The sequence below is a fragment of the Corapipo altera genome, unplaced genomic scaffold (assembly GCF_003945725.1).
Source record: "Corapipo altera isolate COAL_440 unplaced genomic scaffold, ASM394572v1 63, whole genome shotgun sequence".
Lineage (NCBI taxonomy): Eukaryota > Metazoa > Chordata > Aves > Passeriformes > Pipridae > Corapipo > Corapipo altera.
In genome coordinates this window covers 3,957,681-4,029,769 of record NW_020884928.1, presented here as the reverse complement: position 1 = coordinate 4,029,769, position 72,089 = coordinate 3,957,681, and the positions used below count along the sequence as shown (strand labels likewise).

Sequence of the window (72,089 nt, the reverse complement as noted above, 5' to 3'; positions counted from 1 at the left end):
GAGTACAAGTGCCAGCTCTCCTCTATATATATTCAGTCAGTTCCATGTAGCATATATATTTATTAAAGGTTATCTCCTTTCATGTGCTTTCTCATACTCGGTCCTTAGAGTAAGCTTGCCCACAAGTACTAATGGTTAGTTAATCATAAATCTAATTAATTTTCTATATCTGTCTATCTATCTTTGGACATTCCCATCCTGCTTTATTGTCCTTTCACAATAAAACAGGTGTCTTACGGAGCCTTTTACCTTGTTTTCTGAAATGCAGACAGTCCCAATTGGTAACCTCTGAAGTACTGTCTCCCTCATCTCTGGTTTGGTCACACAACTCCTATAATTGGGCTTTGTATTTTTCACGTTTCTGCAGTGTCCCTTTGTCCTAGAGGGTATTCTTTACATAGCACCTTGCCATTAACTTTGGATCATTGTTTTCTGATTCACTTTATTTTCTGTTCATCAGTGGTAAAATATCACAAGGAAATTGGCCAGGTATCAACCCAGGAAGGGAGCACTTCTGTTCTTGTGGAGCAAATTTTGGTTCCAAATGGTTCAATGATACATGGTGATAGCTGCATCCTACTTGCTAATTTTATTCATTGCAGGATTCAGATACACAATTACTGTAGTATGTGTGGCAAGTCCATCGTAAACTTTCATGTGTGTTTTGCTTTTAAAAATCATAGAATCGTAGAATGCCCTGGATTGGAAGGAATTTTAAAGATTATCTACTTCCAAACCCCCTGCCGTGAGCAGGGACACCTTTCCCTATACCAGTTTGGTCAGAGAGCCATTCAGCCTGGCCTTGAACACTTCCAGAGATGGGGCATCCACAGCTTCCCTGTACAACCTGTTCCAGTGCCACACCACCCTCACAGTAAAGAATTTCTTTCTAATATCCAATCTAAACTTACTCTCCATTTGAAGCCACTCCTTCTTGTCCTATCACCATGTGCTCTTGTAAATAGTCTCTCTCCATCTTTCTTGTAGACTCCCTTCAGGTGCTGGAAGACTGCAATTAGGTCACCCCAAAGCCACCTCTTTTTCAGGCTGAACAATCCCAATTATCTCAGCCTTCCCTTGCAGAAAAGGTGCTCCATTCCACTGATCAACTTGGTGGTTCTTCTCTGGACTCGATCCAACAGGTTAGTGTCCTTCCTGTGCTGGGGACCCCAGAGCTGGATGCACTGCTCCAGGTGGGGTCTCACTAGGGCAGAGGAGAGGGGCAGAATCACTTCCCTTGACAGCCTACCCATGCTGCTTTTGATGCAGAATCTGATTATGTCTATACAATCCAAGAGATGATTCAGCTAGACCATGCACTTGACAGCTTTTGTAGTCTTGTTTGTTTCTGCTAGAGGCTGCACATTCTTCGAACTCTGCTTTGTCACTGAGGACTTCATATGATGGATGGATGGATGGATGCATGGACAGATGGATGGATGGGACGGAGTGGAGGAGAATGTGGGTGAAAGAAGATTGTTAATAGCATAAGAGCAGTCTATTTCAACCTCAAATTCATCAAAGTCTGTCTAGGTTTTTCAGGTATTAATTTATATCTTTCAGAGTGAAAGCATGTCCTTCAAGAGCATAAGTCATTTCTGCAACTTCCTGAAAAAAAACTTTCTAAATCTGCGACAATGTACTTCCAGAACACCATAGACTGCTTTGAAAACAGTGTTTTCTTTATTCCACAGTGAATTACTGTGAGCACCCAGATTCCAAGTACTTAGAAATGATAACTTTTTGAGCATTACTGAAGGGCTACAATTTTTACAACACAGATAAATGAAGACTCTAAGGTCTTCCAACAGTAAGTCAGTCAGTCAATGCTGATGGGACTGTTCTCATCTTTGAAAATAAACTGCTGGAAAAAATATTAAGTTATGGAACTGATCTAGAGATTAAGAACCAAAATCTCATAATCAGTTTTTTGATTCTTTCTCATACTTTACTGAGGAGGAGGCTATTCTAATTACTGTAATTGCACCATTTAAGTAGAGCAAATAGAATAGATGTAAGTGTTTAAAAGTAAATGCTTTCTTTTGGAAGTTGTTGTTTTAAAGTATTGCACTGTGTTGAACACAATATTCTGACGGAAATGTGTCTGCCTAATTAGCTGACCCTATTAAGAAGTGGAATTGGCAATAGACCTTGTAAGAGTTTCCACTTATGAAAAATCCAATGCTTCTCTATTTTTATGATGGCATTTGTGATATTAATCTGTTCCCTCCTCATAGTAATGAAAAATATTTTGCATAATTGTAATGATAATTTTTTTAAAAAGAGTTTATATTAGAGCAACTCCCAGCTAAAAGAGAATCACATTCATAAAATATGGAGTCAGCAATGGGTACAAGTACAGCACATTTGTAATCATGTTGGGAGTGCCCATCCTGGTCTTCAAAATACACTATTTAATAAGCCTCTTGCACCATCCTATATTTTTTCTTTCGTATTGGGTGGGAAAAGTGAGTGTTTCCCCTCTCCCATATTTATTGTCTCATTTTCAAATAAATCAATAACTATTGCACACAAAAGCATGGTGATCTTGGTGTTTTTCTTCTATTTTTCTGTCTTCCTACCTCCTAATCCTTCCTATGGTTGCCTTTTCCTTTTATTTCTATCCAGATAAACCTCAATTGACTGGTCTCAATTCCCAGCAAGTCTTTCAAGCTGCAGTCAGTTTTTGGAAATAATGGTTTGCTCAGTACTGGTTCTCAGTATTTGGAAATAACAGTTCACTATTAGAGGTTTGCTGAAAAATCCCCCTGTGATCTGTTAGGAATCTTCTTGCTTTCATTGCATTTATAGTCACTTCATTTGTTTCTGACTGGTTTTTTTACTGGGTTTAGTTTTTAAAATGCTTCAAAACTCTTATGGGTATTTTGCAGTTTCTCCTCCTCCAAGTCTTGCTTAAACAGTTTGAGCATATGTGGAATCAGTGTGTTGTGACAGTGATAATGTCCCTGTTACGTATTGAAATTTTGCATAATAATGTCAGTTGAACCCCTTATACCCTTTTGTCTTGCCTATGTAATGCCAGTGCTGACTATATTAAGTTTATACTCTCCTTTTTTTCTGGAAGACGCTTGAGTCAGAGTTATAACCAAATAAGTAGCATCTCTGATCAAAACTATTTTCAGTTAATGTTTTTGGGTTTGGGGTTTTGTTTGTTTGTTTGTTTTTATGAAAAGCAGAATAAATGCCACACATTCCCTAGATGTGTTCCAACAAATCCAAATACCTGTGCTCACAGGGTCATCCATATACTGGGCTACTGGTATGTAAAGGGATGACACCAGAGTGCTCTGGACTGAATGAAGCACTGCACACTTGCTCATCCTATTTGAGGGACTAGAAGGTCTTAGGCGCTGGCTAGTGAGTGCCTGCAGAGTTACTTTTCTGTGTCCTTACTCATAGCAGAACTGTTGTTATTAAGAACTGTTGCTATTACAGTTGCAATACAGTTTCACATATAGGTAGCTGTCACATAAAACCAGTGTTGACCTCCTATATATGCAATTTTATTTTTTTTAATGTTCTACTCATATATTAAGGAATATGAGCTTCTGGTTCATTATTGCCAGACTGGTTTTTATCAGCAGCCCTACTGCATGTTCTGGAACAGTAAATCCAGTGGGCTTAAGAATCTTTCTTATCAACAAAGTCTGCAAAAAACTCCCTTTCATGTTTCCCTCTTAAGCTCTGGAATCCTACACGACAGCTGTAGCACTGCCTACATATTCATGGAGTATTTCAGCCTACCTTGTGCACTGAGTTTACTGGAATATCAGGATTGTCTGGGTTTTTTCTATTTCCATTGGGGGCACACAGTTGTAGATTATCACTTGGAAAACAAAGGACTTGATCCCTGAGCTACAATAGTCTTACATTAATTTCTATTAAGTTCTGCATAAGATCAGTAACAGCAGTGCAAGCCTAAAGAGTTTGTGTTTCATTTGAGAAGATTGGTAAGGAAGGATCTTCACCTTCTTTGATAGGAGGATGCTGTGTTCAGGCATTGGGACAGATGTCATTTCTGGCATATACTTTGCATGAATGGTAATCTTTCCTTTTTTGATTCTTTGATCTTTCATTGATTGTGACTTCCAAAGCAAAACTGTAAGGAACGTTGTACCTTTAAATGGATCTTGTCTGCAGATCCAATCTGTCATAACTATTCAGAAATACTTCGTCTGAATTCCTCAGCTAGACCAGAGTTGTTATCCATAGCTCACTACATGTATTTGGCCTTTTTTATTTGTAATACCTATTTGTCTTGCAGAACCGAACAGAAGGGGCAGTTGTTGAAGGTATCTGTGGCAAAATATAGAATATAGTAGTCAATATTTTTGGGTAATGTTTTACTTTAAAATATCAATGACAAGCAAGAGACCATCATGAAATGTATTTAATCCCTTTTTTTAGTGCTTCACTGCCAAATATGTAAAATATGGCTTCACTCTTTTTGGGTATGCCATGTGGGGTAGGGTCTCAAGGAATTGAAAGTGAGATTGAAAGAAAAAAGCAAATGAGAGCTTGAGATCAGTGATGCAATTAGGAAAGACAAAGGAAGAAAACTTTGTGCAAAAAAATTAATCTTTAATAATAAAGCTTCATTTCTGGAAGGACACACATGTTTTTTGTAGAGAAGACTGAACCATAGAAACCCTTCAATGGTCCGTAAAACCAAGCAGTATTTTAAGTGTTAAAAGTAACCTCTTCATGTTATAAAAAATGTGAAATAAGCCAGCGCTCTGAGTGAAATCAGTTATGGCATGTTCTGTAACTACAAGAGATTTACAGAAGTTTTCTGCTTTGGGTGCAGTAGTTAAATACCTCCCTCAGGAGAATTATTAAAACAGAAAAAAATTAAGGATATATATAGGCAAGCCTTTTTGGGAAGTGTTGTGACTCCAATGGCACGCGATATCCTGAACACTTTAATGTTGATTTTCAGTTGCTTACATTTGGACTGACCAGTTTGTAGGGAAAATCAGGTTTTAAGATTTATGAAGCACTTCAGCTTTCTTTACCCTCTATACCTACATTTGCTGCTTGCCACTTGGGTCTCAGCTTTAAGAGTGTAAAGGAAGCATGGGATGTATATATGGATGCTATATCCTGCTTCGCTGCCTGTGTGACATTTGCTGATTTGGTTTCCTGTGAAAACTGATAGATCAGCTCACTTCTGGTCATAGATAACAGGCAGGAAAAGCTACCAGGACTCCTAAGAAGAATAGATCATTAAAATCTTCCATGCAGCACAGAGCTGAAGTGAGTATTTTTATTTTAGGAAGAAAAAGCAAATGTCATGTTTTGATACTGCAGAAGGAAGCTGTTCTCAGAAAATACAGATATTCTGAGTTGTTCATGGTTTCAAACCCATTACTCTACAGAAAACTTAGATAAGATGACAATGTCAGTATGAAATAAAGAGAGGACAAAGTTGTCGTCTTGTTGCTGTCTGGACTGCTTGGCAGGCTGCCATAACGGGGCTGCCTGAGCAGCTACACACTGTACTGGTGGGAATAACAAATGGCACAGTTGCTGCTGTACCTTCAGAAACAGACCATGAGGATCTCTTGTACTGAATGCTGCAGAAATCTAATTTCTGGGATTGCTTGTGGAGGTAACCTGATTTGGGTTTAAATGCAGATAACACTGCCAGATACTAGTAAATGAAAAATCAGTTGGTTTTTTCTAAGGACTCTCATACTACTTGAAATGACAGAAGCGCTTTGAAATATTTAGAAGTTTCTTCTGTGAAACAGTGGAGATTGCAAACTGTAACAAAGATATTGGTCTTGATAAAAAGAGTCTCAAAAAAAGGTACAAACCTACCCTATCACAAAACTATTTTTAACCTATCTGAGTAACTATTTCCATTCGATTCTTTTTTCCTGATTTAACTGCTGTTTAATCAGCTTTGAGACTTCACATTTAGGGTTAAAAGAATGGCTAGGTTTCATATTTTTAAAGTTGTTATGATGTCTAACTCCCACTGAAATGAGGCATCAAAATAATTCAGCTACAACTGTGGCTGATCTCCTGCTGTTAGCCAAGGCACCAGGAAAGGCAAATAACTCATCTCAAACTCTGTCTGATTTGGGATTATTATTTCTTTTCTCTAGGTACCTTTGTCTTTTACTTGATATTCTTTTCCCTGTGTGTTTTGAGTTTTTTGTTTGTTGGGGTTTTGGTTTGGTTTTATTTTTAATTTTTTTACTGTGACTTACATGAGAAATGTCCATCTATGGAAATACAAACAAAAGTGAGTCCAGGTCACCCATAAACAACCTATACCTGTATGAAAACAGGAGATCAAGCTCTCCTGGTACAGCTGTTTGGTCAGGGATGAGGTATAGGACTATTTTGCGGGAGAGAAGGGGAGAGTTGTGTGAGGCTACTCAGCCTTACAGTGCTGCCAATATCCACATGTGAGGACTGATACCCATTACTGTTGCAAAAAAGGATATAAGACTAATTACAGAAAATAGTGCTGTACCCTGAATGGTTTTACAGGACAGGACATTTTCAGCTAGGACCCTGGTGCTGCTACTACCATTTTGGTCTTTTGCATGGTTTTCAAAAAGTTGGAATGTACATCCCTACTGTTCTGAGGAAAGCTTTCGTGATTGCACTTTATCCCTTGGTCTCCAAACAAGTTCTGCCATGAGTAACATTACTATTTCACTTATGAGTGGTCATCATCTTACAAGTATGGATTGACCTACTCAGTACTCTGTGTCAACATGCCTTACACTGGAGAAATGAGGCTCGTGGTGACTGTGCCACATACCACCAACACGCTGAAAACCAGCATCTGAGTCCCTTACATGAGGGTGCTTCTGGCCTGAGCCATTTCACTACTGTCTCACCAAGCAGGTTTTCAGGTGGCAGGTTCTTTGGAGTGGTGTAGTGCTTTTCATGTATTTAACATGTTGCTACATTTGTTATTACCTTTGGACCTCTTGCCAAACTTCCTAACATTCAAGGCAAAGCTGTTGAATTTCCCGGAAATTATGATCTACAGGCTCAGACTCACTCCTTCCAAGCTATCAAAACTTCAGAAGAGGAAGAGAGTAATTTAAACTTCTCTCTTCTCTTTATTTTTCTCCCACTAAGACCTTGTGCAGAAGACACCACATTGAGAGCTGGTGGTGAGCTGTTTATCTCTTGGAGCTGCACTGACCTGAAGTTCATCTACAGATGAGCAGACGGAGGAAAAAATGAAAAAGCTCATTACTGCAACTCCAGCAGGCTCCTGGGATCCAGGGAAGGATTAAGCCCCAAGGTGTCCTTTACACCAGTCTGAAATTCGTGTTTCAGCACATGCCTTCCCACAGCAGTACTCACAAATATCCCAGCCTCTCCTCACCTCCTAGCTGATCCCTCCCACACACCAGGTAGTACCAGCTTCCCTCCCTCTGTTCCTGTCTCAGAGGTCATCCTCCTTCACCTATACCTCTTCAGGCTACAACATATAAAATTGTTACATGGTTTTAATTTCACTGGAAATAGGCTGGAGGGTAGAACAGTTTTGAGACACTCTTAACTACTTTTTGACTCACAAATTTCACTATATTCAATACTCAATATGCATATGATTCCATTTGCTCCTCTAGTAAGTTGAGGGAGGTAGCAACTATGTTATTTTAAGGGGAAGTGAAACATGGGGTTAGCTACCTAGGTTAGCTACCTAGGACTGGCTTTATGGACAACTGCGGGTGTTCACCAGGACTGGTGATATTCCTGGATGACAGAACACGTGCTGCAGATCTGAAATCCACTGTGGGAGGCATCTGTCACTGTACCTCTGCCCAGATCTGATGCAGCATGCTGTGATCTAATGAGTCACCCCATCTTGTGAATCCAGCATGGCACACACACTTTCTAAACAAATTTGGTGAACCACATCAGAATACACAAACAGTTTTGGACTAAAAAAAATGACATTATTTGTTGACTAAACAATATCAAATAAAAACATCATTGTCAGTCTTGGTCATTCTCAGGAGAGACAAACCCAACACGTCTATGAGCAAAATGGAGGGTGAGCTGCAGTGGACAGGGGGCCATCTCGTGGTGCTGGTGCTGACCTAAGGGGAAGTCACTGAGAGGGATGCTCAGAACTGAGGAAATTTTGTTCTATTCTGAAGGAAATATTAGAATGAAATGTAAACATTTTCTGTGAAAAAAAATTCAATTTCCCCCCTACTATATTGAAACTGTAACAATAGGTACTCAGTGACTGTTTAGTTTACATAATACTTCATAATATTTCAGTTTTACTGAGGCTTCTGAACAAAAAGATTTTATAATATTTTTTAAAAAATTTTATGTTCTGCAAAAATGATGGAAAAAAATGCAGACAGCACAGGCTTAAGGAATAATACAGAAGCTTTGAACGTTAAATCATATACTGCAATTCTCAGTGCCTTTAGTGAAATCAGGTGTAATTCTATTCAAAAATCTGATATTCTGCCAATGGATAAACCCTATACTATGGGTAACGCTTCATAAAATTGAGGCTAGGAGTAATCTGACTGACATTAGGGATAGTATAATTTGTTTTAAAAATACATGCTTTTTAAACTCCTATTATTGTTTAATTTCATAGCTCTTTGGAAGATTGCACTGAGATCTGTTTCTTTTCTTTAAATAAAGCTCGTATGCCACATATGTGTGGTATTTTGCTACTGTAGCCATCATGAATGAATAGTCATGACTTAGTGGCATACCGATCATTGATGCAGACTTATAATAAAGAGTATTGCAACGTTTCTCAACTACTGCTCAACAGAATAGTTGCCAAAAGAATGATTTAAAGATTCCCCAGGTATCCTTTTAATACTTATAGAAGTGCCATAGTATTTCAATTCTAGTGAGACAGGATCAAACCTGTGATTAAGGAGTGTGGCCTATGATTTCATCCAAAATTTCATTATTTGAAGTAAAGTTAAAACAAACTAGCAAGCAAACCCTTAAATAACCCTTTTCTCTCCAAACTCTCTACCTGATCAAGCCCCTAACCTCCTCCTTGAAAGTTTCTTCTTAAGTGCTTTTTTCTACTGGATTATTTTTTTCATAAAGGGTGATAGTTCTAAGGACCTCTGTGCTTATGTCATGACTATATTTTGAGTTGATAAAGACAATGGATATGAAGACAGTTGTTTTGAATTAAACTGATTTTTTTTGTGCTTGCATTGTGATATGCCAAATAGAAAATACAAACCAGTTCTGTATTATTTATACTTTTTCTTGTCATGTATCCACTTTTGCCTTTCGTTTCTAAAAATAACTATTTCCTTGTAAGAAAATCTCTTTATCCTTTATTAAACAGTTTAATCTGTGAACTTCCATATTTCTCCTTCATCTCTTTTTAACCATGATAAATAACTGGGAATGATTGTACAGCTCAAAAGTAGTAACTGTTATAAGTAGGTCATGGCATTATGTTAATTTCAAGTGTACTCTGCTTGACTCCCACTGAATTCCAAATTTTGCTGACCTTTGACTCTACAATAATATCCACGCAGTTAATTGATTGTCCTGCTGTACTTGGCACTAGTGAGGCCTCACCTCAAATCCTGTGTCTGGTTCTGGGCCACTCACTTCAGGAAAGACATTGAGGTGCTAGAGCGTGTCCAGAGAAAGGCAATGAAACTGGTGAAGGTCTACAAAACACATCCTATGAGGAGAGGCTGAGGGAGATGGGGTTGTTTAGTCTGGAGAAGAGGAGGCTCAGGGAGGACCTCACTGTTCTTTACAACTACCTGAAAGGAAGTTGTTGCAAGGTGGGAGTTGGTCTCTTCTGCCTTGTCTCAAGTGAAAGAGCAAGAGGAAATGGCCTTAATTTTTTTTTTTCCTGAAACAACAGTTAGGCATTGGAATAAATTGGCCAAGAGGTGATCAAGTCACCATCTCTGGAAGTGCTCAAGAAGCATCTGGATGTGGCACTTGGGGATATGGTTTAGAGGTCATTATGCTGGTGGTAGGTTGATGGTTGGACTCAATGATCTTGAAGGTCTCTTCCAATCTTGATGATTCTGTGGGATTCTGTGGGATTATTATGCACGAAGAAGCTTAGAGACCATTGGTGTACTCGTAAAGTTATGAGGGGGATTAAAGGTGTGTATTCATTTTGTTAGTAGAGAAGTAGGCTTATCAAAAGACTTATGGCACCTACATGAATGAGAAATGGCAGTCCAGAGCTGCGTAATTGTCTCTTGGGCAGATAACAGAGCTGTGGGTCCCACTTCTCTGGTTGTGTACAGCCCTTTGGAATGTTGAACACTATAATTAAAGCAAAACTCCCACAGTTATTACTTAAGAGTGATTTATTCTTACAGAATGAGAGAGAAAATGGAACGGACTGTCAAGATCATACAATGCTTCTAACAGTGACTTCCCCTTCCTGCCTCCTGGCTGCAGGGCATTTGTAGCATGGATTTCATGTAATTAAAAGAGGGTTTTTTTTAAAAAGAAGAGAGGCATGTAGGGATTCACAATAAAGGCTTGAGATGCTACCTTGAGGAAAAAAAGTTATTTTGATTTAATATTTATCTATTGCTCTACTTAGCACAATGATATATATATCCTTTTCAGGAATGCAGGCCCAGGCACAAGTTAGGCAAGATCAAACATCTGAGCTGTTCCTGGAAGGGTATGAGATCCAAATTACTCCTCTATTTCCATCCACTGACAGCAAAGGGACATTAGGATGACTATACTGTTGTCTTAGGAGATTTGTAGGGGCTGAACATATTTGTGTATTTAGAGGAGATTTTCCTTTGGTGGATCTAAAGTAGTTACAGAACAACGAATCTAATTTCTTGGTTGTGAATTACTACATTACTACATTCTCACCAGTGGTCAAAATTTCTTGTTGAGATACTGGTATTGTAAAACCAGTGCTGAACTGGATCCTACTTATGTGCTGTATTGTTCACTGTTCCTATTAGTTGTCTCATTTCTAATGCTTGCAGAAAACAACAACATGATTGCAAGAGATGAGATGAAAAAGTACTGAATGTTTTCATAACCCTTCTTTCTACTTGCTCCTGTATGGAGGAAATGTGTTTGATTCAGCTTTAGCTACATTTGAAATCAACTATGGTGACTGTTGATCAGCATCCAGAATTCACAGGTTTCTGTCTTGGCTCTTTTAGTTCATACACAACAGTGCCATAATTTTTCCTTAATTTGATAGTTCATTTACTTTGTCACTGAAAATTCTTAGAGAAAATTCAAGATTTCTGTCCATTTTCTGTGATTTTCCTCTTATCTTTTAACTCTTTTTGGCCCTGAAAGATTCTGGTCCAAGTGAAGCTAAATTCTCTCACTCCTATATATTAATTAGAATGTATAGAATAGTGAAGTTCTTGAAATGATTTTAATAAATAATGTTTTAGTCTGTGTCTTTTGTAGTTTAACCTCAGCTGGCAGCTCAACCTTACACAGCTGCTTGCTCATTCCCCTGCAGTGGGATGGGGGATAGCACAGAAGGGTAAAAGTGAAAAAACTCATAGGTTAAGATAAAAACAGTTTAATAGGGAAAGCAAAACAAGGAATTCACTCATTACTTCCAGTGGCACACAGGTGTTCAGCTACTTTCCAAGGAAATTAGGGCTTTGGGAAGACAGATACCATAACGCTGAATGTCTCCCCTTCCTCCTCCTTCCCCCAGCTTTCATGGCTGAGCATGACATCATACAGTGTGGAATATCCCTTTGGTCCATTGGTATCGACGGAACTGGCCGTGTGCCCTCCCAGCTTCTTGCCCACACCAGCCATCTTGCTGATGGGGCAGCATAAGAAGCAGAAAAGGCCTCGAGGCTGTGAAAAACCTGTTCATCAATAACTAAGACACCCCTGTGTTATCAAAGCTGTTTTGGTCATAAATCCAAAACATAGCACTGTCTGAGCTGCTACAAAGAAAATTAACTCCATCCCAGCCAAAACCAGTACAGGACCTAACTTAAGTCAGCTCTTTACAATAATACAATCTTCTAGGAAGCTATGTCTCCAAAATCATTAAATAGTGTGAGAATGTTATTTAAATACTTTAGGATGACTAATGAAATACTTTAATGTTCAAAAGCTTCAATTGCAGGTAATCCACTACAGCACCCATGCAAACATTAGAAATGCAGGGAAAACTACTGAAAAGAGAGACTATCTGAGAGATACAGGTTCCCAAATGAAACACCAAAAAAAATATCTTGGGTGCAAATGTGAAAGTATGGATAATAATCCAGTTGTTTTTCTTCAACATAAACAAAATAGACATATTATGATTCAGTTCTGAATATGACTTCATTTAGACTGAACTTTCCATCTTCCCGTTGACTATCAGATTCAAGGGCTACTGTGACTTCAGGATTTCAAGGTATTTTGCGAGGAAGAGTCACCAGTTGCAAGTATTGGATGTGCTAGAAGAAGAGAGTCTGACCTGTCTCAGAGGAATTTAGGCCTTCCTGTTCCAAGTGTAAATGGCAGCTGGCTTCCTACCCACGGGGAGAGATGAAAACATATGCCTATCTAGGACATGTACCCTGTCATTAGTTGTTTAGCAGATTGGGCTTCCGGTAACTATTTTTCTACAAATCACTGTTGCCTGAGACTTTGCTGAATGCTTTTGTCTCAAAGGAGAGAAAATCTTTCTCTTTGACTATATCAGATCAGAATATATGATTCATGTATTTACATGATGATTCCCAAAGAGGAAACCAGATCCAGACATAATTATTGAGGAGTATGATCCAGATGAGACACAGAACCTATGTGAATAAGCTCATCAAGACCAGTGCTGCTCTAGACAGAGGGTATGTGTATATGTACATACACATACAGACACACATACATGTATCACATGCCTATGTCAGAATGTCTTTGAACTGGCAGTATTGCCAGTATTGCCAGTGAGAGCAGGGGACAATGAGAAAAAAGGCAGTTTTCAGATCATGAAGAGAGTCTGGAATATTTCTCTTGGAAGTTACTCTCCTGAAGTCTCATTTTGGTTGGAAGGGACCTCAGGAATTCATCTAGCATGACCTCCTCTCCAAAGTAGATCTAACTTGAAATTTAGATCAGGTTGCTCAGATCCTTGTCCAGTTCAGTTTTGAGAATCTCCGAAAATGGCCTAATACAGTTCCTTCAGTCACTTCAGAGTATCGTTCATTCCAAGTACAGCCACTGATAACCCAATAGATATAACTATACATATATTTAATTCCATTTTTCTGCCTATTTGTGTGATACATGTATGTGCTTCAGTTACGTGCAGCCCCCTTTACTGCACATAGCCATAGGGGTTTAATGTAAAAATTTTTGTGGCAGTTTTACTTTCTGACTGAACTTCTCACAGTGTCTCAGAGATTAGGTTTCCCAGATGATTATTCATCAGCATAACAATACAGAACATTGCTGATTATGGCTGAAATACTTCCCAGCCCCTGTCCTTGGGCCAGGCTGTTCCTGACCTTTGCATGGGTCTACAGCTGTCCAGAAAAATTATGAACCATGTCCTCTTCCCTCCCCTCATGTAGTTCAGTAGGGCCTAACATAGCTGAAGTGCCTGTCTGGAATCCTTTCCAATGCTTACAGGAGTTTCATCGACTTAAATGAGTTCAGTCTTCATCTCTCGTGTCCTCTTATAATAGTGTCAAAGGACCTTTTCACTCTGCCCCACCTCTTTCCATACTAATCTCATATTGGTGTTTCCCTGGGTGTGCTGTACTTTACCACCCAGAACTTCCAGCAGGGAGGCTTTTGTAGATTTTCAATACTTACCAGAGATTTCTGAGTGCACGACAGTACAGGGAGAGCCATTTCACAATATGCTTCATACACATGGTAGGTTTGATGCTTTGCAAATTCAGAGAAACTTTAAGGTTGGAAAAAACCCTCTAAGATCATCGAGTCCAACCTAGCACTGCCAAGCCCACCACTAAACCACATAAATACCATATCTACACATTTTTAAACACTTTGAGGGATGGTAATTCCACCACTTCACTGGGCAGTCTGTTACAGTGCTTGACTACCTTTCAGTGAAGACATTTTCTCCAATATCCAATCTAAACCTTCCCTAGTGTAGCTTAAAGCCATTTCCTCTTGTCCTGTGACTTGTTACCTAGGAGAAGAGACCAACCTCCACCTCACTACAACTTCCTTTCAGGTAGTTTTAGAGAGTAATAAGGTGCCCCCTGAGTTTCATGTATGCCCTATCACAATACTCAGTAAGTCTCTTATGTTACAAAAGCCTCTCTGTGCAAAACAACAGTAAGACTGATGTTTTCAATCCACTTGGGACCCTTGACACCGTATATTGATAATGGCCTCTAATGAATAACATGGTGCTCTCCACAAAAATGCACACAGGGAAGGTCTCCTACCCTGCACAGCAAGAAGCCATAAAAACCTCAAGGAAGATTGTGCTCTAAAGGAACCTTTTTGGAGAGATCATTTAATTCCATGCAGGTACTTCAGCTTCTGAAAACCCAGCTAGCAGGCAAGGTTCTGTTTTTCTCACACTGACTCAGAAGCAAGATTTAAGTCCTGTTAATAGTAGATAGAGGCAGTAGAATAAATACATAAACAATAAAATTGGTTGAAGTTCATTTATTGGAGCTCAGAGAATGCCTCTTAGGGATTTTAAGCCCACGTGTCCCCCCCCTGCTCCTCCTTGGCAGCCCAGACCCGGCTGCGCTCCGGCCGCCACCCGCTCTCTACTCCCATCGGAGCGACCTGCTCGCGCCTGGAGGAGGAGTGATGGGGACGGGGGTGCAGCCCAGATCTCGGGCTCCCAAAAGTAGGTCTCTGCTACTTCTGCAGTCCTCGCTCCCGGGAGCATACCCGGTCGTTCGAGCGGGGATTTTCTTTGAGATTTGGGTTCACCTCAGAAAGAAAGGAGAGAGGTGTCCTCTTCCCTCGGCGCGGGGTTGGCTAATTTTCTTGGGAAACAAACCATTGACCCACGTTCAGCGCTGACAGGGTCGCAAAGACGATAAAAGAAAAAACCAAACAACTCCAAACACAACGACAACAACAAAAAAAGCAGCCCTCCTCTCAGCTATCACCGCTTTATCACCTGCATGTGCCTGGAAGGAGGTTCTTCCCTCCGCTAAGAGAAAAAAAAATCAGCTTAGGAAAGCAAAGTTTGAACAGCGAATTCCTGTTATTTCAAAACGCCCCATGTGACAGGATATTTCCTTATCATTTGGAGCCCAGAGCTTTCCCCGATCCACCATCCCTTCACAAGTGCGGCGGACCTGCCCGGCGGGAAGCCCTCTCGTCCCAGCTCGTCCCAGTGCCGTAGAGCCGCGGGCGGAGCCGCCGCGATGGCTCCCTCCCTGCTCCTGCTTCTCCTCGGACTTCTCCCCCGGGTTTTTCCGCTACTGGGTAAGTGCCCTCAGGGGCTGTGCGGGATGAGATGAGACGAAAAACGAGGAGTCACTGCGGACACAAAGCCCAACCTGACCTGGGCTGGCGGGGGGTTTAGAGGGAGCATCCGCGCAGGTGAAGCCCATGACCATTTTAACCCCCTCGGTACTGCGGGCGATCGGCTGATAGAGGTGGTTGTTTCCCCTTGGGACCTTCTCCTCCTCCCTCACATTCCGAGGTATCCAGTGGGCGAAACTGCCCTGTAGGGAGAACTTTTGGATGCCCATGACATTGTGGGTGCTGAACAGGGCTGTCACCGGCGGTGCCTCAGTTTCCCCTACCACTCTGATCAGTCCCTGTTTGAATTAATAACATCACCCACCTTTCCCTCAGAGACCCTCTCCCAACAAGGTCTGCAGAAGTGCCTGGTGGTGGGGCTCAGCTTGTCCTCCAGTCCTTTGTTCTTCAGTGGACCCAGGGACGTGCTTTTGGCAGATGGATTTCGTGGAGGGGTGTTAAGGTAGCTGAGGTGCTGGTATGGATAGAGGTGTGAAAACGGGAAAGCTGTGTTGCTTGGTGGCACCTGAAATTTGCATCCACTTGATCTGAGATTTATCACTATTTCCAGTGCACAGTTATTTTTCAGTGAAATTTTTTCATCTGTCCTTCTTGAAAACCTCTCAGCATTCTCTGCTCTGCAGATTGAGGTCTGCTGAAGCAAAACTTTATAACGCTACCTTGTAACCTTTCTTGCCTTGTGTAATTAGCAGCAATCATTGTAGGCCATCTGGTAAGCAGGAGTCTTTGAAGAGAAGGCAGTTATCCAACCTACTTGCTGTGTCCTTGCTCCCCCCTCTCTTGCTTCTAGTATTTGGTGTGCTCTTCTGGTGCTCTCCACTAGTGTTTAGCACTGGTAGCACTTCAGTGGCTTCACAAATTACTTCTTGATTTACACCTGCATAATCCGTGATAGTTTGCAAATGCTGCAGTGTGTGAAACTAGTTTGGAAATTTCTGCTGGTGGAAATGATACTGGCCAGTAGGATTTTACTGTACTTGGCACAATTCTTAAGATATGAGCTGGGCCCAGAGACAGTCAAATAGTCACAGTGATCTGGGTGAAGAAAAAAATCAAAGCCTTCGAGAAAAACTCTATTAGGATCTACTCCAGAGATTTGAGGAAAAACATGCTAGATCTCCCTGAATGGTTTATAATGGTGAAGTAAATTGTCTCCTATGCCTGGCATGTTCTTAAGCATTTTAAAGAACTTCCTTCTAGGAGTAATTTTCAACATATCAATTACTGTTAGAAATGGATATAATCAGTTCAAAGTACAAATACTTTGGTATTCATGGTGCACTGTGGTGGACCATAAAGTGTGCCAGCTACAGCTCATTTATAGTGAAGAATGGTACCTGTTATGGAGCTCTGTAATAAATGCTGCTACAGAACACTGAAACACAGTTAATGGTTATTATATGTGTAATTCTGCTCAGCCTATTTTACAGATACAATTCATCATGTTGACAGGAGTGGAATCAAGTGTTTACAGAGAGGAGTTGGTAGGGCATAGAAAGTGCTGCACAAATACCTGTCCTGTTTCTTTTATACCATCTAATAGTCGCATGGAAATTGTTGTATGGGAATCCCCTTTGGTGATCAAGCAGGCAGAACAGACACAGAAATACAACTGTAAACTGGAGCAATACAGGACCATAACAGAAATCTACTTCATGGTCATGGAAGAGACAAGCGCAATGCTAAGGGAAAAGAAATCTTGCAGCTACAGCCTTAGCCATGGTTGCTCCTGTATCCTACTATCTCGTTCTGTTCTCTTGTTTTGGTGTCAACTTATTTTCAATGCCTGATTGGCTGTGTTGGTCTTTTAGCTGCTTACATATGTACTATTCCCTGCACTGGGAATGCGCACTGATGCCCTTGTATAAGCAGATGTGTTACCTTTACACACTGCTAATGCTTTGTAAAGATGCAGTCAGAACAGCCAAAATTTTGTCCCCCTCTCTGCCCCCACTGGTCAGACCTCTTTGTTTAGCTTTCTAACCTTGGTTCTGAAGCCAAAACTCTGCACCCTTTCATGTTTGTGTACAGCAATACAGACTTTTGATTTTGGAGTAACTTTTTCATGTACATAGCATTCTCTCTTCAACACCATAAGTAGCATAAAGTAAGGAATGTTATTATAGGCCAGAAATACAATTTTAGCAGTTTGAAAAATCAGGCAGTGTTTTCCATACCTGAAAAAGTGTCTTATATCTCTGCTGTCCAGAAACTTTAAATATGATGCCAGGAAAAGGAGAGTTGCAAGCATTGCATATATCAGTTTACAATAACATTGTACCAAATGCTAGTAGAAAAGCTGAATAAAAAAAAAGTTGTCACCAGCAGTGATAATTGTACATTTCCTTGTATTGTCTGTGAGTAAAACAGATTGGCAAAAGACAACAACTTTTGCCTCCAGTACTCATCAGTTTTACATTACTTCCCAGTGAGTTGGAAGCCAAAGGACAGGAGAAGGAAGCTGAACTATGGATGAGATAACTCTAGGTCAGCTCTTTCTCTGAGAGAGAGATTATTTGTTCCCAGGTTGTTCTTCTGCAGAAAAGTCTGATCATTTCCACATTGGAGCCTCAGCAAAGAGAGAGAAAAATTTTCGGTGGTTAACCTCTTTTCCACTTAAATATTTCTTCATTATAGGATTTGTTTAATTTGGTAATCATACAATAAAGAAATAACGTTTTAATTAGTTTCAGTCTCCAGAGTCACACAAATTAATATTTCTCTTTCCTAGCTCATATCCCAGTTAAAATATAGCTTTAAGACCTTGTGCATCCTGTTACTCTATGAGTTCTAGTATCAGATCTTAGGGGGATCAGAGAGGCGAAATTCTCAGTCTTTGGGCAAGAACAGCTCAGAAATGTTACACTCCATAGCACACCCAAGTGTAACACATGAGAAGAACTTTTCAAGTGGCTAAAATTCTGAAATAAACTTTGAATACATGATAATGCATGCTGTGAAGTACTATTTATGAAAGGGGAAAAATAACCTGGGCACCTACGAAGAGCTTTGTATATTTTCATAAATCATGAAGAGGTGTATGTCGTGATGGCAAATCCCACTGTTGTTGGTTTATCATTCATAATGGAGAGATGTAAGAAAGAAGTCATTGATGACTGAAGTGGAGTAAAAAATAAATATACTCTACAAGTAACTTTTATATAAAGCTTAAAAACATATCCTTCCCTTCAATTAATACTTTAAGGATTTTAGTAGGGCTTTTGAGAACAGAGCTCCCCACTGTGAGGAAATGGAGCCTGAAGAACTTAGTGACTGTTGTTGTCTCCTCATGCCTCAGAACCAGGATCAGGGAGCCAGTGCTGGTGGAGTGTTTAGAGTCACGATCTGCAATCTACTGTGTGTGTGCTCCCTTGTTTCAGTAACTCCCATGGGTGCAGCTTGGGCTAATAATAGAGTGTGTTTTCTCTCTTCAGTTTAATCCATGCTTTAAACCTACAGGAGACACTAGATCTTCCACCTCTGCTGCCTTGCACTTTTGCATGTAAATGCTTTGACACAAAATGGTTGGAATGTCCTCACATCTGCACTAGTTGCATTGTACTGTCGCTTTAACAGGTGTAGGTCACAGGAATGCTGCATCTTCTTTTGCTGAACAGGTGATGAGATTTTAACACCAAGAGCGGTGTCCAGATTTGTATTTCACTTAGGTAGTAGGTTAGATTACTTCAACCCAAATGATTCCACTGTTATTTGCCTTACAGATACCAGCACCTTCTTAATATATAATGAAGAACACAAGCGCTGTGTACTGGCTCAAAGTTCTAATTCAGTGACTGTTGCTCCTTGTGTTCAAGAAAATGAGTCACAAAAATTCAGGTGGGTCTCAGATCACCAGCTTATGAGCATAGCATTCAAATTGTGCTTGGGAGTGCCTTCGAAGAAAGACTGGGTTCCGATCACTCTGTATCCTTGTGACAAGGCTAGTGAACTTCAGCGATGGGAATGCAGAAATGAGACTCTCTTTGCAATCCAAGGGGAAGATTTGTTTTTCAACTATGGAAACAGACAGGAAAGGAATATTATGCTGTACAAGGGATCTGGTTTATGGAGTAGGTGGAAAGTCTACGGAACCACAGATGATCTGTGTTCTCGAGGCTATGAAGGTAAAGTTCTGTAAATTAATTTCTGTATCTCAAACTTATTTTTATGTGTAGCTAATTAAAATATTTATAAGTGTATGAGAATTTCCTTCCTCTCATTAATGATCAATGAGTGTGACTTCTGGTGAAATCAGCTATACTTGAGTGTGTGTTTTTTGTTTTTTGAGGAGTTCATTTTGCTTCTTTGTCAAACTTGTCAAAGTTCTGATAAATGATTAACCATGTATGGTAGGGATTCATTTGGAGAGAAGAAAAAATTCTATGGTTGTTCAAAAAATGTATATCTATTACACGACAGTTGATGATGGCTTTTACTATTTGCACATGCACAAAAAGGTGTAGTGTAAGTGTATAGTCTGCTGGTTATAGTTTTTTTCTTCGGGAAGCAAATATTAAGTATGCTGTGAGGAATTAGTTAACTCTTTAGCTCCAATATACTGAAGACGTCTTCCTAGTCTTTGAAGGGAGTCTCAAAGTTGGTACTGAAATGTTAGACAAAGAAATATTTTATATAAATTTGAAAAAGTTATGTATAATACACATATGCATATATTCATGATAAGTATCTGGGAACATGTTTGACTTCCCATTTAGTATTCTTTGATAAACAGAAATGGTCAAAAAGAGAGGTATGGATGCAGTTTCTGTGGTTTACACCATGGCTGATTACAGTACTAGTCCCTGGCCTAAAGCCAGAATAGAAGAACACTAGCAAAGCAAATTATGTGAAAGGAGGCAGGAGGAGACAGAATGATGTCCTGCTATTCCTTCCTCCTTTGTTTTCTAGCAGCTCTGTGAGACAGTGACCTTGGTATGTCACCTCTCTAGCAGTCCCTTCAAGTACTAACTATTCCTCTGTACGTCCTCCCATCAATGTGTGTATATTATACGTGCACACGCAGAAATCTGCTTTAGTTACTTTGATAAGTTTCATTGAGTCAGATTTCTGATGAAATAAAAAATTATCTTTAGATGCAAATGGAAATCTTATTTGGTCACAGCATAGTGGTGTCACTCCATGCCATGTACCTTTCAAGTTTATATGTACATGTCCCTGTCTAAAATGATCAGCAATTGAGTGGGTTATTGACAAAAGAGTTTAAAGTTGTTTGCATTTAAAAAGAAAATTGCCTAACTGTGTGGGTTTTATACTTTTGATTGTTATGCATGTAAACTTTAGCATGTCTTGACTCACTCAGTTGTGGTCTCCTTAAACAACAAAAATTTGTCTAATTTCTAGTATAGTTTGTATACTAAGCTATCAAGCTATCCTTGCTATAACATTCTATAATAGGATCATAAAGAGAAATTTATATATATCCCATGCTTATTAATGTTTATGCATTTTTAAATTGTTGTGTGTCTCCTTAGATACCTACACGGTGAAAGGAAATGACAATGGAGCACCTTGTGTATTCCCTTTTAAGTATGGTGGTAAATGGTATGCTGACTGCACAGATGCTGGCAGGTCAGATGGCTGGTTCTGGTGTGGAACCACTTCAGACTATGATGTCGACAAGAAGTATGGATTTTGCCCAATGAAATGTAAGCTTTTATGCTATCCCTTTAGGAACTACTTAAATATGCAAATATAGGGCCCAGCATAAAAAAACATTGACCAATTACATCCAGGTGGAAGTATGTTAATCATATGCTGGAATTTGTACATACATAATTTACTTCAATAGAAAGTTAATTAGATATAAAAATGTTACATCAGCGTGTATAGTATACGCCAATGGCCATGTAGAAATTTGTGCAGTGGAACTGGAAGATAGAATACAGCATAATTGAAAATGAAAATTACTTTGTATGATGAGTTGTCTTTTAGACATGAAGGAGCTTACATGAACTTTTTACTACATCCCACTGTTTCCCAAAACTGTTTGCTATGTTGTAGTTCTCTGTTTTAACTCAATTAGAAGTATTTATTAATCTAAATTCTCTGGTTTGAGTATATTTAGAGTTTAAAATGCAGTATTATAAATATACAGAACTTAGAAATGTTGATTATCCTTTCAGTAAATTGGAGTAATTTATGCCTGCATTTATTTGAATTCTTTTAAATTTAAATGAAGTTTCTCCGAACTTCTGTAAAATATGTAATACACATTTTACCAGCAAGCTGCTTCTTCTGTCATGCTGAGAAGGGTAGTACTTCTCCTTCCCTTCTTCTTTATTGTTGTGTTTTGCTGTAAAGCTCCAGCTGACTGACTCAGAAAACTGTGTCAGAAACTGACTGTGTCAGAAACAGACTGAGTCAGAAACTAAAGGGAAAACTGTGCCTTTCCTTTCATGTGAAGAAGACAGTTTGGGTTGATCTTAAGTGGTTTGATGATGAAGTATTAGTGTGCTTGCCTGATTTCCATGAATGTTGCAGTCAGCAACTCAGATAAATAAAAATTACACCTTTTTTCCTATGCCAGTATTATTTTCAAGATAATAAAAACATGTTGGGAATATCAATCCCATTAATAAAGCAAGATTGACTTAAGAATGCTACCTGTCTAGCATTATTTGAGTACAGCAAATAGGAGGTATCATTAAACTTTTGTTTAATTCTTTGGCATAATTCAAGGAAATCCATTCTGAAGGCTGTGATTGTTTTTGGAAAAAGCTGCTTTATGCTGATTGCTTGCATGTTTCCTTCCTGATTCCTCAGTGCTGACTATAAAATATTCAGGTTTGAGTCATATATTTTAATGAGAGACAGGCCATGGTAACAGAAGTTTGAGTTATCCCTATGAAAGAGGAATGAGTGAGATATGAGTAATAAGTTAATAACTTTCAAGAATGTCTTTACAAGTAGAATGTTTAACTCTGTGTATGTTAAATTTTATTTAATAAGATTAAAGTGTTTGTTGTTTGGTAAACTGTCCAGGGGAGCAAAGGGGTCAATATGAAAATGTGATGCAAACCATTCCAGCTGTTCATATTAGGGTCTGGACTTACAGAGATATTACTGTGACTGAATCAGTCACTTTTCACTGTGAGCTAAACCAGGTAAAGTGTTCTCCAAAATGAAGAGGGCATAAGACCATAGTTATAACACTTATTATACTCAATAGAGGTGTAGAAATTTGATTGGTGGAAGTGACGTAATAGTAAGTATGACCCACTATTTGAGGATTTAGAAAGAGATGCTGATACAGTGGCAGTAGAAACTTAAATCCCAGAGAAAGGAACTGAGAAATGTTGTTACAGTAAACAATTTTTAGTACCCTAGGAAATGCTGCTTCTTTATAGGTTACACTATGTTTTTTTTGAGCTGTGTGTTGCACTACAAAGTAGGTGTTGGGGAAGAAAACAGGTTGCACAGTGTAAGATCATCAGGAGTGTGAGTCAGTGTGTGCCTAGAGCTGTATTCCAGTGGACAAAAGTCCATTGAGACCTCTTTCTTGACAGATTAGAGAACTAGTATCTATTGAAGGATTTAGGAAGTCTGATGCATAAAACTTGCAGCTGACTAGGACAGAAACAAAAAGTCCAGAGTAAAAATGCATGCTGAATTCATCTGTGTAGGGGTAGAGTTAGGCTTTTTTTACTAATTTTCTGCTTATGTACTAAGGACAGATGTGGTTTAACATTAATTTAACTTAGATGCTAAACTATATTATTTCAGAAAAGTGATTAATCTTTTGGTTTCTCTGGGGGTACTAAACTTTAAAAAATAACATAAGGATTTTCCAAAATCCTGCTCTACAAAGGCATTTGAAGTCTCAAAACTCAAACGACTTAAAAATGAATTTTCCAAGGTTCAGAAATTAGTTTTATTTTTATGAAAGATGAAAGTTCTACAGGAGAGCACCATATGAAAATCAGTTGTAAATTATGAGATTGAGTGAGTGAGTTGGAAAGTTGAATAAATGCCCAAGACTTGTTTACCTCTTCTTCTGTAATAATAGTACAGGATTTATAAAGCGCTTTCTATCAAGTCAGAGCCAGTTTTCTTTATTGATTTATAGATTTTACTATTTTTGCAATATTCATTTTGTTCCAGGCTTGTGCTTGTGCACAGGGATTTATGGTCTTGTAGAATATAACATGGCAAAGAAGTTCTGATTTTGGTAGTCATAAAATATTTTAGACTGGAGTTGGTTTGTGAATAGTGATAATGGGATGAAAGTTTCCATTTTCAGTGAAATGTCATTACTAGAGTAGGTTATATTTGATTTTTTTCTTAAGAAAGATAATTTAAAAGAAGCACTTCATATTGCCTATAGACTATCAGATTTAATACAGGAAAAAGTGGAACTGGTTACTTACCTGCTGACATTTAACACATATAATCCGTTGTCTTGAATTTTGTTTATTGTACTGTTTCCCTCTACTTGCACACTTAAGTTTTCTGAGCTCTCTGAATTCAGAAAAGGAAAAGATCTCTTTCTCTCAAATTTTTCATGGATTGTAACTCAAGAAACTGATAGAGGCTGCAGGAATTTCAGTTGTTTTCTCATTGTCATCAGACATACAGTGACCCCTGCTGCTTTTGTCATGCAACATTATTCTCTTTATGTGATATTTAGCTCAGTGTTCAGGCCTCCTGTAGATTCCATCTTTGGCAGAGCAAGGTCATGCTCTTTTCTGTTGCTTGGTTGTGGAGATCAAATTGAGATGAGCCAAGAGAGACTGCAGCAGTGTAAAGGAGTGTGGTACTTTCTGGGGCCAAGTCTAGTGTTGGGCCCTTTTGGATGACTTTCATCTAAAAGCTTTCACTGCTTTGGCATTGCCTAATGTGCCAAGTGCAAGTATTCAGGGAGGTCACCATCAGGCTATGTGGCAAAGAAGAAAGTCGTGGTATGTGAGGCACATGCATAAGAAATCAGGAATTGCAGAGATGTGTGAAATGGATGCTGATAATGTCAACTTTGCATTCAGTGCTTGGTCTGATCATCTCTATCACACTAAGAAAATCCATAGCCACTTTACATAGTACCCCAAATTAGTAAAAAAAGATTTGGGTTTAATTTCTCGGAAAAGTGGCTGGCTTGAAATACACTTTATCAAGCATCAGTCTTTTTCTCCACATTGACAAATCAATTATTTTAGCATGATGTTAGCCACTTGTTTACCTTAAGCAGCAGCTTTGTTATAGCAGAGAAAATGGTGACCTTGTTTCATTCCCTGTGTACTGCCCAACATTGCTGCCATGGTTTAACTCTGGGTCTACTAACAGCTGAGAGATCCTCAGGATTCCTTTCAAATCAGTTGTCTATGGTAGTGTTTATGTTTTGCGTATTTTTGCTATGCAATTTTTCCTATATTGTATCTGGCTTCACCTTCATGGTGAGTTACAGCATTTCTTCTTCTCCCTACAGTTAATAGCATGAGTTTGTGGAACACAGATTCTTTAACAAATGTCCAGTACCAGGTAAACTCTGACGCAGCTCTGACATGGCACCAGGCAAGAAAAAGCTGTCGACAACAGAAGGCGGAGTTATTAAGCATCACAGAATTACATGAACAAACATACTTGACAGGTAGGGTAATATTATCCAGCAGTTTTTTAAAGAAGTGTGTTATCGCAACAGTGACACATATAGTGTGTTCCATCTTGAAAATTTATGTTTGTTCAATTCTGGTAATTAGTAGATATAAGTTGTTATCTTGAATGATTCAGCTGGGAATATAGGACAGATAATATTTATTTTGTCTTGATTAAATATTACCATAAACTTACAGTAACATAAAAAATACAATAATTAAGTAATACAAGCAATAAAGAATGAATGTTGGAATGCAGAAAAATGCAAAACAGTTTGTAAACCAAAAGTGCAGATACCAAGACTGTATCCTTTTTGCATTCTTTTTGTTGTGTGTACTAATCAGCATTTTTGGACTATCTTGCTAAAGGTATTGCATCATCAGTATGTGCTAAAATATGAAAAGAAAGGAAAAAGTACTAATAAACACAAGGACTCACAAGTAGTCTCTTCTAGTTTCAGTCTTCTTCAGTGTTTTTTGAAGTAATTTCCCAACTTGTCCTGTGAGAAAATTCTGAATTTGTACTTGAATATATTTACATTTCACAAGGGTCTCCTCTTTATTACCTTCTTAGCCTCTGCACACACATAAAATAGCCTACTAATTAATCTATTAAATAGATTATAAAATATTTTGAATATATTACATCAGTTGAAAAAACCCCAACCATTCTATGTCATGTTCTTCTCTGTAAATTTATGTCAGAGGATTAGAGAATGGTTTGGGTTTGAAGGACCAGTTCAAGAATATCTAGTCCAGCATCCCTGCCATGGAATGGGACATCATGTGTTAGACTAGGCTGCTCAAAGCCCCCTCTGACCTGAGCTTGAACACTTCTAGTGATTGGGATCAACAGTTCCCCTGGGAAATCTCTTCCAGTGCCTCACCATCCTAATTGTAAAAAGTTTCTTCATTATGTCCCATGTAAATCTACTCTCTTTCATTTTTAAAACATTTTCCCTTGTCCTGTCACTACACGCCCTGATAAAAAGTCTTCCTCCAATTTTTTATGAGCTATTTTTATATATCAAAAAGCCTTGATAAGGTCTCCCCAGAGCCTTCTCCCAGCAGAACAGTCCCAGTCCTCTCAACCATTCTTCACAGGGATGTTCCAGCCCTCTGATGAATTTTTGTGCCTCCTTCTGGGCTGTGAGTGCACGTTGTAGGATCATGTTCAGCTTTTCATGCACCAGTAGTCCCGAGTCCTTCTCTGCAGGGCTGTTCTCCTTAGTTCATATTGATGTGAATTTTTATTACCCAGGTAGAGGACCAGGTGCTTGGCCTTGTTGAAATTGAAGTTCACATGTGCCCACTCCTCAAGCCTGTCAGAGACACTCTGGTTGCCACCCCTTCCCTCAAGTGAATCCAATGCACCATTCAGCTTGGTGTCATCTGCAGACTTGCCAAGGGTGCACCCAATCCCACTGTCTATGTGACTGATGAAGATATTCAATAATATCTGTCCCCATACAGATCAGTTGTTACTATTTTCCATCTGGACAGTCGACCACTGACAGTAACTTTTTGGATGCAAACATCCAGCCAATTCCATCAACAAAATCCATATTTCTCCAATTTGGAGGAATGATAAATGTGCTTTTATTGCTATGAACAGTCTGTTCTGTCTAAACTTTTGTTTTCAATTTAAGGATTTGGTCAAAACATGGGTCTTTTTTTCACTGAGTGTGATGAAATTGTTGAAATTAATTCTCAAAGGAACAAACTGGCACTGACACAGGAGTGCGTTAATAGTAGGTGTGTTTTAAACGCAAACTAATAGATATGGCTGCCAAATGTATGTGAAGATTAGTTTTTCATTATGCAACTACCCTGGCAGTAGCAGGATTTCCTGTCATGCTCAGTTCTTGATTGTCTTAACCACAACTTATTTGTACAGAAGTACTAAAACATGTTAATGTGTTGGCACCAAACCAGGCTTTAGTATGACATTCCAGTGCTTTCTGGTACTTAACTACCTCTCCTTATAAGTTTACCAGGCTTCAAGTGCTGCCCACAATCATAGTGTCAAAGACAACTAAGAATTGCAACATCTTGGCATGATACCGCCATCAGTAGAAGCAGAAAAAAATAATACATATGGCATAATGATTTTCTGTGAACTATGAAGAAACACATTTAATTTAAAAAAACCAACAGTCCACCAATTGGGCTCCCAAGTCTTATATGAAAGACGGAGATAGACAATTGAATAATAATGACTATCAATAATGCTAGAGAATTCAGCAGGGCCATACATAACCATGATATTTCTACATGCTTTTCAAAACTACAGCAAAAAGTTTGAACTGGTTTTTGAAGCCTGACTTATTATTGGCTATAGAACTGAAATGAGATCAGTCTGAAAAGTGCACAAGATATGCTGTTAAAAAGATGATATTTGCAATGATTGCATTTTAATGTTTTTTGATAAAATGAGAACAGGTTTTTTGCAGTATTTTGTACATTTGAAACTCACACTTGTTAATTTTATGGGAGAGAAAATACACACTGGGAAACTTCACATTTCATTTTAAAAAACTGATTTTTGCTTTTGTGACCTTTTGTGCAATGTTATAAATTTAACATTCTGTAATTCTGGAAAAAATTATTTCATGTTTGTGATCATTAATTTTGAAAGGAACATGTAGAAGAGTTATTTTGTTTTCTGTCATAATAAAATTCTCCAAACTTCAAAATGTGAAAACTCTAAAACAAAAGCGACCCTTGTAAGCTGACATGTTTTACAGATTTGGCAAAGCCACCTTAACTAAAATGGTAAAAGTTGTTAAAACTTGTGCTGGAGAAGAGTAGAAGCAGATGGTTTAACTAAAATTCAGCTCTCAAATATTGAGAAAGTGTTTACTCCTGCTGTGGACTTCCAGTATCTCTCTCTGTCTCTGTTACTTAGGTTTGACTCTCACACTGAGTTCAGCTCTCTGGTTTGGTCTTAACAGTTTGAATTTCAACAGCGGATGGCAATGGGTTGGTGGTGCTCCTTTTCGATACTTAAATTGGGTTCCAGGTAAGGTTAAGCATGTTGTTACTCAGTTTAAAAATTTGGTCATTTTGTACCATATTTCTTTTTTAGCACTCTATTCCCCTGTAATTATTGAGCTTGTTTTGATGTTGAAAGATCCTAACTGTGACTATAAACACCGTGAGTAATGACCCTTATTCTAGGGATGTGCACTGGGCTTAATTTGTTGTTCATGGAAATGGCATCCTCATAATCCAGAGGAAAATTTTAAAAGTCACCTATTGACACTTCATTTGTATATCTTCTTAATTTACTGTATTTCTATACAAATACTGAATAAATCTGGTGCTAGAGATGTCTTCATTCATGAGACTAGACTGATCAGTAGTGGTTTTTGTTTGGTTGGTTGGTTTTCTTTAAATTCTTTTCCAATTTGTTTTGGTTATTTGCTTAAAGAATAGATTTTCATTTTCATTTGGGATTAACCTACCCCCAGCACTAACACATATCAAACCAAACATGTTAGATGAGTCTAATTTGAAGGAAGGCAAGGTACTTCAGACCTCTAGCTGCAATGCTGAACTCTAATGCCATTATTACAGAGTTCAGATGAGCTTTACTATCTGTTCACACAATGAAGAAGAGCTGTATCTCTGGTTTGATGTTCAGAGTGTCTGTGTTAAGGTGCCTTTTTGGAGGACTCTTGCCATGTTCCTTTGCGCTGGCTATTCAGGAAGCTTTTGGAGACTGATTAAAAGCAGAAGTGTGAAGTTATGCAGTGTAAATTCTCTTTATCTTCATCACATGTATTTAACTATCAGTAACTATAAATGCACACTCCACTGTATCACCCAGTGCCTTCCTTGCGTAGGAAAGGCCAAAAGCACATTTTAGGTGGACAAACTTCCTGAGTAGGTAAGCTTGGAGGAGCGAATTCAACTACTTTATAAATAGGTCTCCACTGGAGCGAGCACACACGGCAAACAGATGGGCTGAACTGCAAGTTGCTGTGGAGGTATTTGTAGGTCTGTCATCCAAATGCACTGATAATCTGTGCGTAATGAGGAGTGGGGGACAACTGACTGTGAGATGGAGCTGAAGCAGCAAGGGGAGCTGTTCATGGCTGTTAAAACCGCAGACTCTCAGCTGTCCTGTAAAGAATCAGATGGGTTTTGGTGTAGCAAAAAATGGACTCAATTTGTCTTTAATTTTTTATGTTCCCTAATTTCATTCTGAGATAATACTCTACTCTTATATTCATATACCCTGTTTTATATTTCTGCTATCTCCTTCATGAATTTACATTGGTCTATATAGCCTACCTCTGTCTCATCCTGTTACACTGGATGTTCAAGAACTTTAATATAATGTATGGAAACTTCATATTTTTCCATCTCACTAGCCCTAAATAAATAGCAGAAAAAAAACGGGAAACGTAATCAATGTTTAAATTAAAATTATTCTGCTTAGAAATCTGGGAGAGCTACCATGCCAACAGATGAACTTCTTTTGTGCATGAAAACAATTCAAATTTGTATTTTGGAAGTAAGCATATCTTTTTCTCCTATGGGAAGAAGGTATAACATGACTGCAAATATAAGACTAACTGTAATCTAAGGTAAAGAAATTATAATGATATAACAAAATTTTCAGTGAACAATCTTCCACACTAAAAATATTGTTTTACTGTGTTTATTTCTGAGTTAGTCTGATCTTTTTTTATGTAGTATAGTGGCAAGTGTTCAGAAATTAAAGAAAAAACATGTTACGTTTAATAATATTAGGTCAGATCTTGAAAAGTTTATCTGATTTATTGCAGAAATTTGTTCTGTTCTACAGGTTCTACTTTTCTTTGAGATGTTTGTGTTAGTGCTAATGCTAACCTTCAACTGAAAATATCCAAATATCCTGCCATTGTCAAATTGTTTAGAGAAGTGGACAAGAAGTTCACATTAGCAAAAAAATTACTTATTATTTTTCTTATACCAAGTGCATAATATGACTAGCTGAACAGTTTTTTCACCGAAAGACTGTCCTCTGGAGTTTAGGCATTCTCCATTTAGAAATGGAAAAAGACCCAAAGAAAATAAATCCATGCACTGTAATACCTTCCATCAAGGCTTTAGACATGTGAAGAGGCTGTTAAAATGTGAATTTGCAGCTTGTGGTTGCTCTGAAAAAATCTCTTAAGGGAATGAACTTCCCCCATCAGTCTAAAGGACTGTGGAGAATCACAATTGCCTGTATGTTAATGTATCTTATACTTAAAGCATGGACCAGAATAAATGTGAGAGTTGGGAGGGTAACTGCGTTTTTCTTATACTTTGTTGTTGTTATTGAGATTTGTGGTTTGTTTTTTTTTTTTTTTTTTTTAAGGCCATCCTTCTCTAGAACCTGGAAGAATCTGTGGTGCATTAAATCCTGGCAAAGGTGCTAAGTGGGAGAACTGGGAATGTGACCGGAAACTTGGCTATATTTGTAAACGAGGAAATGCTACTTTAGAGCCTTTCATTATTCCTACAGGTAGGTTTGATAATAAACCATCAACAAATAATTAATGACCAGTGTTTTTTATCTGTAATCTGAATAGTTGTTATTGCATGTGGTAAACTAAGCAAAGGACTCTGTGGACTGTGGTTTGATCAAAATTTTCTGTAAAAGTGAACAGCCTGTACTTTCTTTTCACTGTGACCTCCCTATTTCCTGGGTAATAATCTTGAGTTCTAAATTGCAAAATTGTGGAATTCTTTTTTCCAAAATGAAGCAGAGCTGTCAGGTTTTGTGTATACATTAAAAAAAAAAATAATAGTTTTAAAAGCAGTGAAATTATCTGAAGCCAAATGTACACAATGAAACAAATCCATTTCTTCTTCCTCTAATTTTTACTATTTATGAAAGTGAGTAAGTTTGTCAGTGCAAGCCAGTAGTGGAATTCTTTAAAATTCTTTTGAGAGTTAGATGTTTTTAATATATTTATGTATCTTATAAATAGAGATAGAGAGAAACATTTATATAGAAATATTTATTTACACACATATAATTTTTTTAAAAATTCTTTATGAAATTATTTAAATGGTTTATGTACAGACAGTTTTCAGAAGTAATGTAATTCTGACACAAGCCTAATGTACATAAGAAAGACAGAATAGGGATAAGATTTATTTATCCCTGTTTCCTTATTATCTCTTTGTGTACTATAGACACCTTGTAACTTATTTTCTAAAACTTAGGTTTTAGAAGCAGAAAGCTAAACTACTATTAGATTTCCAGTTCATTTATTAATATGCATCATTACTGACAAAATAGATGTTTTGCAAAATCAGTATTTGACATTTGGCTTAATAAAGAGTTGGGTTTTTTTAACATTTTTCCTGCTTTTGCCAATACAGAATCAGTCCAGTCAAAAACAATTAGAAAAGAGGATTTGGCCTAATTTGTTTCACTTTATTGCTAAGAGAAAAACCAACAAGATTGAGCTAGTGTCTTGTTAATTAAATATTGAAATATCTATTTAATATTTAATTAAATTGATACTTCAGTATTGAAATTAAGCATATTTTTTGCCTTAACTGAGAAAGACTTCAATGCATATTTATTATTTTTGAAATTAAGGTGTAAAGTTCAGTATAGTATTTGTATACAGGTGATACTCAAATAGTTCATTTTATATAGGTTGTATTAGGTCAATCAATTCACTACTGTTTGTCTTTTCAGGTTTCATACATCAGTTTTAAACACTGATGCTTATAAATATACTATCAATTCAATACTGGCTGCTATATTTAAATTTAGTTTTGGAGGGGGTCTAATGGCCATTACTTTCTTTTACACTGGCTTTTGATTCTCCCCCCTGTCTCTGCCCGACAGTTTACCAGTAATTTGGAGGAAGAGACAGAAATTTTCAGTTGAACAGAAATTGCTGAGTAAACATGGTGACAGGTTAACCACTGGCAGTGGTTCACTTCATAAAATATTTTCTAGAATGTCCCATGGGGGGAAGTCATAAAAGGAGTAAGCATGGGATCATGCAAGATGTTAAGTGCCCTTAGTTTCTAAAAGCATAAAGGAAAACCGATGTCAGATTATATTTTCCTGACTAGGACTCCTGAGTCAGGAAGTGAATTAATTGCAAATTCACACATGCTTAGTTATTCACTTGACAATAAACACAGAGGTAATCCTTTGAAATTTTAACCCTAGAAGTTACAATTGAGTCTAACAGAAATTACAATATGAGGTCTGTGGGACAGAGAAACACTTTACAACAGAATATAATTTTGCTTATGTTAAAAAAAAAAATCGAGAAAAATTTTTACAGAACATTTTTTTTTCATTGTAGAAGTATTTTCACAAAGTGAACAGCTTCAGGGTTTGGGTTGTTTTTTTTTTTTCCTTTGCAGCAAAAGTGTTTTTTCCAGCAGGGGGCCACATCATTTTATACATCAAAGTGATATAGAGTCTTAGGGCTACAGAGCATTTGCCCTGTAACACAGCAAAATAGATTGATAGGAACTAACAATAGTATTAATAGTATTAAATGGTAATTTCAGCTGCAAAATGTGCTTATTTTTAAACTTTATTTTCTAAGGAAAGGCTTTCTGTCTGTCTACTTCCATCAAGTGACTGCCAAAATAGATTTCATTCCAAGCCAACAAGGTGTACTGATCTTAAAATATTGTTTCCAAATGTTTAATTAAACATTCAATTAGTAGAAATAAATTCTCTTACTGTTACTTTTGTGACTCCTGTGTGAGCTCTTTCTTATCAGACCACAGAGGATGGGTCTGAGAAAGAAGTTTGAATGTCTGAATCATGAGACAAACTTCAGCTAGTGCTTTCACCCTTTTAGTCACTCAGGTCAATCACTGAGATTTTCAAACCTCAGAAAGTCGAGCTTGTACTTTACAAAAGTATTTGCTCTCTATTTGGGGAATAACCATTCTACACCTATGGACCAGTAAATTCATTTGGAATAATGTTTTTTACACATTAATGTGATTTAATTTGTTACATCTTGTTTGTTGTAGTTTGCATTCCTTCTTTTGCTTAAGTCAAACGAGGTTCAGGAAGTAATACTTGTTTGCATTAGGATGAAAAAGTAGACTGTATGACTTTGAGATGTCATGTATTTTCTTTAAAAGTAGAATAGGGAAGAACAAAGTTAATTTTTGCTGAGTAGTGGAAATGAAGAACTGAAAAGTTTCTCTTACTAAGAAATCCCCAGCAATGTAATTCAATAAGACTTACACCAAAGAAACAAGACCATCAACTGCTTTTCTTGTTTTGTGGCCCGAAACCAATTCCCTGGTGTTACTGGGTCTACAAGAGAAAGCTTTTTCCTGCCCTTCCATAGCTGCTTTAGTGTTTACAGGAATACTCTCGAAGTCTCCACTGACTTGAAAAAGAGACACTCTGGAATCCCTGAGGAATAAATACCTCTGTGACTCTCTGTAGCCACGTCTGAAGCACTGATTTTTGTTCTATCCAGTGTTTGCAGTTTGCAGAAGGGTGTGCCGAGTGTGTTGGAGGTGCATATTCTCTGACTTATAGCGAAGCGCTATAAAATGCTTATACTCAGAGCTGAGACCAGGCATAGGACAAATTAGGCAGCTAACCTAATTAGGAAGACTAACCTCTACAACAGCATTTGCCACCTCTGTGCTCTCTTGTTTTTCCCGACATCACCGTGTATATCTAGTTCGTTTTTCTGGGGCTACCTTCGCTCTCTGTTCCAGTTCTTTCTCTCTTTTGGCAGAATTGAGGGCTCTGACTAGAGCTCTGAGCCCCTTGTCCTGGGGGACAAAAAGTTTGGTTTTACTTAAATTTTGTGAGAACATACTAGCATTTTTTTAGAGGCAGGTGTGAAACAGCAGACAGAGTTTCTATTAGAAATGTGTGTTGTGACAGTAAGTATCTATTAATCATCATCATGTTCCAGTTGGAACAGGATATGTAAGTGTAACCTAGGCCTGACTGGTCATGACTTTGGATGCCTATTTAAATATTTCTACAGAATATACCCCCCCTATTATGCACAAACACATTGCTTCTCCTTCTGACATAAGTTTTTGGACAGCAGAATTTTTGAAAATCTGCTCTCCTTGTTCTACTCTATATATTGGTGTTTGCTAAACCCATCTGCTGATTATAAATAAAGAGATGCAAGATTCAGAATTTGTTTCTAAAACAGCAATACTCTGTTTATTATATGTTCTGGTGGCATTCCTCTTAAGGCTGAATTGTTTGCTGAACAGCATGTGCTTGTTGGCAATACTCTAGTGCTGTTCTGCTGAACTTCTAAAAGCAAATTTTAAGCATAAATAATTTACTTTGACAGTATAATTTTCTCAGTGAAGCTTCTGTAAAGGATTTCTAAAAGTAGTATTCTTATTTGGGTTCTCTTTTGATTCTGTAGAATTAGTTATTTCTCGTTTCCTAGTCTAGCAAATGGGGCTAATCGTTAAAATGCATTAGTTTGGGGGAAAAAAAATTACCCTCAAAAATATGCATTGTAAACCCAGGTTCTTAACAGATAGCTTACAGCACAGAGGTTGAAGAGAGATGGTGACATGAGTGTAGAAAAATTATAAAGCACTGCTCTTCAGACCTTACATTTTAGTATGCATATATGCATGCATATAAAAGTCAAAACTGTTCTAACTATCTTTTTGCAAGTTACAAGCACTTGTTTGCAACTGTAGCATTCTTTAAAAACAATCTGGAAGTTTCAACTTTTATTTATTCATGCACATTATTATCCCTGCACATATTTGTTGTCTCTGCTGTTGTTCACGAAGAAAATATATGATAAATTTTTTTGTTAAATATTTCCTTACATGATGTTTAATCTTGTGTTGAGAATAGAATTCTGAAATCCTTCATGGTAATTTTTCTTTTCAGAGACTAATGTGCCTATTAGGTGTCCTGATCAATGGATGTCATACGCTGGTAACTGTTACATAATTCATAGGGACCCCAAAATATGGAAAGATGCCTTAACATCTTGCAGGAAAGAGGATGGAGATCTGGCGAGCATCCATAATGTTGAAGAATACAGCTTTGTTATTTCTCAGCTTGGGTACCGTGAGTATTTTTTCATAATAACATACACACACACAAACACACACATAAATATAAATATATTTATACTAAGTAAAGAAAGTGTTTTGAATATGTCATACCTGTTATTAAAATGAAGCGACTGTTCAAAAAAAATAATTGTCCTGATCACAGGGTGCAGAAGGAGTTAAGTTTAAAAAATCATTGTAAGAAAAAACACACAATAAGAGCACAAAACCCAAACAGACTTTACCATCACAGAAAAGCTGTGGTCAACGATGCGAACTGCATAATCCCCAAATGCCTATTTCTTAGTGCCTGGTTCTACCTCTCTTTGTACAGATTAAAAAAAATTTCAACTTTTTCAGAAGCTGAAAGGATTTTTACTATTGATCTGCAAAAATAAATGAAGGGAAGCAAAGTCTCCTGGTCAAAGACAGTTTGGGAAGAAGAGGGTCCTATTACCAGTAATGTCATGTCCTTAGTTTTCAAGTCACACTGCTTGTGTTTCTTCTGAGAAAGGAAGCTGTGTGTCCCAGTTTTCAGATATGCCCCACATTAAATATAGTACTTAGGCGCTTGCTTTCTGAGCACACATTCGAGCTGTTGCAAGGCAAGTTAGACTGCAGATGCCATGTGTTCATTAGGGAAAATGCAACCATGCTGACACTGAGGCAGTTTAATGGTTGCTATTGCTTCACATGAACCTGCTTTTGCAGGTAGGGTCAGTTACTGCTTTTTGACGGGAGGAGCATGTTCACGCCTTTGTATGCTTCTCTGCAATAACTGATCCTATGTATGCTTTTAGTGCCAGGTAAGAGTGATTTAGTTTATCCTTCACTGAAGGTGCAGCAATCTGCTTTGAGGTCCAGTGTGACAGCAGTCTTGGAGTGACAATCATAAAATAGCTGATATGCTTTACCTTTGTATCCTAGCCAACTCCATGGCAACTTGTGCTTATCTTCATATTCCTGAAAGAGTGCTTTGTTGTTCTTTCATGAAAAACATGAAACTTTCTTTCAAAAGAAATTATTAGGAAAGGTGAGGCCTCTTGATGAGACGTTAGGACATTTGAAAGAAGTTAGTTGTATTTTCACATTACATCTTGGTAGTAAGTTATTTCATAGTTTAATGCCTTCTACAAAGACCTTTCCTGAGCTGACTATGCTGCACTGCTTTTGTAGAAGTAAGTGTTTCTGAAAGGCAAATAGTCCTGAAGGAAACCAGGCTTCTCACATATGGCACGCTAGCTTCAACAGACTATTTTGAAAGCATTCTTTTCAGAGGAGTAAAATTGGAACAACTAAAGAAGCCTTTTACAGTAGTTTATGACTATATCAGATTACCCTTGTTCAACAGTGAGAGGAGAACACCACATAATGCAGTGCCTGGAAAATCTTGTCTGCATCAGAACTCTGCTGCAATAAGTGCTGTACAGACAGAACAGAAGTCTTTCTTTGTACCAAACAGTTCACAGTCCCATCATAAAACAAAGGAAAAACGGGTACAATGAGACGAGTATTGTCATGGTAGCTGAGCTTTTGTTGTCATCACCCACAAAGGAGAACTTTAGAGAGGAACATGAAGAATAAAGAAGTGCATTCTGGATGTTTACACGGAAGTCCAGCATGTGATATGGCACAATGTGCATGACTGAGAATGGGAAGCAGCTTTACAAATGGCTGGAAAAAAAGAATCTTGGTGTTTAGCCAGCCAACTGTAGAGATGATTGCAAAAAACCAGCAGTTCTTCTAGTGCTTTGTAGGAAAAGACACCACAGATTTGCATGACTTATTCAGATGACTTTGATGTAGTTCTTTTGTTAAAGAATGCTGTTTATTGTTTGTATTACCTTGTGTGAGCCCACCACAGTAGGAGTTCTGGGCATTGATGAGGCCTCTGCTGTGCTAAGTGCTCAATAAATACAGACAGAAAGATTTTAAGAGATAACTAAACAAAAAATAAATTAGAGAGCTTGGATGGCAGTAGCCAAGGAGGGACTGAGAGCATGGTGGACAGTGGAATTGGAACAATTTTCAATTGTGTTAGCAGAGGAGAGTTTAAAGGGGGTACTAAGATGTAATTTTGGGGGACTTCTGAACATGAAGAGCAGTCTGGAAGAAGAGACAAAGGGGCCTGTTTGAAAATGGAACCTGATGTCCTGTGAATCTGAGTGTTCCTTACTGTATGATAGATGGTAAGAACATTATGGATGAGCTGTGAATGCTGATCATACTTAGATATAATAAAGACAGGAGAGGCAAGGGAGAGAAAGAGAGAGTTGACTCTGTCCTTAAAGTGACAAGGTGGAAGGGTGATCTTTGCAGCAGCTTGGTTCATCAAAATGGGAAGTCTTCATGTTCCAGAACTAGTAGATGGGAGAAATCAAAGGACAGTTTTAGGTTATGGGGGTATCTAGGGAAACCTCAATCTGAAATGTGTTAATCAGAAAGGATTGCCTTGGGGACAATGACTTTTACCTTTTTTACTGACACTTCTGTTGCTAGGGACAGCAGCAACAGAAAAGAAGTGGTTGCAGTTCCATTGAGAGACCTGCTCCTGCAACTGATGATTTTTGAGTGGGCTTCTGTTTTTAATTTCCATGACTGATTTCATTGTCAGGTTGATTGTGGTCAGTCTGGATAGAGTGCATTAGAGGAAGATGTATGCAAGAATGCAAGAACTTTGATAACAAACCGAATAGGAAAAAACTCCAAGTACTGTAGATGAGTTGTAGAAATGCAAGGTCATAAGCAATGGAAAAAACTCTTAAGAAGTAGTCTCCATACCCTTTATGAAAAATACTTATAATAATAAGTTCTAGCAACCAAGTAATTAATATTTTTCTTGGAAGGACTGCTATCTGAGGAAAGGACTGTGCATGTAGTTGCTCAGTGTGGTCCTAGTCATAGTGCTGTGAACAAAAGGAAACAGCTGCTACCTTTAGTATAAGCTGGATAACAGACTACAAATAAATAATAAAATGATATTTTAAAAAGTGCCAATTGTGCTGAATAAAATCTTTTCTAGAGAGGAATACCCTGTGATGATGATGGAGTTCAGACCAATTATAAATGTCCGATTTTTAATCCTCCTTATTCAAATAGTTTATTCAGAACAAAACTAGGTATGAACATTACAGTAGCAATATGTTAGAGAGGAGGATTTTAAATACAGACAAATAAACCTCTAAGAAACAGCTGCTGTGAAATAACATTCTTGATCAGTCCTGCACTTTCCTTCTGGACAAAAAACAGCAGCTAACTCCTTTAACTTTAAAGTGAAAAAAGTGCAACAACTACATGAATTTCATTTTGCTCTGAAATGAGATAAGATATAGGAACACATAATGGGAATATTTGCAAGTACTCTGATTGTCAGCTCTAAAAGACAATGCTGGGTGTCTGAGCATTAGAAAATAGGACACTTCTTTCTTCACTACACTAGAAGCAGGAGGAAAAAGGGAGGTAAAATTTTATTTAGGTGTTTATTCATATCTTGTTACAAGATTTTTCAGTTGGAAAAAAAAATTAACCTAGTTGTCTTGCCATATAATTCAACAAAGAGAGTATTTTGGCTGTTTTATGCAAAGTTAAACACTGTTATTGTACTGCCACTCTGGCAAGTGGTCTTTGCTAGTGACTGGAGCAAGTGTATGAGGAACAGTTTGACATCTTTATGAAACTAAGAGCCTTAAATTCCTGTGACTACCTTTTAAACTTCCTGAGAATACATTATTTTCTCTTCCATGAAGGTGAAAGTTCATATCATAAAGAAGAACTGTCATCAGCCTTGTTAATTGTATGTTTTAGAACCAGCTGATGAGTTGTGGATTGGGTTGAATGACCTCAAGGTTCAGATGTACTTTGAATGGAGTGATGGGACACCTGTCACCTACACCAAGTGGCTTCATGGAGAACCCACTCATGCAAACAAGAGGCAAGAGGACTGTGTCATTATGAAGGGAAAGGTAAAGTCAAATAGTTATTTGCTTAATTGGCTTATAGTTTCATTTATCATCTGGGCTTTTTCCTATGCAAGTGTACAAAAATAGGGATATTACTGCTTGAAGCAGCTACTTTAGAGTCTTAAAGGTATTACTTTTTCAAAAAAGGATCTCTGTTCAAGGTTGACAGAAAATTTCATTGTCTCCTGTGAGAAGCAGGCAGGTGGTGGCAAATTCCCCCAAGATTCCTATTTCTGGATTTCAGTTTGTTCATGTGGGCTTTTTAAAGAAACTTTTAATTACACTGTGAAGTACATGAACATGTAAATGATTTTCTTCAGGAAGCTACAAAGGCATTTTGGATATGTTTGGATTTTTTCTGCTTTGGCTGAATATGGGATTTACCTTAAAAAATGGCACTAACATTGTTGATGCTAAAAAAACTGTCTTTAGAAGAACACAGAAACCCTTGTTTAATTTTTTTTAGGCAAAGTTATAAATCTTGGATCTAGGTGGTTTAGTTGTTACGTTTGTACCTGCACTGGATGTGAACTGTGAGAAGAGTAGTTAGCATGGCATTAGTGAAGGCCTTTCCTGAGTGACTGTATCTGTGAATGATCGATGACCTAGGGACATTACAGAAACTGAGATAATACATGGTATAAAAGTCAGTCTGTCTGAGGTTACAAAATGGCATCTTTCCTTTTTGTGATAATTAAAAATATTGAACTTAACACCTCATTCAGATTTACTTATTTTATCAGGAGGGGAAAAAGTATATACTCATACCAAAGGTATTTTCTTATTTTGAAAAATTAAAACTTGACAGCTGTTCTCTTGCTACACTTTTGGTGAGTGCACTTATAAATTGAAGACAAGAGGAAGTTGCAGGAGACATAGAAGAGGTAACAGGCACAGGACTAGAAGAAAAAGGGACCACACCATCAGTTCCAGGAAGGAATGAGGAAGAGAACTAGAACAGCAACCTTGGGAGGGCAAAACCGCAGTAGTATCCATGGAAGAAGCAAGCCTGTGTAGGGTACAGCATATTAATCTCCCAAAATTGAGCAGAGCTATCTGTATTTGTGGAGGTGTTCTCTGACTGGACCAAAGTTCAGATCTACAGTTTTATTACTATATGAATTTAGCAGGGAGAAGTAACTTCACGTGCACTATGATGTCTTGAACGCTAGAATTTGATACATATTTTAGTGAAAAAATTTTGTACTGGTCAGAAGCATGAATAAAATTAGAATCTATTAACAATTCTTCTCCATTGTATTAGTGGGGGTGCTCTGGCGAGAAGAGCATAAATGTATATTTTTTCCATGACAACCAGAGCATGGTGCACATGGTAATTGAACTAATAGTCTTTTAAGGGTGTGAGGATTTTTGTGCTCTGTTGTTTGTGCTACGCCAGTGGTGGTTGAGAATGTATTAAATGTTTTGTCTAACAGAGTAGAGTCACACTGTGGAAAGAAGCTGAGTGTTCAAATATGAGGGTCAGTGAACTAAGGTTGTAAATGGCAGTTGCTCCAAGGACTTTTATACTCGTCAAGGCTGGGGAACTTCCTCAGACATGGGAGGTTTGTAAGGTAGCTGGCCTTGGTACATGTGGGCAGTGAATAGCTAGGAGTACCTACTTGAGGTTTTGTCTCATCTACCATCCTGTGCCCTTTAGCTACCTTCAACTGTTGGTGTGAACTTTAGGGTTTATGATATTATACATGAAAGTATTGGTACAGGAAGTATGAGAGAAAGTTAGAGGCATTAATTAATTAATTCAATGACCAGGGTCTCAAAATGTTAAAATTTGGGCTTACTGGTCATATCCCATATGCCGTGCTAAAAGTGCAGTATTCAGTGCAGCCAGATAACCCAGGACCATTGCTCAGAAGCAGAGTTTCTTGATGGCAGGCTGACATGCTTAATATTATGGTCAACAACCACCTGAAAATACAGGTTCAGGATGCTGGGCCTTGACTTTGGGAAGGGAGGACTCTATCCTCTGTTAGACCAAGCCTTCTCTTCCTTTGCCTAACACAGTACCAGTCATTATTGAAGGATCTTGGGGTCCTGCAGCACTGAATGTATATTAAGACTTTTATCAAAACCTCAGAGACCCTTTTAGTTCCACCAGCAATAGATATTTTTATGGCTGTAGCTATAAATAAAAGTAGCAGCCTGCTCTTCCATTCTGCTGCTTTAGAAGAGCTGTCATCCTTTCACTTGCATCAGCACTCAAAAGAATACAGAAACCATGATGTAGGTTACAGCTTAAGAAATTCCATGGAAGTTGTATTAGGTCATTATCTCTTGGAATCAGCCATCAGCTGACCAAACAATGCATAACTATAAGTTAACCTTCCCTGTTCTTTGTTGAGGTTTGTCTACCTAAGTACATATGTTCCATTCCTGATATCTTTTGATTGATGACTCCTTGGCTGAAGCAATCTGAAATCATCACTTATTTTTATGGAACAAAGCCTGCCCCTGTCTGTATCACCACCTTCTTTTTAAAGGAAGTGTTTGGGTTTAGTTGATGAGGAAGTAAGGGAACCAGAGATATATTTGCAAAAGGCAGCTCATAAGACCTGGTAAGAAGTCTCTAGAAATTACTGCATGAATTTCCCACTGAAGATGCAGTTATGGAAAGGCAGCAAAGGATATTGCTGCAGTTAGAGACTGCAAACTTCAGAGTAGATTCTCCTCTGTTGAAGAGGCCTAAAGGTTTTGAAAGTTTTTCTGATTTCTCTCAGTCTGAGAAGGTCAGAGTTTTGGGAGGTTATTTGAAGTTCCTACCACCTAATGAAACAGAAAGACATGGTAGGAGATGATATGACCACCAATGGACTTACCTTGCAGTCATCACAGGACAGACACAAGCACCATCTGAACATCCAAGGCTTTGTTGTTGTCGTTGTAGGCAGTAGTGTTGAGCTTTGGGAGAGTTTTTACCACAAGTGGGGTTTGTTGAGGCTCTTGAGGACTTAGCATATTGTGGCACAAGTGTCTCTGTATTACCATGATGATTATTTTACATTTGGGGGGGGGGGGGGGGGGTAAGAAATTGCGACCAACTGCTATGATTTTACCTTTACAAAAGTGAAGTCTTTAAGGCACAGGGGAGAGAGTCTTTTGCACACAGATTTCTCTTCCTCTCCCAGTACCTTAGGTCCTCTGTTCAATCAAAATATATGTAAAACATATTAGGAACATGATGTGAGGTTTCTTAGTTTTTGTACAGCTTGCACTGAATGCCATTTTTTTCCTTCTGAGAGTTTCTACTGCGAGGAGTAACAATGTTAATTCTAACTTTGACAAAAACTTTTTACATCTGGAGTTTTATGTAAGTATTAGCTAAGGAATGTAGTCTTCTGTTTTGTTTTTTTTTTTTTTTTTTTTTTTTTTTCTGTTGCAGCTGTATTTCTATAGAGAGAGATGATATCTCCCTTTCTTCCTGGATGCTTATTGAATCAGTAGTCTTTGTAAAGATGGTATATAGCTGTCACCTTCAAGGGTTCACTTTTCAAAAGGGTAAATAATAAAAAAGATGTAAGTCAGTGATGAGTCACTCCAGAAGTGAGATTGAAATGAGGTTGAAATTAAGAACTGAACTTAAATCTAGTTTTTGCTTTTTTTAAAGGTATCAAAATAATTAAATACTTAAAAGCATAAAGCACCTTTTTAAAAGAGTAAATGTCACTTGACTGTGGTGTTCTGTTCTTATGTGCAGGATGGATTTTGGGCAGACTATTCTTGTGAAAAAAAAATTGGCTACATCTGTAAGAGGAAACCCATGTCAGATGGTCCTTCAGAAGAGGAAATCATTGACATGGGCTGCCAGAGAGTAAGTGAAGAAAAAGCTGCCTGATTTGAGTATGCTGCTAGGAATGATAAAGAGGAGAAACTGTCACCTAGGCGACAGATAAAGCAGGAAAAATGGGTTCTGTGTCGTCATCATCCTAAGAGTTTGCCTTCTCATTTTTTTGGCAGATGGCTTAGGTGATACATATGGCTAAACCTAGTCAATGACTGTCATTTGGCTCTTGATACTCCTTTTCGTTTTCCAGAACTTAAGCCAAATCTCCAACCTGTTGTCCCTGCAGCAGACCATTTTTCCTTGGTTGGCATTTAAGCTTTCCTAAGGAGTTTTCCTGTACCAGCAGTTGCTCTTCAGCTCTGCCTACAATTTTCTATAAAATTATTCACAGCAGGAAGAGTGTCCTTGTCTAGATACTGTTCTCAAGGCTTTACTGTGGTCTCTGGCAGTGCTCTCTACTTCAGAGAATTTGTTAGCAGTTCCCAAGTAAAATGAATCTCTTGTGCTCCTTCTGAACTGCCAACAGATCTGTTGTTTACTTGGCAATGCTCGCCTTTTGGTGACATAACACTAAGTAATTCTAAAAAAGCTACTGTAATTTGTTATGTAATAGGAAATATTACTGTGATTTTGTCTTCCTTGAAGAAATTGTCCTTTCTCCCAATTCTGCTTTATATAGTTCAGAGGAAGTCTTTGACGACTTATTCCCAGTATTTGTAAAAGAGTACCTGGAATCCTTACAAATATTCAAATGCTGGAGAAGATAAAGGGTTCCTAATGCTTATGGATGTTACCCTTGCCTACAGAACTATGTCCATACTCTTAGAAAAAAGTCTCTCATGAGTGAGAAGTTGAAAACTATCAGAAGAAAATTTGTGTGAATTGTGACTGGTCACAGCAAATTCCTTTTCTGAAAGCATGTTCCTGAGTAAATGACATTTGAATGACAAAATATTAGGAGAGAGTGTTAATGTTAGTTAACAATAAACAAACTTGTTTGAGGTGTCATTCCCTTTCTGAAAAACCAAGCTGAAATTTGCCTCTCAAGACTACGCACAACACTTGTGTGCTAGTTATAATCCTACACCGAGCGCAAAAGGTGCACAGCCCCGCCTCTCATGCCTTTGTGAGTGGAATGTACTGATTCATTAGATGTGAAAACTTATTTGAAACAAAATTTTAAAAAACTTTGATCCTGACTGTTTACACTGATTTTTTCAGTTCCATTTTTCCTTTGTCTAGTGGTTAGCTAACAGTGCTATGAATCAGTTTTTAACTTCGTTGGTTTCATTTCTTTGTTTCCTTTCCCCTTTCCTTTGTTTTCACTGCAGCATGCATGATCACTTCACATTTATTTTGACAGGGCTGGAAAAGACATGGTTTTTATTGTTACTTCATTGGAAATACATTTATAACATTTTCTCAAGCAAATCAAACCTGTGGAAGGCATCAGGCTTTTTTAGTAACTATTGAAGACAGGTATGTAAAAGACTATTTGTATGAGGGGATCACATGAGAATTCAACATCTAGCATCACCTGCATATCAAAATAAAGACTGATCTGGACAAAAATCTGGTTTAAGAGGACAGCTATCTGTAGATACAGAACTTCTCACAGTTTTTGCATGTATATTCAAATCCAGAAATCCAGTTTATAGTAAAAGTAGGTCATAGCTGTGAAATCAGCATTGATACAGATGGTACTGTCAAGGAAAAAATAGAATTATGTTTTCTACTTCCTTAATTGCAGTGACTTACTTGAGTAAGGGATACAGAATCCAATTTTGATTATTAAATGAAGAGACATGGCTTTAAATTCCGTTCAAAAGGTAGTTCAAATGAGCAAGAGGATATAATTTTTAACTATCTGGTCTTCTCAAAATTGAACTAATTTTAACAATTAAATGAGAAACCAAATGATGATGCCTGGTACCTGAAAATTCATCACAGTTTGGCCAGGGCTCAGTATGTGCTGAATTTCTGAACAATTGGTGCATATTATTGAGTGTGGAATACTGTAAAAATGAAAGGGTTAAGCAAGATCTTATTTTGCTTGCAGATGACTTGATGCTTCATGCATTCCCTTATTTGTTTCTATATAGTCTAAATATTTATGTTCTGGTGTGAAAGCTCCAGCTGTCACGAATGATAGCTCTCTAAATGTAGGTAGCACAGCAGCTTCCCTAAAAATGGTTTGACAGTAATGTGGTCTTCAGACTACACCTTGTTAAGGAGAGACTTTCATTTGCTTTGATTTCTTAAGAATTGTTTGTTTACATACCAGAATGAATTATGACAGGTTTTACCTCTGCATAAGTTTGTTGCCCAAATGTAACTTTTCTTGCGTGATTATTGGATCTAATTTACAGTGTTCCTTCGTTTGATAATTTAGTATCATACTACTCTACTTTCTTCATTAATGCCAAGATTACTTTTCCAGTTATGGATTTGCCTGAAGCAAGAAGTTGTTAAAATACAAGAGTACTAGAAACTCAAAAAATACAGTGGTATAACACATAAGTCATGTCAGGTTTCTTCTTTCCTACCAATTTCATGTCAGTCCATTATTATACCACATTCTTCACTGGACATCCAAATTCAGAATATTGGTATTGAAACTGACAAAATATCTACTGTGTAATGTTTTTGTTATATGCTTTGTTCAAGTAAATCCATCCAAGCTATGCTTTCAAAAAGGTACAGAAGTAATTTGGAGAAAAAACAAGCCTTTCACAACTTCTAAAAACAAACTTAATTTTATTATTTTAACGATTGTTTTCTTTTTAACAGATATGAGCAAGCCTATCTGACTAGCCTGGTTGGGCTGAGATCAGAAAGATACTTTTGGATTGGACTTTCAGATGTAGAAGAAAAGGGAACATTCAAGTGGACTAATGGTGAATCTATCTTATTTACACACTGGAATTCTGAAATGCCTGGTAGGTATGGCTCTATATTGTTTAATGAGTCCTGTGTCCATAATACATTGCTCACTATTTGAATTTTCTTACTTCATTCTTAGCCCTCTTGCTGGCATAATGACTAATTGTTTTCAAATATGTCTGGTTGCTTTCTCCAAGAATCCAGTGTTGTTGCCAAGTTCCTGCTTAGTGCTGAAATGAGTTTTTAATATGAGCTTGGGAAGAAACTTTTAATTGAAATCAGGTTTCTCATTTGCAACTGTTCTGGGAAAGTCTGTGTCTGTACTACTCAGGAAAAACAAGCTCTGCATGCATATTGCACCCTGCTTACAAATCCTGCCTGTTCAGCCATATCTCATAGTACATTTGCTCACTGAATATTCTGAGGTGCGTGAGATAACAGCATGCATGAAGCATCTCTGGTCCTAGAGAAAATGGGACTGTAGGGAAATACAAGAGGATTGAAATATAGGGATGGGAGGGCATTTAATCTCTGACGTGATCACATCAGAAGGGTGATGGTTGTTAGCATCCAAAGTTCTGGCATGTTGCATTTGCCTTTCAGGAGATCTGCTGATTCTGTTTAATTTCAGTGCCTAACTGCTAACTTGAATGTGTCTGTCTGAGTGGTAAAGCTTATATACAGCAAGTTCATTTTTGAAAATCATAAGTCAAATCAGACAAATTTGAGAAACTAGCTCTAACCACATCTTCAGTTTTAGGGAAGAATTTGTTGAATCTAAGGTTATGGTGTTTCACAGGTTTCACAGAATATTCTGAGTTGGAAGGGGTCCACCAGGATTGTCAAGTCTGGCTCTTAAGTGAATGGCCCATACAGCAATCAAACCCACAAACTTTGTGTTATTAACACCATGCTCTAAACAACTGAGCTAATCTCAGGGGTTTCTAGAGTCTGCCCCTGGAGGTGATTTGATGTGAGGCACAATCCTGTATCTCAGACGTGGTTGAATTACATATTTTTTTTGCCATTTTTTTTTCTTCATTAATTAGAGTCATAGAGTGGTTTGTGTTGGAAGGAACATTTAAAGATCACCTAGTCCCCACTCCCTGTCAGGGACACCTTCCACTAGACCAGGTTGCTCAAAGCCTTGTTCAACCTGGCCTTGATACTTCCAGGGATGGGGCATCCACAGCTCAGGGCAAAATATTCCAGTGTCTCACCATATTCATAATAAAAAATTCCTTCATTATGGCCAATCTAAACCTACCCTCTTTCATTTTAAAATTGTTGCCCCTTGTTCTGTCACTACAGGCTCTGGTAAAAAGTCTTTCTTCATCTTATAAACCCCCATTAGATATTGAGAAACCATGGTAATGTCTCCCTGGAGCCTTTTCTTCTCTAGGCTGAACAACCCCTCTCCTTAAACCTCTCCTCATAGGAGAGGTGTTCTAGCCCTCTGATGATTTTTGTGACCCTCCTGTGGACCTGTTCTAACATCAAAAACATTTTTGACTTTGTACAAAGACTTTACGTCTTTCAGAATAGAATATGAAATTTTCTGAATTCTTATGACCGCCTAAATGTTAGTGTTGTGCATTCTTCTTTACAACCAGGAAGAAAACCAGGTTGCGTTGCTATGAGGACTGGAATCGCAGGTGGATTATGGGATGTAATAAAATGTGAAGAAAAGGCAAAGTTCCTATGTAAAGTGTGGGCAGAAGGAGTGACGCCACCCCCTGTTCCTACAACAACTCCTATTCCCCGATGTCCAGAAGGTTGGGACACAAACAATCGTATTAGCTTTTGTTTCAAAGTAAGTATGTTGATTACTTCTTCATTAAGGTAGTTTCTATTTGCTGCACATCTGTGCAATAAAAATTGGTATACGTATGGCCTATTGTTTCGTAACCTTATTTACAGATTACATGTAGAAGCCTTCTTCCTTTCTACTGAAGTGCTCATGGTTTTGTTTATTCTGTTAAAGACCTAACTTCAGATTTGAACTTCCGTTCTTATTTTTCCATTCCTTTAAGATTAAAAGTACCTTTCTCCTAGTTGTTGTCTTGCAGCAGATATTCCTCTCAGCAATGCAGTTTGCTAACTTGACTTAAAGACAGTCATTCTAAGCCTGTGTTTCACAAAGTTGAACACTCCTAAACCCTATATTCAAAATTTCTGTAATCCCCACAGAACAAGGTAATTGTAAGTTAATTCTTTTTGTGTAGCTGATATTGCTTGATCTTTTGATCTATATGGTCTATTTTGTCTGACTGCAAAATGCTCTCTTTAGCCTTTTCTAAGAGCAGAGCAAAGAAAAACATGGCTTGAATCACAAGAGTTTTGTCGAGCTCTAGGAGGAGATCTGGCCTCCATTAATGGTAAAGAAGAACAGTATGTGATACGGCTTTCTATTGCGTGAGTATCTGTACTGTGATCATCCATTCTCTTTAATTAGCCTTTCTGAAATATTTAATTTTAGGTATATGTTTTTACTTCAGTATAAGCTAGTCTGGATTCATTATCTGTATCTCTATCAAATGCATAGCAAAAAAGCAGAGCTGTTGAAATATCAGTACTTGTATGACTAGTGACAATCACCTCAAAAGCTAATGCTGAAATGAGATTGAGAAGACATCTGAGGCAAAATTTATCATCTGAAATAAAATTATTAATAAAACTGCAGAGTTGGGGATGTTATAAAATTAACACAGATGCCAGTTGTTTTCATGTAAATAAGTGTACAAATATGGTAGTAGTCATAATATAAATATGGACAATATGTAGATTTTTTGTCATTTTTATGAACTAATCAGGAAGCAGAAGCAACTTCAAATTATTTTTTTTCCTACATAGGGAATGTAAATAGGGTTAATAAGACCCTAAACTACAAAAAGCAGGTGTGAGATTTCTGAATGAGATGAAATCCTCCTAAAAAGCAAACACTTGCAGTATGATCTGAACAGACCAGGCTCAATGATCTTGTACATCCCTGACTAATGGAAGCAAGCCTGAAACATGGTGGTCCTGCAAAATGCTGTGACCATTCCAGAATCCCAGCTTTGTACTTAGAGTAAGGAAGAAGTCTCAGATGTTTCATTATCACAAATTGACTCAGTATATTCAGAAAAATCAGTAAAGTGTGTCTGCTTGCAGACAAGAATTAGCTCTAGGTGCTATTTTTTAAATGTGATTCAGGTGCAGCAAGTAACTTTGTGTTTGAAAACTCTTAAGTGCCTTTACAGAGAAAATGGAGAGTTGATCAATGGAGCAACAGCAGGAAATAAACCATTATGAAAAAGTATTAAGCCACTTTATTTACAGGAGTTGAATTTGATCTGGTAATTTTCTTGATCCATATTTCAATCTGTCTGAGTAAATGTATAAAAATAACAACTAGAAGTAGTTGCATTTTAATTTATTTCCACCCTGGTTGTTATTGTTCCTAACAGCCTTAAGGACTATTTTTAGAGAAGCTCTCTTAACTGTCGCAAATTATTGATTATTAGAAATACTGTAATGCCCTGATAAGTATTGTGTTTATGTTTAAACTTCTTAAAAATGGGACATTTATTACTATGATGTGTTTTTTTTAAGGAAAAATAATTATTACCACCAGACTTTCTGGATAGGTTTATATTACTTGAATCCTGATGATGGTTTTGCTTGGAGTGATGGATCTCCAGTGAGTAATTTAATTTTCCACAGCTGTTATTTTGCATTCCCTAAGCTTCTCAGTTGTGTGTGGTAAATGTGTTTCTGCATAATTTTATGCTTAATCATGACCCTCTACTGTATTGTGCTCTCTTTAGGAAAGCTACTGAATAGCAATTTCATGGCTTGATTTTTTTGGCTAAAATTTTTGATAAGAAAATATGCATTGAATCAACAAGAAAACTAAATATATGTAAACTAAAAGGATGTTCTTATAAATGCAAGGATTTTTTGAGTAAAATAGTCCATCTTTAGTATTTCTTTTCTTTGCTAATTATCTGAAATAACCTACAATCCACAAAGCTTAAGACAGTTTTTTAATGCCAGTGTGACTTATTGCACTTTAAACTAAGATACAAAACTGTTGAAACAAAAGTGATTTTGGAGATGTGGGTGTACTTCATGCAGGGCTGGTCAAGAGACATTGATGGAAATTTGCAATACAGAAAACTGGAATTGGATTTTACATAGAAAATTAGAAGAGCAGTAATACTCTTCCGGGAAAAATGCTAACGTTTTTGTCGTGTGTGAATACTATCTTACTATTTTATTCTTAATACATATTTAGTTAATTTAATATCTACATATAGTGTGCCCCATCATTGTTATTAAACGAATTTTACAGAATTTAGGTCCCCCAAAAAAATGTCAATATTCTTCCAAGTGTGAACAGAAACAACTGTTATCTAAGCTGCAGTCCAGTTGCAACCTCAAAAAAAGTTTGAAATGTTAGGATTTGCACAGGGAGACTCTCATTTCCTCTTGCCTATCTTTAAAGTGACAGTAGGAACAAGTTGTAGGTCTGTGGTTTGATGCTGTCTCCTCTGTCTATTATTTTATTTCCATATAACATAATCTTCACAGAACTTTTTCTGTCATAGGTGAGGTATGAAAACTGGGGCTTTGGAGAACCCAATAATTATCAGGGAATTGAACTTTGTACAGAGATCAGTGGTGATTCCAGCATGCGTTGGAATGACAGGCACTGCGATTATCTGTATGGATGGATTTGCCAGATAAGAAAAGGTACAGTTTACTTCTGTGTAATAAAAAGAGATTCTCAGTTGATTTTTTCCCCTAACTTTAAGAAATAAAAATCTTCAAAGAAATTTTCATAAGGTTCTCTTATAAATTCTCCTTATAAGAATTCTCTTCTGTGGAATGTGAAATATCCAAGTGGTATAAGGATTTTCATGTCTTTGAGGCATTTAAAGATGGAGAGCCTTTGGTGCCTGCTGGGAGTGCTCTGTCAACTTTCTCTATGATTTCAGAAAGGGTAACATGATACTCCAAAAATAAGGAATGTTACTTTGAATATTCACATTCATATTTGATATTTCATTTAGAGAAGTTCATGCCTTCTCCAACAAATGCTATTATGGAATTTTTTTTCTTAGTTGAGTTTCAAGTTTTTAGAAAATAGTTTGCAAATCACTTCACATACTCGATATTTTATGTGTGAAAATTCCTTCCTTTACTTGGCTCAAGTGCTGGTTTTTTTCAGCTGAAAGTGTACAGTTGCCGGATGGAGCCTGGTTTCAAGATACTTTATTTATTTACATATATATATATATTTAATTGCTAAATTCTCTTGAGATGTGAGTTTAGATGCTTTTTATTTAGTGAAGACATCAAGACAAAGTTTATAATTCAAGGAAATCTTGATTTGCCCTAGCAGTGCATCTACCTAAGTTTGAGCACTTTAGAAAGTGCACATTTAAATGTTTTACTGCATTCCTGTGTTGGGAAGGGGGGGCAAAATAAAGATGCTGCATTAGATTATTGACAATAAGGCATCAGCTCTGCTTTATATTGGTAAAGGAATTTCTTAGGCAGAGGTTTTCTTATTAAATGTCATTATCTGTGAGATTATATTTTAGCACAAAATAAATTGGTAAACCAAAACCCACAGAGATTTCCTGTATTACAAACCATTTTCCTGAGATGCTAAAGTTACCATCCCGGAAGCCAGCTCCACCAAGCCACAGCAAGAACAAATAGTGGAATTCTTTGGCCTGAAGCTGTCTTTTCAGAAAGGACCAGTTAATTTCTTGGGATCTTTTCCAGTGAGATATTGTCTAGGGAAATTTTTAAGAACCAGGTAGAAGTTACTCTCGACAAGAGAAAAATGGAAAGAACCTCACTCCATAGTAGCTAGGGCACCACATCAGATGATAACCCAGCCTGCATTCCTGCTGGCTCTGGTTTAAGCCACAATTCATTGGTGACCTTGGGAAAGGAGGGAGAGGGAGATACAAGAGTCAGGAGATACAACTGTCTTAAAGATGTTAAATGCATTGTTAACCATAAAAATCAATTAAATGTATTGAAACATGCCTATCTGTCATAGTAAGTATTTTCTCTTACAGCAGAAATTATACAATCATAATAAATATTTTTTTCTTATAGGGGCAAGCGTAAAGCCTGAACCAACAGAACCTCCTTCACCCAGTAGGTGTTACTGGTATTGCTATTTGTGTGTGTGTATGTTTATAAGTACTTTAAAAGTTTTACTAAGGAGTATGTCTTGTATCTCAGGAACAATATAGTTAGCTTGGCAATTATCTTACAGAATACCAGACTACTGAGGATGGATGGATTTTACATGAAGATAGACAATACTACTTCAGCATTGATATTGTTCCTATGGAAAAAGGTCGGGAGTTCTGCAAAAAGAGCTTTGGAGACCTCGCTGTCATTGAGACTGAAAGTGAAAGAAAGTTCCTCTGGCGATATGTAAGAAAAATCATTAATACTATGAAATAAACCATCAAAAACAAGTGAGCATGGGCAGAAATCCTTTTCACCATGGTGTTCTCCCTACAAGTTTTGATAGTGAAATTTCAGTAACACTAAACCAGATTAGTATGAAGAACAAACTCAAGTCAAATTTTTCATAGTTGAGATGAGGACAGTTTTGGTTTGGTTTTTTTGTATAGCAATGATCACAGTAAGCACTAAATAAATCATCATCTGCTTTCCGTATTCAGTGTAGTGATTACACCACCTTATATCTACTGCAACTCTTAATGTGTTGAGGTAAACACTAATGCTTACTTTTAAGGGATCTGTGGCTTCATTTTAGCAAAAAGTATTGCCCTGGGTGAGTTAATTAGGGGTAAAGTTTATCAACAGATAAACACAAGATATTGTAAGTACTGAATCAAACCAGCAACTGACTGACATTCAGCACTCAGAACATTGACCTTAGGTCTTGTCTGTGTGTCTGGGATATAGTCTATCCAGCAGCCTCTTTTTGGCCCTCAAGTTTGCTCCTTTGCCACTGCCTTCTTGTTCGGAGAATATAATTGTGTAGAAAGAACAAAACGAGGCATTGATTATGCTATGAGAAAGAGCTTTGAAACTGTATTTCCTATATCTCTGGCGTTGGTTGCCTATTATACTGTCTTGAAGCTACCTTCTTTTTAATCAGAAATGTGCTTAAAAATCATATTCAAGCTACATAGAACATTTCCTGAGCTCACCAAAGGGTGACAGCGAGATGAGACAAGGATCTATATCAATTCATATCCAAACTTAGGAAGACTTACCCCTTGGAAGAAATTTTTCAGATGATTTCCACTGCAGAAACTTTGCAAGATACGCTAATTTCAGTGGCTTTCAAGTAAAACTGTGAGAAGTGTTTGATACAATGACCACACCTTTTGGCCTATGGTGAAGTTTGACTGTGGACTGTCAGCTGAGCTGCTTTTACTTAAATGTTGTAGCTAGAGAATATAGCAGTTTATACCCTTTGTAGGTTAGAGGTATGTTACTAATTATTAACATAATAGATTTCTATGACAAAAGAGGACATTTATACAATTTTAATCTTTGCATTCTAGCTATTGAGAAATGGCAGAAAAGATGCATATTTCATTGGTTTACAACTGAGTATTGACCAACGTACAAGGTAGGTATGATCTAAGTTTTGAATCTTAATTTTAAAATTATTGTATTCTCAAGAGGTTTAATTGCATGTTAATCTAGCTCTAGATTATCCAGGAGAAACACTGTATGTTTCCTAAACAGAGTTCACCCAAAGTTAGCAGAAAAATTACACTGCAGTTAATGTATTTTGAATTTTTATTCAGGAATTCTAGTTTCCTTTATTCTGTGATTTATATTGAAAATATAAATAGATGCCCCAACTGTAAATATATAAATGCAGCTAAAAATGTTCCTTTCACCCATCCTTAACAGTTGACAACAGACTGTAATAAAGGAACAAACGCAAATTATTTTCTTTTTCTAGAACAAAGATAGCTGTTGCACTGTGACAGCTAGCAGGTTTTCAGCAAGCCTTTCTGAGTGTCAGTGTGCAGCACCACTTTGATTTTTACATGTGATGTTTATTCAGACCTGGATTCAGTTCAGCCTGTGTTTTGAAATGCCTGGATAGATGCCTAGTAGTTTTTGGTTCTCCTTATAGCCCACAGCAACAATGAGGAACCTCCAGAGGATAATTAGGATGTTAGGTGAGCCAGGTGACCCTCTAAAAATGAGGAATCTCTGCCTTTGCATTGGTTTTGTAGGGGCCCTCACGTGAATATTCTTTTAAGTAGCTTGTGTATGCGCCTGAAAGATGAACCTGGGCACTTCTGTCACTTGCAGACCAATAGAAATATGTCTCCTAATAATTTACCTGGCTATGCTTTTGTTCTTCATTGCTTAATCTGCATGGATGTACAGCTTTATCAGTGTTTGTATTTTACCTTGAGGTGAGGATATTGTCACAAGAATTTCCCCACAGGTGGTTTGTCATGCCCTTTTGCCCTGCACAGGGAATGGTCAAACATTTCACCGGTGTTACAAATAGTAACTTTTATCTCTGCAATAGGCACAGGGAATGTATGCCTTGGGAGATGTGGTGGGCATCTGGGCTTTCTCATGCTGAAATGGTATTGACCCAGATGGTTATTTTGACCATTGTCCTATCAGTTGTAACAGCATCAGCATATTGCTTAAATGCAGAGTGAGCAAAACACACACACCTATGTCTTTGTGCAGAGAGCGGGTTTCGTGCAATTAGCAAAGAGGCAAGTTGGTCAGAAAACCTTGTACACTTTAAACTGTGAACAGCTATATTAAGCATATTGCAAAATTAGTTTTTGTAGCATGGGAGAAATTCTATTTGTATGTTAAAGAAGTGTTTTGTTGGATTTTTTTTCTTAAGCTGGATGGATGGCACTCCAGTGAATTATTTGGCATGGGCACCACATGAACCTAACTTTGCAAACAATGATGAAAACTGTGTAGTTATGTATAAGAATTTAGGTGAGTTTTGTATTTTTTTAATGAATTTCATTATTTGTGTGTTTGTGTCACAACATATTTTTTTCATGTGAGAGGCCCCCCTTCCCCCCACTTTTTTTTACTCTTCTGCAATAAGTCATAGCGACACACCATAGTATTACTTTCAGGACTTATTAGTCTTGCACTCTTGTGCTTGCCTTAAGCCTGGCATGGAGAAGCTCTGATAGAGGTCTGCAGTTGTGATTGCTTTTGTGATAATTTTTATTAAAAATATATTTTTATTAAAATTGACGTAATTTTTTATTAAAATTGACCTAATGTGCCACTATAAAATTTATATTTCTAGTACCTGATTCTGCAAAGCTTTTAACATTCTGTAATTACAGTGGGTATAAAGTGACATATTTTTCCTAGACACTAATATCAAATGATAATAAACTGAGAGATTCAGATTTGATCTTATCTTTCAACTAAAAGCACTTTGTGTGAGAATCAGTGAAATTGATTTCCATTTTAACAGCTATGTGGTGTCATACAGTTCCCCATTTATCTTGCACTCAGGATATTGGAATGATATAAACTGTGGTTATCCACATCCCTACATATGTGAAAGGCATAACAGTTCCATTAATTCAACTGTTCCTCCAACAACATTTTCAACTCCAAGAGGATGTCATCCAACTTGGCTTTCCTTTCATAATAAGGTACCATAACAAATACAGTGCATGCTGGATGTTTGGCAAAACATTAAATAGAAAAGAAGGGAATTATTTAATGATATTGTTTCTTATTAGAGTAAAATATTATTAATGTTTGCAGAGAGCTCTTTGACACATGCTTTTCTTTCTTTGCCCACTGTTTTGCAGGAAAGGTGCTTTTTTGATGCTTCTAATGAAGGATATTCAGTTGCAGTCGATAAAAGACATTCTCTAGTCAGTTCTTCAAATGTTTTGATGTGCATTTCCTAAAGAGTTTAGTTAGAATTCCTGACGTATTGATGCTTTGATCTTGACGTTTTTTAACCAAATGATAATGCTTTTTATTGACTACGTTTTGTCTTCCTTACCTTTACTTACATGCTATGCTTTGTAGAGTCAAATTAATAATCAGGCAGACTAATATCAGTCATGCATAACAGCACTATTAGCTGACTGTTTATAAAAAAAGTCAAGTTTTACTTGTTTTCTGGGGATTTCAGGTCAAATCTAGTGTGTGTCTTATTGAGCAAAAGACTTTATTGAGACCTCTAATTTTATAAAGAACCAGGACCAGCACAAAAGCTCATTTTAAGTTAAATATGTTTTTTCAGATAAATGGATTTCTTTACTGCTTTTTCTCCATCCTGCTTTGTTTAAAGCAGTGGTTTCAATTGTGAGTGATATTGGAATAAATAAAGAATTTGTTCATATTTTAGTGTTACAAGATATTTGGATCTACAGAAGAGGAACGTGTCACTTGGCATGCTGCACGAACAGCTTGCATGAATTTAGGAGGAAACCTGGCCACTATCCCTAATGAACAAGTGCAAGGTACTGTGTACAGTTTTGTAGCAGCTAAATGAGATGATATTTAATCTTTACAGGTTGGCTGTTGTATTTGAGTGAATATGAACTGGTCTGAATAATGATTGCACACCTGACTTGTGTTCCAAAACATATAATTTTTAGAAATTTGCAATGAAGTCTTCACCTGAATCTACCAAATTTTAATGCTGGCTTTTATATATATATATATATATATATATATATACACATATATATATACATACACACATATATATTCTACACACATACATATATGTGTGTATGTGTATTGTCCTGACAGTGAAAGTGGTGAGTTTTTTTCTGCTTACGTGTGATGCTAACTAGACCTGGTAATTTCCATTGCAAACACTGTAGTTTCACTAGGTGGCATTAACTCCCTGCATGGCTTTCCTATTAAATCAAGCAGAATACCTTCAGATCAGGATTTGTCCCTGGGCACTTGGAACAGGTTTGACTGCTCATACACCTACCCAGAACTCAGGACGTAGATGTGCCACTCTTTTCACTAGAGGAGCTAGTGTTGTGTGAGCAAGTCTGTGTTGTAATCTGAGCAATTAAACAGTTAAATTTAAATGGCTGACATGAACTTAGTACTAGTTATGTTTTCCACTTGTGAAGATGGGAAGAATCAAACTTTCATTTTTCAAACATATTTAAATTATTATCCAAAATAATTTCAGCAGTGCAGATTTCAAGTGCTTAGTTCATGCACAGGACTTGTATTCTATGTAAAAGAGAAATAAGCAATAAAGGAATTAGCACAAAACTATTGTCACTGTTGGAAGTGAAGGCATAAAGGCTTGAGTTCCTCTTACAGTTTCTGACAGAACAGCAATGGGAAAGAAATCTACAGGCTTCATTCCTGGAAGAGTAAGTTGCATACATTTAAAAATACTGAGGGAAGGTGAATGATTAACAGAGCAGATAGAAATTCATCTATTCTTTGCAGAGGGAAAAATCCTCATAACAATGACTGCAACAGTTGGCATAAGCCATGATATATTCACTTTATCAAAATGTTTGATGTCTTGTGGATTAGTGGGTTGCCGAATGCCAGCTGACCTAGCCTGCTCTATTTGTGAGCTAACCAAGTAAGCTAAGACACATAAGCACCCTCCTGGACTGTGCAAAGCTGTGGTAATTGATTTGCTTGTTTTGTTGGGACTCATCTGAAGCCTGTCACTTGTGATTCGGTTCCCTGCTAAGGCAGTGCAGGCCATTGCCCAGGCATCCAGGGAGGGAGGAAACACCCTTGCTGTTCTAGAACAGCACTACTTGGGCAGATACACAAATGGAGGTGCTCAGTGGCACTGTTTGGTGTCGTTGCAGGGCAACCACTCAGATGGGACTATAACAAATGTATGTAATCCCCATGGCTGTATATTTCTAAGTCAGTTGTGGGAACAGGATTCAAAAGTGCCTTGTAACACTAAAAAAACCACTTTAGTCAAGCTTTTGGGATTCGTCCCAGTACCAGGTTAGGTACTTAGCTGAAGTATTTTCCCCAAAACCACAGTTATATATCTGTTTTCCTGTTCATCAAACTCAAAAGTCACCTTCTTTTCATCTTACTTATGTTGAGAACAATGGCATGTTGTGTATTTCAGAAAACGTATTCAATATCACTGATCTCACTGAGGCCAAATATTTAAATTGTCCTTCATTAAAATTATTCCTCTTTTTCTTTGCCTTTTTTTTCTACTCTAGCTTTCCTCACCTTTCATATGAAAGACTTTGATATGGATACATGGATTGGATTAAATGATATAAATCATGAAATGAGGTTCCTCTGGACAGATGGAACAGGAGTTTACTTTACAAACTGGGCCAAAGGCTTCCCATCAGGACACAGCAATTCATACTCATATGACGGCCAGGTAAATAACAATTACAAATTGTTCACTGAAATTTGGTTTTACAGAATCATAGAATCACTTAGATTTGTAAAACTGCTAAGATCATTCAGTCCAACTGTTAACCCAGCACCACCAAACCATGTCTTTAAGTGCCACATATACACATCTTTTAAATATCTCCAGGGATGGTGACTCAACCACTTTTCCCTGGACAGCCTGTTCCAGTGCTTGACAACTGCTTTGATAATGAAATTTTTCCTAATATCCAATCTAGTTGTGCCAATCCCTTTGCACAACTTGAGGGCATTTCCTCTTGTCCTATCACTTGTTACGGGGGAGAAGAGACCAACATCCATCTTGCTTCAGATTACTGTTATGCATTTTTTGTTATTTCAAACATGTTCCGACTTGTCTCACTACTTTCATACTTTTATATGTCAGACATAAATCCAAGTAGAGTGAGAGGTTTTGAGCCCTTGTGAAGTTTCTGTATCAGGTGGTGACAGGATCTGTGGAGTGCTTATACAAGACTTGCTTCAGTTTTCAGTTCTCTGTGTCCATGAAGGCTACAGTTGTGCCTGAACTTTGCAGGTTTATCAGCTGGTGTGTAACTTGCAAGGGGGCATTTACAGACTTTTCTCTTAAAGAGAGGTGTCTTACATAGAAGCAAATAGGTACATTCTGTCAGTCACATTTGCAGGAAGGGCACGAGTCTATAAAAAGACAGCCATTCAGTTGTTACAAGAAAAAAAAGAAAACCAAAACCAGTAGAAAGTCACTTCCCCTATTTCCCTGTCAAACAAACTGATCTGATAGGTCACAGCGTTCCTATCTCTGATCTTGCATGTTTAGATAGTTCTCTACTCTGAAACTACAGCTCATTATAGTACTAGCTCTATTTCTGTTGACTGCCATTTTCAATGTAGAAATCTTATTCTGATGTATAATGTCCTTTCTTCTGTTTTTGAAAGTATCACCTGTGAACTTCTGATCTCTAAGGGAGGAAGAAAATCAGGGAAAATTTGGAGTTTAAAAGAAAATATCTTTAAAATGTTACTTCTGAAAAGAACAATGTATGTTTTTCTCTTTTTATGTAAAGCAGTAGGATTTCTATGAAGTCTTACATGAAAACTTATTAAGTCCCTATTTTAAAAATTTCAGATTTATTTTTAAGTTTGCTTGATCTTAGCACAAAATGTTATTATAGTTAACAAAATACTATGCAACTGTTCATTTTGAAAGATTTAAATCTCAATGCTTTTCACTTGCAAGTGAAGTATTTATCTGTGCATCTCCTCCTGGACAGAAAAAAGCAAACAAGTAAATAGAATAAAATAAATACATATGCTTCATTGCACAAAACCATATGTATGCTTCATTGTACCCATGCAGGCTTTTGCATTCATCAGTATTTGTTTAAAACATGCTAAGCTTGGTTCTGAGGTTCTGAAGCTGAAATATCCTTTTGAGGGTGGTACTGACAAATAAATGGCTGCCTTTGGGCAGGAGCCATCCTAACTGCTGAGTGTACTATTACAACTTGCGACAATAAATTCAGAGAGGCTGGTATGTCTGAAATGATGCATTGTTCATTGAGAGTCCAGGGTTTTTTCTGGGGCAAAGTTAATCAGTCTTTTCTATAATAATTGATCTCATTTATCTTTAAATTATCTGTGACTCCTCTCCATGCTATATGCCTGGAGATTGAGAATACTGTAGTTTCTCTGGTCTGCTTACTCACCCCAGTGTTGTGCAACAGAAAGCAACATTAAGCAATTTGTGAAGTGTAAGAGGAATAGAACTTCCACATCATAAAACTCATGTAATTAAATGTTACAAAGATATGAAAGTAAAATTACAGTCTTATTTGTGTCTGAAGATGTAAAAAGGAGACAAAAGTTTTGTATTTGCTTTTTCTAGCTATTTGTAACTGATTTTATATGTTTTTGCTTCGAGGCTGATTGTGTTGTCATGAGAAACAATCCTATTAAGGAAGCAGGAAAGTGGGCTGATCTGAGTTGTGATAACAGCAGAGGATATATATGCCAAATTGATGCAGGTATTTGTCACTTTAGTTAAAACACAATCATGCCTCATGTTTTTTTCAAGGAATTGCTTAGCTGTCTGAATTTCAACATAATTTCACTTCCAATAAAGATAAATGCACAAATTGTTCTTCAGGCAGGAACATGAGGGTCATATGTGTCAGAGGTCCAGTTAGTCATTACTCTCACCTGACCCTTCCCAGTAACTGCTGTGTTGCTATCTTCCTGAGCTGGAATTTGTATCTGCATTTTTGTGTTTAGTATGACCCTTGGTATGACTTTTGTTCCATGATTTTGTCATTTTCTGAATATACTGGCTTTCAAAACATGTTTTGGAAAATACTTGTTTGTACATGCAGCATGAACTGTCTGGAGTGACACCGTAACTCATCTGCACTGAAGTTGAGTGAAATCACCTCCAAAAAAAGAGAACATAAAGCACTGAAAACCTCTAAGTATATGATTGATTTTTAAGAACTGGTCTATTGTGAAGTTTTTAATTTCTTGGGTATGAAAAAAATATCTGGAAAACAACACAGTTTCTGCAAAACCTTTCATTTGATGAAAAATACTTTTTAAAGAAATTATGAACTAATTGTGAATAATTTCAGCAATCCTGTTGTTGAGAACTGTACAGAATGCTCCTTTACTGCTTATAAGTGGTTCCTTTAAGCAGCTCTTTTCCTTTCTACAGCTTTGTAATTGATTTTTACTACTACTGGTGGCTTAAAGAACAGTGCATCTAACCCATGCTGATTATAAGTCAGGGAATATAATATCAAGAAAGAAGGTCTTTGTTTAATTTTATTTGAAACCACTCGAAATCATAATCCCCTTTTGAACAAGTATATGGGTCTTTTTTATCCTTTATTTTACAGATGCTGAGTTTCCGCCTTCTACAAGCTCATCTCCATCCAACCTTGTCCGTTATGGTAACAGCAGTTATATCTTCATCCTTACCAAAATGACATGGGAGGATGCTCAAAAAAACTGCAAACATGATCAGTTTGACCTTTCTAGCATCTTAGACCCCTACAGTAATTCGTTCCTGTGGCTGAAGATATTAAAATATGGGGTGCCTATGTGGATTGGTCTAAACAGCAATGTGGTAAGAACATTAAACTAATTGTTTACATATTGGTCCTAAATACTTTTGTGTATTATAGATCAGAATTCATAGAATCATAGAATCAACCAGGTTGGAAGGGACCTCTGAGATCATCAAGTCCAACCCTTGATCCACTTCTGCTGTGATTACTAGACCATGGCACTAAGTGCCACATCCAGTCTCATCTTAAAAACATCCAAGGACAGAGAATCCACCACCTCCCTGGGCAGCCCATTCCAATGCCTGATTACCCTCTCTGTAAAGAATTTCTTCCTAATATCTAACCTAAACCTCTCCTGGCACAACTTAAGACCCTGCCCTCTTGTCTTACTGATATAGCTGCCTGGGAGAAGAGACCAACCCCCACCTGGCTACAACCTCCTTTCAGGGAGTTGTAGAGAGTGATGAGGTCTCCCCTGAGCCTCCTCTTCTCCAGGCTGAACAACCCCAGCTCCCTCAGCCTCTCCTCATAGGACTTGTGCTTGAGTCCCTTCACCAACCTTGTTGCTCTTCTCTGGACCTGCTCCAGCACCTCAATATCCTTCCTGTACTGAGGAGCCCAGAACTGGACACAGTACTCCAGGTGTGGCCTCACCAGCCTCTTCTATTTATATGATTAAATTGTATATATTACACATGCTTTCCACACTATTTCTGTAATATTCCACTATGTGGACTTCCAAATAAGATATTTTAGACTATGATCTTGAAATATCTCTTTGTATATATGGTCTATTTGATATAAAATCTACATGTTTTAAGATGTACACAGGAAAACATTTATTCTAAATAAAATACCTAATTTTCAGAAATATAATAAGGTGCTCTTACAATGACTATTTAAACAGTTTGAGGATAGTTAGCAAAATAATTAATTGGTTTACTTAGTTTAATTTTATTTGTCTCCCCTCTCCCAGTTCTTTGACATTTTGATACTTCCTGCATGTTAAAATACAATGCTTTTTCTTCTTGGCACAGACACTTGTCTCACACTCACTCCATTTGGCTGAGTACATGAAAAAAACAAATGATTGAGCATAACACACCACTTCCTAAAACCCAAAAGATTCCCCTAACATTTATCAGCAGGATGAATCACTGAGTTCACCAGCTTTGGTGGAAAATTATTACAGTTTCAAATGCACTTCAAGTTAAAATAATCTATGTGTCTTGAAATTTGTGGGGAAACAGATAGTGCATAAATAAGTCATCCGAATTTCGCTCCTACAAATTATTTTAAATGAAATTCTTATTAGTTCCACATTAAAAGTTCAGAATCAACTCAATGTCACCTACTCTGCATTTCCTTTTGCTGAAAAGCGTTTGTTGCACTGCTATATTTCTCAATTAATAGCTACTTGTCACAACAAAAGTTTCAAAGATGGAGCCATTAGTATTTTTTCTTGATTTCTAAAAAAAACCCCCAATCTTCTGGCACAAGGTACTACATAGACAGACATTTGACTGATGAAAGAATGGTTAATGCTTAGAGTTTAATCATTCCAGTTAATGTGTTTTGTTCTTAGACTGATGGGAGTTATGAATGGATTGATAACTGGAGGATGAAGTATACCAAATGGGCTGAAGGGGAGCCAAAGCAGAAAATAGGTTGTGTCTATCTAGACATTTCTGGAGCCTGGAAGACAGGATTCTGCAATGAAAGTTACTTCTCTGTTTGCAAAAAATCTGACGGTAAGAACTTCAATCTGACCTTTGCAATTGCAATCAGTATCTCTTCAGATATGCCGGGTTTTATTTCAAGAGTCAAATAGAAATCATTAAAATTACTTTGATTGAATGGAGCAGGCTACCCTAAAATGAGGGCAAACACATACTAAGAAAGGGTTAGTGGGACTGTGAATAACTATCACTTGCCAACAATAATGTTAGATACAATTTTCAAAGATAAAGTCCTGTCATTCTATTGAGTAAGCATGCCAATAAAAACCCTCAAAAATCAAGAGGCAATGAATGTTAGGGACTAGTCATATATTTTTTAAACTTTTTTTAAACAGTCCAAGCTCCCACCGAGCCCCCTCAGCTTCCAGGAAAATGCCCTGAATCAGAAGGACACAGGTCTTGGGTCCCTTTCCGAGGTCATTGCTACTACATTGAATCTTCATCTACAAGAAACTGGGCCCAGGCATCTTTAGAATGTCTTCGACTAGGTGAGTATCCTCCTTAACCAGCACATCTTTCTGACTTGTTTTTCCTATCTGTGGGAAGCTGAACATGTGATATGTGGTTTTTGTGATTTCAAGGATGGTCCAAGTGTTGGAGAAGAAAGTTGCATCCAATTATTGCCTTAATTTTGGAAGTAATGGAAAATAGCGGTTTACCAAAGACACGTGTATGGGACCAGGCACATGAGGAGCTTTGTGGCCTGGAGTGGAGATCATGAAAGTGGAAAATTTGTACTTTGACCCTGATAGGAGGTAGACAGCCTCATTCACAGCAGTCACTAGTGCTTATTTTAATGGAATTTTATATCTTTTTTTTTCTTGATCTAACTTCCCCCTTGATTATTTCAGTTTTATGCCACTGTAATGAAAGCTATAGCTCTCTAGGCTGGATAATCTATTAGTGAACTAGGGTTGTTATACAGTTTTATTCTCTCAACCTCTTTCTCTGGTAAAGGGATGCAAATTCCATTATACTGGGCTTCATATGTCTGTAGCATTGTTGCCGATAGCATTGGTGGCAACGTGACTTTGGTGTCTGACCTCCCATTAGATTATGCAAAGATCTTGTTCTCTTTGCCAGTGGAACAAAATATAGATTTATCTTCACTGGAAGTATATCTTGACATAAATCAGGTGAATTGCACCCTAGGCCTTCGCCGATAATAAACCTACCAGTGAAACCCACGTCAAATATAGACACATAGATCTGGATAAGAAGACTCTCCCTCTCTCTGCTGATACTCAGGTTCATTCCTGGGTTCTCATGAGCTCATATATTGACAGAACAATAAGAATCCTTTTCACTGTGAAACTGGTATCCCTAAGAGATTTTTCTTCCCCTGTGTCTCCCAGGTGCCTCTTTGGTCTCAGTTGAAGATTCCGCTGAAGCCAACTTTTTGACCTATAGTATTGAACCCCTTGAAGGGAAAACATCAACATTTTGGACAGGAATGTACAGAAATGTGGATGGTAATTTCTTTCATTTTGACATCTTTTTGTTTAGTGAATAATTGCCACAAACTTTTTGACATAAGTGTTGAAAATTTCAGATTATACTTCTGTAATATTTAAATAGTGAAATTAGAAAAGGTAATATATTATCCTCACAGGAGAAGCTGGTCAATTTCAGTCAAGTGGTAACCAATAATATATAACAGAAAGACCAGGCACCGAAACTTCATTTTAGAGGAAGAAAAGTAATTCATAACAAAGTAAGGCACAAAGGAGCATATAGCAGAGTACACACAGGATCATACTGGGAGTTGAGCCATAGTTCCTCTCAAACATGAAGAGGCCCTGGACCCATGTGCTTTTCATTGAGATACTTCATTTTTTGAGCTACAGAATAATGGGGCTGACTTCACCTCTAGTCTTTGGAATCACCATCCTGGAATGACTAGTCTCTCACTTTAGTTACAGCTGGCCCTCGGAACAGCTTCACTTCAAAGATGGAAATGTTCAGGTCTTCGGAATTGTGTATCACAAGTTTTTCTATTTTCTGCCTCTCTTTAGGGAGGGTAAAGCAAGACAGAATAGAAAACAGGTTGTTTTAATAAATCTTACCTTTGCTGATTATTGCATTTTCATTAATACAATTAGTATTCAATTAAATAGATATTTCTGTCTTTATGGTAGACTTAAAAGTTGCTTCAGTCTTGCAATGTTCAGGCTAAAATTTCCAGTATGACTGCCAGAGGCAGGGCTGCAGAATAGTTCAGGTGACTTGAGGTGGGGTTTTCTTGAGTTTTGGAGGGGATTTTAACAACTATCTACTCAAGAACTTCAATGACAAACTGCTTAGGGAGAAGACAAATATTCAGTTACATTAAGTGAATCTTAACCAGGAAAAGTGAAAGTTTTCAGTAGAAGAAAGAATTTGAAAGTAGTGATTTATAGCATAACACACAAAGAAAAACTGGGGTTTACTCAAGTGGTTAATTGACACAAAACAGGTTTTTTAAAGTGCTTCTAGAACTGTGCGGAACAATACAGTTCTTAGAGTAATCATAAACACAAGAGCTGCTTCAGCTCTTCATTATATCACTAGATAATGGTTATAGTGATTTCAGCATAACTACATAACTAAATTTCATATCTTCGTGTATGTATCCAGATTGTATCTAGATGTCATATTATGACACAAAGAGTGGCAGGAACTTAAAAACAAACAAATAAACACAAAATATGTAGAATCTTGTAAGAAAACAGAATACAACTTTCATGCTGAGTCTAAGAATTTGCATGAGTACAACTTGGAGTCACAAGGGGCACATTTATTCTAAATAAATATCCCTATTAAAAGAAAGAAAGAAAAAAGGAACAGGAAGGAAGAGACAGAAAGTCCCAGCATAGCTGATCACAAGATTTTTGAAGCACATCTATAAAAAGGAAAATTGTATGTGTAAAGCTTGTAGAAAGGAGCAGAAACTGAAAAGAAAATGGAATAAAATCGGGCTTAGAAAGATTTCAGTGTAGGCTTTGAAAAGAGTAACACAAAACCTCCCTACAAATTACTGAAATAAAGAAAATTCTGGTGAAGTTAAGTTATATTTTGATATCAGTTGTTTCTATAAACTGAGTAAATAATTTACTTCACACCATTGCAATAAATTGTGGGAGATACTTCTTTAACTGCTTTGCCTTTGTAACATCATAAGACAGATTAGTCTGCTATTTTCAAAAAATTTGCATAAAAACTTAGCGGCAACATGTGTCAGAACAAGAATGTAAATGGTCCAGTGGCTTGTCTCCAATAGTAGCAACAGGTAAATTTCTTAGGAAGGCAATAAATGTGGAGAATGTGAAGATGTCAATATGGAAATTAATATTATCTTTTTTCCCCATATTTTTTAATTAGGAGAATGGCTGTGGCTAGACAACACTGCAGTGAATTTTGTCAACTGGAATGTAGGAGAACCTTCTCCTCAAGAAAACGAGCACTGTGTAGAAATGTACGCAGACTCTGGGTACTGGAATAATATCTATTGCTCTTCCTACAAAGGCTATGTTTGTAAAAAGCCAAAAAGTAAGTGCTGCATTTATTAATTTGTTTTATGTATGGAGTATGGTCCTTGTACATTAGTACATGGTCATTACACACAATGCATTTTAGATGGCTGGTTTGAGTTTTTTTAAATGCCAAATGATGCACATTTGCATACCAACTAAAAGGGTAACTTTTGTCAGTAAGTTGAAGTTCTGACCAGTGCTCAAGTCCCTCTAGAATTACTTTTAAAGGAATGCATTTGTATTTTAACTGTACTTAGTGTATGCACTTAATGAGTTTGCATGTTCTTTATGGCTAATGGTTGAGTAATTAGTGTAAGTACTGTGCCTTGCATACACAAATTTGTTTCATCTATATGAAAATACATTCCTCAGGATATCCCCTCTTCTCCACTCAGGAAGTACATTTTGCTTATTTCCCTCTGGCATGTACTCTCATATGCATGCATTTTCTGAGTATGAAGTACTGTTTCTGTGAATTGAATAATTATGAACTGCAAATTAATTAACAGTTTAGGGTCTTTTATCTCTACTTTTCATTCATTTGTCTTTTCACAACAGGAAAACACAAAGCAAGCAACATAGTTCAAGCGCTAAACTGAAAATGTCCTGAAATAACTGAATGTGCAAATTTGACAGCTAGTGCATCTGTGTTCCTAAAAGGCATCATAATAATTTCTTTCAGCATATATTGCAATATCAAAATCTCTTATTAATGTTTACTGGGAAGAATGAAATGCATGTAGTAGCTGAAATACACCCACTTCCTCTACAGTCCTGGAATTGAGAGAAATTCTGCTATCCTTTCTACAAATGTGCTAAAATTATTCTTACTTACTCAAATGCTTGTAATGATGACTCTATCATCTACAGGAAATACTGCAAACTATCCGATACAACCACCTATTCAGTCTACTTATCTGTCTTTTTGCACTGTGACTGACAAAAACCAGGCACTTTATTTTCATTCTCTATCCAGAATATTCCTTTTTCACCATTTAATTCATCTGTTTGTGCTGGTACTGGCATTTACCAGTTTTGATACTGAACCATTTCATGCTGAAGCAGATGAAAGCTGGTTATTTTTTTCTAGAACTAGCTTCAACCAGTCTAGCTTACTATCTGGAATGCCATAGATTCCGCCAAATGCCAGTGTCACTGCAAGGACTATATAGTCATTCACTCAAGAACAGGCCACAATCTAGTCCTACATTGTCACATATATGCAGCTTTTCTTGGCACAGTTTTGCAGAACTGTGACAATGTTACCTTTGCAGAATTTAAACAAATTATTTAATAACTATAGATTATGGGATGTTAGAAGCATGGTTTTACTGAGCTGCCCTTGCCATGGCTGGTTATGTTTGCTGTTTTCTGAAGAGACTGAAGCACAAAATAAGGACTGAAGTATTCCCATTGAATAGATGCTATTTTCTGTTCCATGTCTTGAGATAATTTTTACCAGAGTAATTCAAAAGTCTGTAGCAGGTTTATTCCATAAACTATCTATTTTTATTTGTAAGTGAGGAGTTATTCAGCCTGGAGAAGAGAAGGCTCTGGGGAGACGTTATAGCACTTCCCAGTACCCAAAGGGGGTCCACAAGAGAGCTGGAGAGGGACTTTGACAAGGGTCTGTATTGACAGGACAAGGGATAATGGCTTTACATCAGATATTAGGAAGAAATTCTTTACTTTGAGGGTGGTGAGACACTGGAACAGGCTGTCTAGATAAGTTGTGGATGCCTCATCCGTGGTGAGACACTGGAACAGACTGTCTAGATAAGTTGTGGATGCCTCATCCTTGGAAGCGTTCAAGGCTGGTTTGGATGGGGCTTCGAGTAACCTTGCCTAATGAAAGGTGTCCCTGTCCATGTCAGGGGGTTTAGAACTAGATCTCCAAGGTCCTTTCCAACCTAAACCATTCTATGATTCTTTGTTGTGTTCATGGTATCTCACTCTTATTTTTTGGGAATGGCAGATTCATATCCCTTAATATGTTGCTTGTTTAACACGTAGATAGGTTTAGCAAGCAGTCACCTCGTATCGAACTCAAGAGCAATGTGCATACTGTACATTAGCAGTGCTGTACCAAACTTGGTCAATCAACAGTTCTTGGTGAAGAACAAGGAAGAAGTGTCTATGTTATTATATTCCAAAAATTGTCCAATCAAATGAAGCAATGCAGCCAAAGTTTACCTAACGCCAGTTTTTCCCTCCTATTCCTTCTTGCATTTCTGAGACTGTTTTTACACTGTGCTTTTGGACATAAGGTATCTTCACAAAATCCCAGAACCACAAAACAACTAAGGCTGGAAGGGACTTCTGGAGGTCATCTGGTCCAACCCGTTTCTCAAAGAGGGACACCTAAAGCCAGTGGCTCAGGACTATGTTCAGATGGGTTTTGAATATACCCAAGGATAGAAATTCACAGCCTCCCTGGGCAGTCAGTGCCAGTGTTCAGTCACCCTTGTTATGAAAAGTCATTTCCTGATGTTCAGAGGGCACATCCTGTGTTTCAGTTGATGCCCACTGCCTCTGTTCAGTCACTGGGCAGCACTGCAGAGAAGATTTCAGTGGTAAAAATAATTTGAATTCCTGAACTCAGCTTTTTCAGAATGACACATGATGCATTGATTGAACATTTAGCTATAGACTAATTTTATGCCCACATGGGAAAATACATATCTTAATTTTAAACAGTGGTTCAGTTTTCCCAGCAAGCCAGATTTTTTTGGTCCAGAAAATGAAATTTTAAATGAACTGCAAACATTTTAATTTGGATGTTTAGTTATCTGCTAGGACACTGAAGTTCATGAGTGATTTCAAATGTCTATGTACATAAACCATTAAGGTCTCTTGGCAAACCAAATTTATTACACTTGCTATGTTTAGGTCACAAATACTGCAAGAATTTGTAATTATGTTGAGGATTATATTTGACCATATTTATCCTGAAGATGCTGTATAGATTTTCTTGTGGTTTTACCCTGATGTCTGGATCAGTCTCCATGGAGTTTTTGATGTTTTTTCTTTTCTGCTAGTTCACGTAAATAACTACATATGAGACCAAAATACGCTAGACCATTGTGCTAGGCCTTAGGTTTATATAACTTTGTGTGAACTAACCCAAAGTGTTTTAAGTATTTAGTGCCTTTTATTACCATATATTTATCTGAACATTATTTTTAGTATGTTTCAAATATAGAAAAAAAAATAAATAATGTAGAAATAAATAACCTAATAAAATAAAAAGATAATGCTTTTTCAATATTTTCAAGTGCCAGCAACTGAAATACTGCCAGCAACTGAAATGTCACCAGCAGAAATACCTACAATGGGTAAGAATATTATCATTCAAGTAGACAAAAACTAGTCCCATGTAAAATCATAAACAGAACAAATCCTATCCTGTATTATGTCTTTTACATTTTCTGATATACTTTATTCCTAGGAGTATATTGTTTCCTAGTGGTATATACTACTATACAATATATTCCATTTGGTGGGAAATGCAGATTTAAAAAATAGTAATTTGCGATAAAACATGAGATGTTGACAACATAAAATCAATTTATTTTATGCTGCTGTCTTTATCTCTTTTTATTTTGAAACAAAATGCTTTTGCTTAAAATGTCATGCATTCTAAAGAAATTGTTTCCAGTAATCAGATAAAGAGTATGTAGCATCCTCTTGATTTCTTTGTATTTGTTTTCAGCAATGACAACGGATAAGAAGACTCTTACCCTGAACCATGGTAAAACAGGAGCTGTAGTTATTGCTGTTCTCCTCCTCCTAGCTGGAAGTGGCATTGCAGGCTATCTCTTCTACAAAAGAAGAAAGAATTGCTTGCCAACAAACGACAGCTTTGAGAACAATTTGTATTTTAATAGTGATAGATTTCCTGGAACTGGTGACACAAAGGATCTTGTGACTAACATAGAACAAAATGAACATGCAACACTGTAATGTAATGTAATGTGTAATATAAAATGTAATGTAATAAAATAAAATGTGCCTTGTTTTACTTAAATTATGCAATTAGAATTAAGCCAAAGGTATTTCTCATGTGCAATTGCTGTAGTAGCCTGTTTTAGTGCGTTTATGATGCCATGTAAGGAATTACTTTCTTTTAGATATTGTATAAGGCGTAAGATTTCATATCTCAGGATTTGATGATCACACTGGTGAGTGTGTGTCTTAGGAAAAGAGATAATGTTGACTAATTATTAAATGGAACAATACAAATGGATGCAATAAAGGAAGTAAAACTTCCAGTTGAGGAATGCTGACAAGATTTGAAATTTTTGCATCAGATTTATTTCAAACTATGCTAATGAACAGACGCTCAGTGCTGTTCAGCAAACTTCTCTCTATTTCTCTAATTCTACGATCTTTCAGGTATTCTTAAGGATTTAACTACAGGCATAGTTACTAGATGGTAAGTCTGTATTTGGGCACATCCTCTTTGAACTATGCGGGGAAAAAACCCTTTATGATATTTCAGTTCCCACAATTTCACACAACACAGAGAACTACGTATGTAGTTCTTGTAGTCTATGTATTCTAGGATTCAATCAGGTAAAATCTGGGGGCAGGCCTCTGGAATGGAAAAGTGAGGTTGATGTTAACTGCCTGAGTTTTGGCTGGCCATAAGTGGGTTTTGCTGGTGACAGGTGATGAAGGTCATGGTAAAAATTCCTTCTAATGAGCACAACAGTTACTGAGGAGGGGGAAGAATGTTGCCTATACGTATTCTCAGGGTTTCTTGGAGCACTGGGTAGCTGTTGTGGTGATGGCATTTGGTACTACTCTCCTATGTCTTCTCAAGCAGTGTAGGTTTGTGGGGCGTGTGCTGCAAGAGTAAGCAAGTCAAGAACAATTTAGCTTTACTTATGTAATAGTTACTACTGATTTTATTTACTCAAAAATGGCTAGGTCAGCTACTATTTACAGAAGTCTTGAGATTCCCCAGAGTGGAGTTTATATTCTTAATTTTTGTAAATCCTGTAAAATGTTAATCATGCATGATTCCTCACTTGCATACAAAGGTTTGCAAGGTTTGATTTTGTGGCTTCGGGTTTTGTTCTGTGAAATAAAAAGTAACTAGCTTTCATTTTTAAATAGTTTTTCATTTTATAGTTTTGTCTGTATAAGACACTGTAAGAGGATAAAGTGAAAAAGAAGATACCACTGTGGAGACATTCCACCAAAACTTGTGACCAAGTATTATATTAACCATATTTTCCTGAATCTTTCCCAGGATTATCTGCTTAAAGCTAAAACAAAAAAGTGAGTTGAGTGCTTAGGTAAAAAATCTCAAGTTACATACATGTGTAGGTAAGATGGGACAATTCGTCTTGGAACTCCTTTTCTCTGGCTCCGCTCCCTTTCTCCTGGTTATTTCCTTGCTCTGTTCCTATTGCTGTTTCCATTTTCAATGCACAGTTTTTTAAGCATGTCTTCTCAAGGAGCAGTACCTCTCATGGTTCTTCACACTATCTGATGTGGCTTGTGTGCCAGAAAGCTCCTGACTGATTAATAATGTTAAGGATAATGTTGTTTCAGTTATATGGGGAGGTAGTGCCAGGTAGAATGATATGTGAAAGGGAGAATGAAAGG

The 72,089-nt window shown here is 37.3% G+C and overlaps 1 protein-coding gene across 2 annotated transcripts; it reads left to right on the top strand.

Annotated features, from left to right (window-relative positions):
* Positions 1-14,809: 14,809 nt before the first annotated feature.
* Positions 14,810-70,764, top strand: LOC113954445 (macrophage mannose receptor 1-like). Of its 2 annotated transcripts, none has more exons than XM_027658770.1 (30): positions 14,810-15,408; positions 19,191-19,592; positions 20,961-21,134; positions 24,908-25,069; positions 27,982-28,095; positions 30,427-30,573; positions 34,951-35,133; positions 38,922-39,079; positions 42,792-42,905; positions 44,242-44,357; positions 45,669-45,817; positions 47,375-47,574; positions 48,052-48,176; positions 49,356-49,443; positions 50,354-50,498; positions 51,882-51,923; positions 52,045-52,208; positions 53,318-53,385; positions 54,649-54,749; positions 55,290-55,432; positions 56,143-56,257; positions 57,980-58,149; positions 60,085-60,187; positions 61,052-61,281; positions 62,808-62,973; positions 63,297-63,449; positions 64,317-64,433; positions 66,322-66,489; positions 69,749-69,808; positions 70,186-70,764. In XM_027658770.1, exons 1-30 carry the CDS (start codon positions 15,348-15,350, stop codon positions 70,434-70,436), a joined length of 4,389 nt encoding a protein of 1,462 aa, XP_027514571.1. In that variant the 5' UTR covers positions 14,810-15,347; the 3' UTR covers positions 70,437-70,764. The 2 variants fall into 2 exon arrangements, with proteins under 2 accessions (XP_027514571.1, XP_027514572.1); XM_027658771.1 differs by having other exon boundaries at positions 14,812-15,408; positions 19,191-19,305.
* Positions 70,765-72,089: the final 1,325 nt, after the last annotated feature.

Bases quoted from the DNA above. Each gene is read 5' to 3' on its own strand.
- LOC113954445 (XM_027658770.1), top strand. From the start codon at position 15,348: ATGGCTCCCTCCCTGCTCCTGCTTCTCCTCGGACTTCTCCCCCGGGTT. The intron at 55,433-56,142 runs GTACCATAACAA...TTCATATTTTAG, and splicing joins GGCTTTCCTTTCATAATAAG to TGTTACAAGATATTTGGATC. The intron at 69,809-70,185 runs GTAAGAATATTA...ATTTGTTTTCAG, and splicing joins AGCAGAAATACCTACAATGG to CAATGACAACGGATAAGAAG.